A 62,789-nucleotide genomic window follows, 5' to 3' on the forward strand; every position below is an offset into this window, starting at 1 on the left:
GCTAAAATGTGCTCCCCAACCCTTGAAGGCTGATTAGGTAATGAATACCCTCTGCACTTTTTTGCTAAACCCCCATTGTTTTTCTTCTATATTTATGCCCATACCTTTTAGCATATAAATTGGCTTCATGAATTGTATTGGGCTACATTGCACCAACTTCCCAAGAGAGGGTTGACTCTAAACCAAAGATGTATTTGTTTAACTTGGCCAAATCATCAATCCCTTCAATGTACATAGAAAGATTAAGGAACATATTAGAGTAATCATGAACGGACATGCCCCTTTGTTGAAGACCATACCGTCTTCTTTGCAACCTTTCTTTCTCCATTGGAGAGACAAACACTTCCAACATTTCCTTCTTAAAATCCTCCAAAGAAGCAAAATTGTGACCAACTCTTTGCATATATCTCCACCATGTATACATGTAACCTTCAAGATGGAGTATCGTAAAATAGATCTTGGCTTCATCATGGTGAGGAAAAAGTGTGAAGTACATCTCTAATTTGTTTACCCATTCTTCCCACTCCATTGGAGATGTATTATCCCCCTTGAAGCTGGAAATGATAATCTTTTCTTTATACTCCCTTTCATTATAGATTGGCTGTGGAGTGCTGCCCAAGAGACGATTGTCTCCAAGAATCTCTATTCATTGAATCTCTTCCAAAAGAGTTTGGTCTAGAATTATTACCACTATGATTCGGTTGTCCCAATCCAAAAGAATGATGATGCCCATTTGTGGGCTAACCATGAAATGACTTGTCTTTGTTGGTAATATCATGAAATTACCTTCTTTCATAAAATCTTCCACTCTTATCATGAAAATCCAATTCTTTTTGCTTAATGGTTGATTGAGAGGGAAAAGATTTGTAGAAGGGGTCACATCCATGAAACTCCTCATTCTCTTCTTCTCTTAAGTCCTCCTCTTCTTCATAAGCAACATTATGTCTTGAATTCAATTGAGGACAGGTATGATGCTTTGATGACATTGGTGGCTGATAATGAGCACTCTTCAATGTTGATGGCTCTCCGGTTGACATTATAGGCTAATAAATCCCCTTTCCTTTCATATTGGAGGGCTGGACTAAAACATTTTCAATATGTAATGTGGGTAAATTTGGTGGGAAAGATGTGGTTTGAGTCTTCAAATCCTTGATATCTGCTACTACATCTTCAAATCCACTCTTCATAAACTTGACCAGTTGTTGCTGAAGTCCTTCATTCACTCAATTGGATGTGTTCTAAACCTTTTTCAATGATTTGGATAGTTTCTCATAATGATCATGCATCCCAGTGTTCAACATATGCATCTCTCTTGAAAGCATAGAGTCTTCAAAAGGTTCGTGAGACAAGGGATTTCCATCATTATCCACTCGTGCACTATGAGCATTACCAATGCTTACAACATCATCTTGTTGGTCATGATTGAGGGCTTCATTAATGTTGTTTTGACCATTTATATATTCTCTGATGTCTTCTTGAATGGTCTCTATGACTTGATCTTTTCTTTTGTTTTTGGCCATTATGGATAGGTGTTATCAAAATATCTATGGGGAAGAAAACTATCAATAACTTGCTTATTATTGCACCAATGCCAATGGTTTCTTGATCCAAAGGAGACTTATATAGTAGGGATATTCCATATTTATCAAGATCTCAACTTAAAATAGGGTATATGGGTGAAATAAACTCAAACAGTACACCCCTATCAGCATGTCTAGGTGTAGTCCCACTAGGCCCCCTATCAAAAAAATTGCGATAACTTTTGCTCATGTAGTCCTATTACTGAAATTTCTAATTCAAATCGAAGTTTGATATCCTTTCTTTAAATAAAGCTATCAAGCTCCCAAATCAGATCATGACAGAAATTCCTGTAATAGAAATTGTAAACCTATCCTGTGAATTCCTACAACGTGTAAACACAATGTGGAAACATTGTTTCACCCTGAAATGGGTCTTGTAGTACTTGTAGACCCCCAAAACAACTAGTAGATTAGTGATAGACTATAGGGAACCTATAGGTATCCAAGAAACACTTGCAATTGATAGGTACATGCTGGAAAGACCTGTATATATGTTCAAGGATATCACAAACTGCCATGTTTGGTACCATTAGTCTTCAAATATTCATCCACTCTTTCCCAAGTGGTCTTCCGTGGTTCACCACTTGTGGTGAGGGATAAAATAGCAGGAGGGGCACCTAAATGGGCTCTAAAACTCCGGAAGGTGTGCAAAGTTCCTTTCGAGGGTCAGGTTGCACCCCTACGGAGTCTTAAATAGCAAGGGAGGGTCACCTCTCTATTGTTTTGCTATCTCGTCTGGCTTCGACCTTTTTCCTCGGTCGGAATATACATGGCAATGCTAGTTCTCTAACAATCAATGCGTGATATGCATGGCTTAATCAAAATTTTGCCATTTCATGATATGCAAGAACGGAAATGGAATAGGGCTGGAATTGAAATGGGGATAGGTAAGGAATACTTACAACAATGATTCACTACTTTACAATTTTATTCCACTTACCACTTGATTCTATTCTCAACCAAATTGCATTCAATCCATCAAGCAATCAGGGTAAGGATTAGGCATAAAGTTTCCAACAAATGGAGGAGATTATTAACAATTGGCTTTTGATTTTTATTGAGATAGATGAAAGGAATTCAACACAACATCATTCAGCCCTAAGTTGGGTCTAAATGCAATCAAGTAGTAATTCTTAAATGAAACTACTCTTAATTATCCCTTTTCAACAGTTGGATGGCTTAATCAATTGGATATTAAAGGGATTAAGAGTGAAATTTAAAAATACCTCTTTCATTGTTGGAAGATAATTATGCAAACTCCAATTACCATTTGATACTTAAAATTCTTGATCTCTCGCTTGATGTAGCCAAGAATATCCTCAAATTGCAATCCCCATGATGAATATGTCGCTCATAGACTCCAATTTTCCTTCAAGAAAGCTCCCATATCCAAAGCTTTGATAGAATGATCCTTGTAGCCCAAATGTGGCTAGAAATTTGAAAGGGAATCAATGATAAGCATCCAAAAGGGTAGAAGGCTTCAATCCTTGATAGAGAACTCTTCCATTGAAGCACATAAGGTTGCATATGCTACCCATACACTTGCAATGCCAAGAATAAGTCCTATCCTTGCAATATTGAAGCAAGACCATGAATTCTTGATATAATCCCATGCATAGAAGCTTTAGGATGCATCAAGAACCAAAAGCCCCATGTTAACATCCTTCAAAGTTCAAAAATTCCAAAAATTCAAGTGGCTGCCCTGTTTTGATTCATTTCAAGAGTAGAAGTGCTCTAATCTTGCAAGAAATCTTCAATGTCGGTTCAATGAGTGCTGAAGAAGCTCAAGGACGATTGATAGAACAAAAGCCCTCTGATACTTTGAAGAAATTTCAGAAAACACTCACCACTGTCATAAATCTGCCATAGCGAGGGTTTGAAAAGCTCAAGAATAATCAAGAAGGTGAGAGATGTCACTAGTCACTTGTTGAGATTGAGAAATCTTGGTAGAAGCTTGGAGTAATCCATTGCAAGAATCCCTATAGTTGAAATTTTCGTGGAGGAGGAGAGGCTGAAATCAATGCAATTTGTGCAAACTGCTCCTCTTGTCGTGGAGGATGAAACTTACTTAAGCTAAGCAATAGACTACTCTACATGAAGCTTATGGCATAAAGAATCAAGCCCTGGTGTCTCATCAGTGAGTAATGATCATTGGAGAAATATTGAAGTAGTGGAAGCCATGGATTCTTGGAGAAAAGCCTAAGAAGAGAAGAGAGAAAGTCTACTTCTCAAAAGTAACTCTTCTTTTACCTCATTTAGTCATTGTAGGTTATCCTTTTGTCCAAGAAGACTCAAAATGACCTTCAAATAGACCACGACCTGCTAAAATAGCCTTGAACCCGCCATTTTTCCTTCCAGACTCCTTCAAATTCCACCAACTTGGTCCCGACTTGGTGAAGAACACTTCCACTAGTCACAGTTTAAACTGTGTAAGCCCTATGACCAAAGTTTGGCCTCCCGGTTACCTTGAAACCATGCTGTGACTAGATCCACCATGAAAATGACTTGCCACATGGATCAAAATCCATGCTCTGATACCAATGTAATATATTAGTTCTCACAGCAAGTCAAATAACTGGAAATTTATGAATTACACCATACTTTCAAAGAAATACAAGAAATACACCACATTTGCAAGGAAGCCATAGCCAAGGTAGCTAGGTATGAAATAGTATTGCCATGGAAGGCTAAGAATCATAGATGTAAGCTGCAACATGAATACTCACCTCATGTCAGGGTGGGACATGGTATGCACCCCATATCTTGGTGGCTAAGAGCATCCACCCTCTTAATTGGTGGGAGGAAGGAACCTGCTTGAAAATGGCAAAAAGATCCCTCACATGTTACATCCCCACCTTTTATACTTAACCCTAGCCTAGTCTAGACTAAGGTGATTTATGCTTTATTACATCCACAAGACATTTGTAGGCCATATACCAAGTCGTACAGTAGACATAAGCTAACCAAAGTCGTCTAATGTTCCAAGACCATTAAGTGTTTGCTGCCCACAAATTTTGACAATTTTTCAGTCAATAAAAAAACTCTTAGATATGAGTATTTTGACTAAAGATTCCAACTCATAAATATTACAACCAATACGTATGTCTATATGAGCATATTTGTGCTCCAATGAAGCCTTCCAAGCATGTCAAAAGGCTCCGGGTTCTTTCCAATGCCAAGTAAGTGATGTATATTATTTGTGTACAGTAGTTCATGCTGTATTTCAGATCTGTAATTCCTTGTTATAGCTTATGGATGAGCTCCCACAAAGGCAATAGCATCCTACATTCTTCAAGCACCTTCCCAAAGGTATAAGCAAGCATTTAACCACTCAATAGCCACTTTGTATGATGCCTTTGCAATCAATGAAGTCTACCTTGACACACGCGTTGATCACACAGTCTGGACAGAATGGATCTCCAGCAAATCAGCAGCCCATGGCACTCAGTACACTCCCAGAAAAAAGCCACAGAGAATGCTTGAGCAATGGCAAACTCAATGTCTCAATGCATACCTTTCAAGAAACAATGTCAGGCTGCTTCTCTTCTTAAATATCTTGGCCTTCAAGTTCTTTAGGTCTTCTTCACAACCTCCTACTCCAGAGAGCCCACCTAGCATGGCTATGATACCATATTGGAAGAGAGGGAGAGACAGAGAGTGGAGTTGAACCATGAGCCTTTAGCTCATCTTCATTATCTTCTCATTATTCATTCATCTAGTCACACATTGAAAGAGAGAGTTACACTAGGTTTGACTAACCATCATCTAACTATGGTTAGGTCAAGTCTACCGACTTATTCAATGACACACGCATGTACAACTGTATCCAGCTAATGTCAGTAAGTCACACAGACATAAAGAGAGATGGGGTGGAGCTTGATTTCTAACTGGATTTCCAACAATCCCCACCGCCCTTAGAGTGCACCATCCACTAAGCACTACCTTGAGGCAATGATAACAACTATAACCTTATTAGTTGATCATCTAAAATATATTAAACTCTAATGTAAACACCAACAATAACCATATTTCTTGATCAATTATAACTAAGAATTAAATGCCTAGGTTGGTGCTTTGCATCTACATTATGAATAACCCTAAGCCTACTTCGTGTAGTAAGAGTTGGTAAAAGCATTATTAGATAAATGTGTTTCACACATAAGCTTCTTATTCTATTTTTTATGGTGCATGCATGACATTGTGCTTCACATGCCTTGTCTCCCATCCTAGTACATATTAAGCATGAGAACAATTTCTTTCAGCCTATAAAATAGACTAACTATATGGGCATAGACTTTTCTTAATAATTTCTATCCATCTCTCTTAAGTAGTAATGTAAGCATGGAAAAGAAACAACCAATGTGTAAGAATCCCATGCATATTTGGGCATTGCTTTTTCATGGTGCTATGTAAACAATGTGCACTTTGTGTCCTAAGGTGTACTCCTTAAATGAATTGGACTTGCTAACCTAATATGCATAGGGACTTTATTGTCCAACCCTAATCTACATGCTATGTTACTAATAGTAGATTTGAGAAAATTCACCTTCAAAACACACACACACACACATTTGCACCCACCCATCCATGTGTGCTCTCTATGTGCCTATCATAAACTCCCTCCTTCTTTGCCCATGGAGAATTCTCCCAACTCCAACTCAAATTTGCTCCCTAAATCCTTCATTCACTAAATATGGCTCATTTGTATCTTGCTATAGTCCTCAATCAATGCATCCACAAGATATTCATTCATCACTTGGGGATTTAGCAACATTGCCTTGTGTATCTTAATAAATCTACAAAGAACCAATAATTATTTTGCGTCTACCCAAAAGATGATTAAAGAGCTAATTGGATGCTTTACAACACTTGACCATACATGGATGCTCAATTACAATGCTTGCATAAATGGTTTCGAGGAAAGTTGATACTACTAACACCTTTCAAAGACCAAGCAAAGATTCTCAAGGTGCTCCTCCCAACTAGAAAAGATGTAAAGGTCATCAACAAACACCTCAATCCATCATCTCAATATATCCTTAAAGATGGTGCACATATGATATTGGAAAGTGGCCGGTGCATTGGTCAAACCAAATGGTAGGACAATATAGGTGAACACTCTCCACTCAGTAGAGAAGATGGTTTTTGGCCTATTATCCAAATGTGCTTGCACCTCAATACCCACAGAGAAATCTATAAGCTTCTTTTCCTAACACTTGTTTGAACATGTGATCAATGTATAGTAGCAGATAATGGTCTCACTTAGTTGCAATGTTGAGCTTTTGGTGGTTTGTATATACTTGTATTTCTCCATTTTTCTCGAGTACCACACTAATATGTGATACACGCTTGTATGCTTGACCTCATAAATGAATCTTGCTTTTTGTAACTTTTCTAGCTCCTCTCCAATGTGATGCATATATTGAGGATACACATAATCTACACTTAAGTAGCCATGTCACATATTACTCACAAATGGGTACCTCTTTTATGGTTTAGGTGCTTTTAGAGAAATCCCCTTATCCTAATAATAGCCATATGCTTGCCTTCTAATCCTCTTGAGCTCATCATCCGACCATCCATATTTTCTTGTAGAGGTACTTAAATATTGCCCAATCTATAGCCATTCTCCTTCATAGAACTTCTTTGAAAAAGTTTCTACCGAAGAGACCAAAAACTCACATCAAGTGCAACTCCTACAATTTTGGTCTCTTCATCATCAAACATCATATCCTCTTCATCTTCATACTTTACTCTAGACAACATATTAGCCATTGGGTTATCCTTTCTTGTTATATGTTATGGAATTATATTTATCATGGTATTTTATCAAAATTAATTATAAAACTTAGATTATATATATTATTATGGATTTTATTTATTTATTATATGATTTGAGACTTAATGCAAGAATGCATGCATGTGATACTAGTTGCATTATGATTGGTAGATAGATGGAAGGATACTAATGTGTTTTGTGTTATGGTGAGTAGATTATTAGGAGTTATGCGAAATTATTATTTTGGAGTACACATTTAAATAAGTGGTTATATGCTTTATAATGTAGAAAAATATTATTAAAAATAGTATATTTTGTATGCATCTATAAGTACAAGAACTTTGCATGTGCATATATGCAATATATTTATTTTGGATATATTTATTAAAAGATGTAAAATCTTATTTTTGCTTGTAAAGATATTTAGAATAGGGTGTGTTTGATTTATTTGCACAAAATCAAGTCTTTTCAAGAAAATAAAGAGCAAGGACTCAAAAAGGATTCTTTCAATGTATTTTGGGCATAAAAGCTTAATTCAATATTATAAATACATGCATGGGGGAGGTATTTACCCATGCATAGAGGAAGATTGTACCCAATCTTGTATAGTGTATGCTTTCTCAATTTCTCCTCTATTGTCTCTAATTTCTTTCTTATTCAATTTGTGTTTCTATCAATTTCAAGTCAATAATTTGTTGTTGTATTTTGAAGGTATTCAACATTATATGTCAAAATTCATGATTCGTGGATTTAATGTAGGCAATCCATCATTGTAACACAGCAATATTAGGAGTGAAACAACTTGTAACCATCCCAAGAGAAGAGGTAAACAATTTATATCCACAACAATTAGTATTCCAATAAAATACTCATTTTTGCATTTCAAAGTTGTAACCACTCTACAAAATTCTCTTTTAATTTGTGGATACCTTCTTTATGTATTATTTATTACTTTAGCCCCAAATCTAATTGCACACTTATTTCCCTCATTGTCCTCATGCCCAATAGCCCACAACTAATGCCTACATGACTCATATCAATGGCGATAATAATAGACCTTTGCTTGTATAGTTAGCTTTCCCCAAGGTAGGTGTATAATCTCTTTAGCTTCTTCATAGTCTTTATGTGTATTATATCCCATTGAATTTCTATCATTTTCTCAATTAATTAATAAAGAGCATCTGCAATATGCATAAAATGAGGAATCCAAATAAGATAAAGTATATAAACTCCCAAACATCTCCTCACCTCTAAAATTGATGAATGTCTCTTCCATCCTATCAATAGCATCCACTTTTGTTGGAGAGATGGCCTTCTGCCATATGGACCATACACATGTCCCACAATGAAAACATCATTCACCCTAAAGATTGGCTTTGGCCTTGAAAGAGTAAGGTTTACCTCTTCTAGTCTAGTCAATATCTTTTCATAGTCAGAGTAATGTGTTCTACAACAAACCTCATGTATCCATGATCATCCAATTCTTCATCTTTATCCTCTTTTATACACCCTTTTATTGACATGTTGGTGTATGAACATGCTTAACATTGGGCATGTCACGCAAATGGATAAATTGGACAAGTAGTGAAAATGTTGCTCATTTGACTTTTCAAAGCTTTTCCAAAGTAGGAGTCGTGTGAATAAAGGAGAGTCTCAGGTGGCAACTCGCATGTTTGCCACATGCTTTTGTTACTTAGTTTTGAGATGCATTCTTGTTACAACAAGTGCGGTCTTGTTGTTGATATGATTTGCAATCCGATGTAGTAATTGGAGGCCTAGGTGAAATTTTTAAGTGTTTAATGGCATGTTTGCTACTTAACATGGGAAACAAACCTTAATAAAAGAGAAAAACTGTGGGATATGAAAAAGAAGCGAAAAAACATAGCATGAGAAGAAGAGATTTGCAACAGGTATAGAAGAGGGTATGGTTTTCAAAATTGATGGTGAGAGTTGAAGAATGGAATCACGGGATGAAATATGCTACTGTAATTCCCTTGTTCTCTAATTACAATAGTAAGGTTTTGATTTCAGCCTTTCTTTCCCTTCCTCCTATTGAAGGAAGCTTGGTGGGTGCAATCCTTTATTGGAGGTATTGTTGGTGGTAAGAGAAATAACAAGAGGGTTATTTTGCTTTGTGTTGTTGATAGTATATGCAATGCATCAAATGTTTTTCATTAGCAGTTAGAGAAGGAAAATGGGAGTTTTGGCAATCAAAGGATTGGTATGTTGTAAAAATCATGTAATGCTGTTGAAGGTTGAATATACAACTTGAAACAATGGAAACTTCAAAGGATTTACAATAGCAAAAGAAATGAAATTGCAAGTTTCTTTGGGAATGAAAAGACTTTTCATGTGGCTATGTTTCATGCTCACATAATGCAAGTTTTCTACATCTCTTAAGGTTATCTGGGTGGGTCTTAAGAGCTTTATGGTGTCTTATCAAAGAAGAATATACTGAAATACGTGATTGTCCATGTTGGTATATAGATTTGAAATAAAAACAAGGTGTTATGTATATACGTATCTTGGAAGACTATGTTAAAATATATGTATTTTCATGTTGAATACATGTCTAAAATGAAAAGAAATAGTTTGTTGCCTGCAATCATGTGTTCTTTGTAGTCCCATAGTACCTACAATGATAGCACTAGTAGTGGATCTTGAAGCTTTGTAGTTTTTATTGGGGAAAATGTGCTAAAACATATGTTCTAGTGTTCGAATACATATACAAGATTAAATATGGCAATTTACTACATGCAACTCTGTAAACTCTGCAGCACTCCATGTTACTTGCAACGATGTAGTCACCTGCTCAGTAGTAGTTACCTGTAGTAGGTCCACTCTTACAAATGAGGAGACCAGCAAATCTAAATATTTGGGATGTTACAAGGTTGGATTGATCTCTCAGCTAAAAGATTTTGGTCTAGGAACCTTCTTTAACCTTATGTGGTGTCAATTTGAGATGCACGATTTCTTCTAGTTTGCACCTTAGAGCTTTTGTTATCAAAATTTGTGGTGAAATTGGTAAATAGAAAATAAAATTTCTTATTGATTTTGGAAGCACGCATTACTTTGTGTCCCTCAAACTTCTTAAAGATCAGAATCTAAAAATTCATAAAACAATAAAGCGACCATAAACACAACCAATGGTAAATATTGCTCCCACTATGTCTTGTGGTCTAAAACATAGCACCTCAAAAGATCTAACATTGTAAAATTTTCTTTCCCAGACTAACCATCTGTCTACGAATGGACAAATGATGAGAATTTCAGTGTGGTATCGATATTCACAAACAACCCCTTCCAAAATAAATTGGTCATTTTGTTAAGATAGATTTTTGGCTTTTGTCATGTGGTGTTGTATTGGGAGCTGATAGAGGCTGACCACCCAATTCATCTACCAATGTCATCCAAAAATGGTATAGTAAGATGTGATATGTGATCCCACAATACTTTATTCATTGTAGTCATCATGAGAAAATAATAGAATTTTGTTGGTCCCTATGTTAAAGTGCCCATCCACACTAATCCCAATGGTGTCTTCATAGTAGTGAGATCTCTACTATCTATTCCTAATTGAAATTGAACATAACCAAAATATAAGTCACCCAAAGAATACATGTAGCTCTCCTAGTAAAAGACTATGTAAACTCATCCACAACATGACGTACTCCTATATTCTAGATGGTTATTTTATTAATTGGATGCATATCCTAAATGACTCTTAATGTCGTGTTATTCTTGGGTACTATAATTAGCTTGTTTGAATAAGGAGTTGAAGAAGGCTCCGAAATTCCCATCTTTATATTTTCATTCAATAGATCAATTAGCTTAGGTAGATGAGCCTTTATCATAGGAATTGGTTGCAAGTTTCATGATACATGTGGAAAAGTGAAAATACCTAGATCCATGCATTGAATCTCATGTGTTTGAATTGCAAAAACTTTATCGTGCCTAGATAGCATATCCACAAAACATCTCTTCTCTATAGATGAAATAAAGTGATCGCATCTAATCTTTAGCTCCTTGAGAGATTTTACAATAAATCAATATCCAATCCCTTTCAAATCCCTCAAATTTGGTTGATGAGAAGCCAATCCAATTATCCTCATTGTTTGGAGGCAATAGTAGTGCAATTGGTTTAACCTTTTTATCCATAGTTTTATACTTCGTATCAACCTTAACTTTAGCTTGTCATCTTGGCATATGCATCCCTATTTCACAAACTTTGCTATCACTTGCTACATAAGGAACATACATATACCATATTATTTTCAAATTTCAACCCAAATTTTAGGATAGTTGAAAGTTTAGGCATTGTATGAGCATAAGACAATCCATCATACATTCCAGGTATGCATTCTTCAGTTTTCTTCCTACTAAAAATCCAATAAAATCTATAGAAAAAGCACATGTGCATACTATATGAGATGAGAGCTTTTTCCATTGTACACCATCATAGTCTCGCTTTACAATGGTACCATTGTTTTGCAAGAATTTTTGAACTCTTTCATGTTAGGTGGGAAAGGAGAATCCCTCAATGTATCATGATTCCCTCAATCTTTAAACTCATTCATGTTAGGTGGGAAAGGAGAATCCCTCAATGTATCATGATTCCTTGCATGATTCACATGGACAATAAGACACTATATAGCCAATTTGCCATCATGGCTTCTAATCATTGCATATCTATTGCACCATCTAACACTTTTGTATCTATGCATATACTTGTGATATATGGTTGTCCAAGAATGATAGAATAAGAAGAGGAATCATGTACAAAGATGTCGATCCACCGTCCGACAAGGGCAGGCTGCAGCTCCTGCCGAACAATCAACTTCCTAGAACCACGTGCTCCATTGTAGTGGAGACTATTCACATTCCAGGATGCAAGGTGCAGGCTCATGGGGAAACCTGTGACTGACCAAACATGCATCTATTCAGTGTGGAGGTTGTTGATGAGGAGAAGCTATGAGGCATGCAAGTACGCTTTGCCGCTGGTTTGGACGGCGAGCTCTAGTCCCCCATAGTGGACCTCGGCTGGACCATAGGGGTAATAGATGCTCCAGGTGGTGCTATCAATGCATCTATCATTCATACGAAGAGCCTTGACTCTGTACATTGGTAGAAATGGGCAGCCTGTGCCAGAGGCCACTTGATCACATCCCTCGAAGCTCTCCACTGTGGAGGAGCTCGAAAGATAATGCTCAAGTGTGGGACCTCAACAACATCCCTTCAGTTAATGTCCATCATGCAACCAGGCCATTGTTGTGCAAACAATGCTAGTACTTCTTCTCCCTTCCACTGGGAGATGTGTGGTCCGCTACCTGAATCTTCAACTCTTCCTCTACCTGTGTAGCCATCCACTCCCCTGAGTGAGAGGACTAAAGAAAAAAGGCGTAGTTTGGTCCATCCGATGGTGCTAGTAGATGGACCTTGCCCCTCCTTGACTTACAGACCATGAAGATCCCCACCTCTAGAGGTAGTGGGAACTCTCCACGCTCTGCAACTCTCAAGTAGGACCATGGGCCACTGCGGAAGAAATCCCGTGGCAACATCTGTGCCTGTCTTGGGAAAGTGTGACGAGCGATAGGGGCGGATGAGCTGGTGGCTACGTGCTGGTTATCCTGGACATTCCCAATAATCACCTTTACATTGAGACAACCTACACACAAATCTTGAGGAGCATTGTTAGTAGTAAGCATCCTCCATGTATGCTCTACATCCACTGGCTATCCATCGTTCTCATATAAACTCCTAACCATAACATTAGTTTTAGATCCATGATCAATAAGAGCAATGCAATGTATGCTCTACATCCATTGGCTATTTGTCATTCTCATACAAACTCCTAACCATAACATTGATTTTAGATCCATGATCAATACGAGCAAATGGTGTCTCAAAAATCCCCAACTCTCAGTATGGTCTCAATAGTAGTTCTAGTCTAATGATTTCGTGTATAATGGCTTCTAGGTATAACACATGTAGCCTCTTCATCATTGTATTGCATTTGATGTATGGCTTCAAACCACTATATTTTTAGCCTTAATTACTTTTTTACCATAGTAATTTTATTTTTTGCATCAACAAATATAATTTCAACACCACCACCATCAAGCACTACTTGAATTTCTTTCAATCCTAGCTCTTCTTCTCCCTAGACCATAGCATGTGTTGAATCCCTAACAAACTACTATTTTCTCTTAATGATATTGATGATCTCTTCAAGAAATTCTCTAGTGGTGATGCCAATAATCTCTTTTAGGATAAATTCCACTTGAGTTTTTCAAAGTGGGTGCCTTTTGTCCCCTCATGTAACCATGAACTATTCTAGCCTTGAGGGTGCCTAATGCATGGTTTAAAAAATGCGTGGAATTCATAGAGCTATCCTTGCTGCCCATTCACACTTCAAATCCCTCATAGACTCATTCAAGGTCCATTAAATGTCCACTTTGCTACCCATTGAAGGTTCTTGACACTTTGCATACAAATAGAGGTGTAAAATCAACTTATTTCGCACGACAGATGATCATAGATAATGTAAATTCAACATGAACATGAGTAGTTCAGTCCCATAGGCACACAATTCAGATATTGTCACTACCAAAATTCTTTAGAGTTTTCAACTATTGGACATAGAACCACATGATACTAGACTGTCTTGATCATGCTTGCCTTTGTTATTGTAGCTCTATGTTTCTTTGTGGCCTTTTGGCTCCATGTGTTATTTTCTGTGTCTTTTAGTCCACTTCATTGTCAAGAATACTCTTTGTAAGTATTTCAATTCATTCATTCAAACTTCTTCATATATATGAGAGAGAGAGAGAGAGAGAGAGAGAGAGAGAGAGAGAGAGAGAGAGAGAGAGAGAGAGAGAGAGAGAGAGAGAGAGAGAGAGAGAGAGAGAGAGAGAGAGAGAGAGAGAGAGAGAGAGAGAGAGAGAGAGAGAGAGAGAGTGTGTGTGTGTGTGTGATCGATCAACAAGTACGAATGATACTTTTTTGAATGGCGAGATGACCAAAGATTCAATCTTTAAAAACAATGTGATACATGGTTGGTGCCATGTTACAAATCCTAGTGTATTTCAGGTAAGTTTTCATTCTTTGGAATTCAATAAAAGTCAAGCTTCTTTTGAAGTAAATAAAATAAGACTCCTAATGAAACCAATCTAGCCAAGTATTTCCTAGCAAGTGTAAACCATAGCTCAACACCTTTTGTATGCTTCTTTCTTATATTGCCAATCAATTGATCCTTTGTGTGAGTTGAATCAACAAGATTGAGGAATACGTCAATGCTCGGGCTTGAAATGTCTTAATAGTAGAAGTAGACACTAGATGGAGAATGCCTCAATCAATGGATAGAGGAATATGTTCTCATGTGAAACATTGGTTACCGATGGTAACCTTACTACCTGAACTCGATCAGTTCAGTTGGCCGCTGGTGGGCTATGGCTTGTGCATGTGCTTCCAGACATGTGTGGCTCGTACAATCTCCGTGGGTGCAGGGTTCGCATCTTCGATTCTCACGCAGCATCTCAATACATCCGCACAGAGTACCCGTTCTAAGCATTGCGCGTGTGAGGCGGGCAGGTACCCGATAATAACAATAATAACGGAACCCCTATTGGGCGGATGATTTTTGCAAACCCCCTATTTCTTTCCAAGGCGGGTTTGCCTGAGATAAGGGGATTGGGTTCGTGTTCCCAGGGCTGTGCTTGGCGGCTACTGTGCAGAAGGATCTTCTCGCCAGGGTGGACCAAGCCCACGTGGAAGCAGTAGCTCGAGTTCTTGAACAGGTCTCACAGCTCTTTGCCAATCATTCCAGACGTAGGCCCTTGACTGCATTTTCTTGGATTACGCCTTGAGTTTTCCTGTATTGTACTAACTTATCATAGACGATCCACGAATGAAATCTGACTACATTCAGAAGAGCTAGTTTTTTTTTTTTTTGTTTGGGGGTCCTGTCATTTGTTTCCGTGCTTCACCTTCCCAAAAGAATCGTGCCCAGACAGTAGCCTTTGTCAGTGTTCTATAGGTTGTCATTGTTGATATGAACCTCAGGACCATCTTCTTGCAGGAACCAGTAACTTCCATCTCCTTTCAGAGGAGGATGGAGAGAACAGTTCCATCAGTGTTGGCTGCTTATAGACGAGAGCTATTCGTAATACGATCAATGATGTGCAAACATGAGGGATCTGATTTGAAATGACATGTAATTGGATTGTTTGTGAGGTGGAAATTGGATATTTGAGAGCAAACATGTTTGTACAGTATTCAAATGCTACATTTACCTGCATGTTTTACAGGATTATGCTTTCCGAAATATGAAGGGGAGCCATGACCATCTTTGAAGTGCTTGGATAGGTGATCTTAGGAACCAAGTAACTTGTAGATCAAACTATGGAGACTAGGAAGAATAGCAAAAACATGGCATCTATCGATGAAAGATATGCCACAACCAATTGGCTTGCTTCTCTTTTGTAGAAGAGACATTCTACTTAGTGTGATTGTGACTACACACACACACACACACACACACACACACAAATTGAATGGGTATAGCTCAGTTGGTTAAGTTGAATGAGGTGGTGACAAGAAGGTCTTAAGTTCAACTCCTATATCCTGCATAGTCATTCACTATAGCTGTAACAGAAGGGAGCATTGAACCTAGGTCAGTGGGTTGGTAAAACAAGTGGCTTACCACTAGGGTAGCCACACGAGAGAGAGAGAGAGAGAGAGAGAGAGAGAGAGAGAGAGAGAGAGAGGTTTTACGAAAAAAAAAGAGAGAGAGAGAGAGGCTTTTCGTGGGTAATATGTGGAAGAGATTGGATGATAGCTTTAGATCTGGGAAGATTTTGTTTTTTTAATACGAGTTTGACAGTTGGTACATTGCTCGGCTATGGTAGGTATCTTATAGCTTGTGTAAGATGTGAAGAGCCAAAGGAGATTGAAAGCTCAGTTGTTGGTTGTGGTCACATCATTGTTGTACAATTTTCTCTCCCCTTCAACTTGCATTTTTTGCTATCTCTCTCCTCTCTCTCTCCTTCAACATCCTCATTTAGCATTTGATTAAAAGTTAACCAAACGTGCTAATATGGCTTGCACATGTGAGGGGTGCAAGTTAATTATTTCATAGTGTGGGATCTAGGACTTTGAGATACCAATTGGTGCCAATGGCAAAAGTTATAATAAGTTATGCTTGACTGGTACTAGGTGGTACCTAGTATCAGATTTTGGCCTAGACCAATTTATTGGCCACTAGTGTTGGTGGTGATATCAGAGACTCATCATTAATTAATTAATTAATACAAGTCTAAGGGCTAATAACTGCTCAAGGATACTTGGAAGAGAAATTGACTTGACCAATTTAATTATTGGTTGGTGAAATTAATTAAGCCAACCAAATATTAGATTTGGGACTGAATTTGTCTTTCAAGGAGCAAAGTAAAGGCCAATCTCCAAGCAAATCAAGGGGCAAATTTGTTTGGAGGCTTGTTGGTCAGTTTTAATAGCAAGAGGCAGTTGGATTAGCGGAGGATAACCTCAGTTGTACTCCATCCATTTGTAATATAAGTTAAAAAAATGCCACATGAGGTGCTAGTTTTAGGGCCAATAGGTTGTTCAATGTCCAAGATTGTATAGTAAACTGTGCATTTTAGTTTTGTAAATTTGTTATTTGATGTAATTAAGTGCTTAATCAAGTTATTTAGCAACCTATCTAAGAAGGAAGGTTGGTTTCATGGTTCCATCGTTGGGATACTATCAATTCCCTTGAATTGGTGGGCTTGAGGTACCTGATTGGGAGGTTAGAAGCTTTGCTCTAGTATTGAATTTGTATTCAACTAAGTATTATGGCAAGAATGTCTTCAAATAGTGAGGTGGAATCAAGCAACGATGACGCCTCTCAATTTGAAAATTCACAGAGTATTGGGAAAAATGCAATGCGTGATCTTGGATAAGGCACATAGCATGGGCAACAAGCTAATAATGTTGGTTTAGACCAAAATGTGGGTCCTTCTAGGACTTTAGAAGCTGATCATTTGCAAGAGAAAGAGGAATTTGAAGACTAGTTTAAATTTAGTTGAGGAGAGTGGCTGAAATGTTTATGCTATTAGCAAAGGATTCTCAATTCACTTGATTTTTAAATACTCCGAAGGACAGCAAGGGCAAGAAGAAGAAGAAGTCATCTTCTACACCTTCGGGACGGCAAGGTATACCAAAGGTAATGCCAAAGCCTTCACTTAAAGCACCCAAAGAGGCCAATGAAGCAAAAAAGTTGGTACCTATGGGGCAAGGAATGCAAATGCAAGGCCATCATGGAAGTGCCAATTCAATGGATTTAGGACAACCGAGCATGCATGCTATGATGGGGCAGCCATGATACTTTGGTGCTAGCACAAATTTTCATGCTACGGTTGGACAGGGATTGCATACGGGAATGTATGGCACAAATTCCTATGGTATGCAGCAGTCGATGTGCGATGTGCAAGGCCCAATGCATCTGAGTATGGCTAGTAATATGCATAATCCTATGTATAACAATGTTGGCATGATGCTGGGCATAAAGTGGCAAGTTTGGCATGCATATATACAACCCACTGTGTTTGGGACTCATGGTATTAATGTTGGTCCTGCAGATATCTATGTAGTGTTGGTCATGGAGAAGAATACAACTAGTAATGTATGCAATGTATGGAAAAATGTATCTTGGTATTGCTGGTAGTATAAAAATTCCATGCACAGTCACATTGCAATGGCCCAAAATATGCAAACAAGAATGTTTCCTTATGCATATGGTGCTCCTACCATGTCAGGTACACAAGGGGCTAGTCAATTGGATGCAATTTTGCATATTAGTTAAGTTGAAATTACAACAATGTGAAAGTATAAAGCATCATAATGCTTAAGCGGAACAAAGGCCTACAATCTTGGGGAGGTTTCAAGGCAAGTAAAGTTAAGAGGTAAAATTTCCTTATGCTTCTTAGTGAAGCTTTAGAATTGTTTCACCAGTAGATTCAAAGTGGATGGAAGATGATGACTTGGTAGACCATCCTCAGTTGTTGCAACGTTACCTAGATGCCTTTCAGTTACAATGGACTTTAGTTTGGGCTCAATTAGGTTCAGTAGAGTAGGGGTTCGGAGCATTGTTTGATATTCAAGGGGGAGGTAGCACTTTCATTGCACGAGTTTTGGATAGCTCTCATATAAAGTGGATATCGGATGTATTCAATATGTATCCAAGGTACTATGCTGATAGTATGTCTGCCATGAGGTCACTACCTAGTGTAGTAGTCATTGTAAGATGTATGCAGATGAGTATGAGTTTCACCCGAGCACTGAAACTATACTTTTGCATCAGTTTACGATTAGTTTGGCAAGAGTTTTTGACTTAGTTTTGACACAAAAGTTCTAATCAATTTCATCTAAGTTTTTGATTAGTTTGAGGATTGTTATGGTCACTTTTGGGATCAATTTTGCATCCATTTTTGCATTAGTTATTGATCAGTTTTTGCAATTAGTTTGGGATCACATTTGCAGCAATTTATGACTAGTTCTCAAATCAACAAGTGATCAGTTTATGCCCAGTTTTCAATGATTTACAGCTGGTTCCATGATTAGCAGCATGTTAGTAAATGCCATTGATAGTTTTAGCCATGGTTTATGTTGAGAATATACTTTACTGTGGTTCTGAGGTCAGAATAGTTGAGAAACACGAGTTATGGATGTATCCAATGGGTTTCTAGCAATAGTTTTGGATTGATTTTTAGTTTTATGTCATGTATATGCTGGCTGGAAATTTTCAGCAGGTTTGGGATATGTGGCATTGTTGGACAACAATGGCCAATGTAGTGATTGTGATGCCTTATGGAAATTTTAGTGCAGTATGCTTTTCCTATGGCACAATGCAATGCAATCGAGGACGGTTGTAGAGATTTCAAGGGGGTGGTCTATCACGAGAACGTGAAATTTTATTGCTTTCCTTAGCATCTGATTAAAAGTTAATCAAATGTGCTAATACTTGCACATGTGAGGTGCAAGTCAATTATTTCATAGTGTGGGATCTAGGACCTCGAGATATTAGTTAGTGCCAAAGACAAAAGTTGTAATTAGTTATACTTGACAGATACTAAGTGATACGCGGTGTTAGATTTTGGTTTAGACCAATTTTTTGGCCACTAATGTTGGTGGTGACACTGGACATTAATTAATTAATTAATGTTGATCTAAGGGCTAATAACTGCTCAGGGATACTCGGAAGACAAATTGGCCTAGCCAATTTGATTATTAACTGGTAAATTAAAATTTTTGAGCACTAGAATAAATTTTAAATTAAATTTCAGAAGTAACATTCTAAAAATTAATTTAATAAGCTGGATAATGTTAGAAAATGGGATTAGAAGGCTGCCACTTAGTAAAACTTGCCCATGCAAGTGGAAAAAACGTTTTTATGGGCCGGTAGAGTCTATTTCAACCATTGTGAGAGGGAAAGAGGCTATTAGAGAGTAAAGAGAGGCTACTAATGTGATTTGTAGCCACTAGGGATTGGTCCTACAGCATGTGAGAATAGTTTAGAGCCCTCCAAAAGTAGGTGACAATAGCGAAAGGTCCTTCTGGTGCAGATGACAATATATAGAAGGGGGTAGCCACTTAGTAAAACTTGCCCATGTAAGTGGGAAAAACGTTTTTAGGGGTTGGCGAAGTCTATTTCAGCCATTGTGAGAGAGAAAGAGGCTATTAGAGAGCAAAGAGAGGCTACTGATGTGATTTGCAGCCACTAGGGATTGGTCCTACAGCATGTGAGAGTAGTTTAGAGCCCTTCAAAAGTAGATGACAACAGTCCAAGGTCCTTTTGGTGTAGATAACAATATATAGGAGGGGGTAGCAGTTTTTTTGGTGGTCCTAAGCTATAGCCGATAGCTTCCATGGCAATTTGAGTAGGGCAGCAGTAGTTTTTCAGCATTTCTTGTGATGAAACTTTGAAATTTCTCTCTACAACATTCTCTCTCATCCACCAGCCATCTCTCAAGTTATCTTAGCATTTTTCACAATTTGAGCCATCAAAGGAAGAGATTTTAACCAATCTTTGCTATAAACCCTAATTTACAGTAGAAATTAGGGTTTTGATAATAGGAGCTAAGAAACACGTTTCTTTGAATTTGAAACTTGCGAAACGTTTCTTAAAGTACGAAACATTTCCAAGAGTAAAAAATGTGGGTTTTCTTTTCTTTGTTTTTTGGGTGAGTTGGAAACCAAAACATGGTTTTTTTTACAAAAACTATTAAACAATGTTAAGCACGATGATGATGATGACGATGTGTGATGACTTATGAGGGCTCTAGATTTTGGACAAGAGATTGATTTTTTTGTGATTTTGTTTAGTTATTGGACTTTGCCAATCTAGTATCTATTCTTGTCTTGAGAGTTGAATATTATACAACTTTAGTCTCATTTATGAGTTATTTATGATATATTATGATTCATTCTCGATTTTAACATTCTGTCAGTTTATTTTGAAATGAGAATCATGATGTTGCAACTTGACTCAGTCCATATTGTACATAGGCTATTTACATGTTAATTTCAATTTTCTTTGTATGATATGTATGAATCATAATGTTTGAGTTCTAAACCATAGTATAGCTTGTCCAAAGACTATCTTTGACATAAGTGACAAGTTAATAATGGATCATGGATATACAACGTATTATTCTCAATTGACTCTATTATCACTCAAGCTCAATTGGCCATTCTTTGTTTAAGAGAGTTCCATAGAGGTTTAGAACCTCTTTTCCTAGTCAAAACTATTAAAAATCCCTATATAAAAAGGCCCGCGTTTCTTATTTTACCCCCTCTTGAAAGAAACTTACGAAACACGTTTTTGACGTTTCGTTTCTAAACGTTTCTAACGTTTCTGGTTGCTATGGTTTTGATAGCCGCCTCGGGATGCGTGCTCAGAACTGAGGGTCTAGGACTTGCATTCCAGCAGTTGAAATTGAGGAATTTTAGGGAGATTCAAGAGTCCAGCTAGCCAATATCTGATTTGGGGCTAAATTTGTCTTTCAAGGAGCAAGGTAAATGCCAATCCCCAAGCTAACCAAGGGGCAAATTGGTTTGGAGGCTTGCTGTTTAGTTTTGTCAGCAAGAGGTGGTTGGATTACCGGAGGAGGTTCGAGGATCTTGTTAGAAAGTCATTCCCTGGCCACATCAACAGTACAGACAATGCAAAGGAGCCACGTTAGCACAATCGGATAGTTGCCACGTGGCACAACAGCAGTCGGACAGTTTTTTGGGCAGTCGGCTGCATTAATTGCAGCCGACCTATTTTCTGCCTATTTTTGTGATATTTTCTGTTATTTATAGCAGACTGGTACAACACTTGGATACATTCTGATCTGACATTTGACAGAGACGGCCTGCTGTGAGTGACATCATGCAGGCTGACAGAGATCAAGGTTCTTAAGCAGAGATACACGCAGATATTTTCTCTGCACCCGTGTATATTTCTGCACTCCTATACAACATACTACACTACAGATTTTCTGTGTTTCATTGTCTCCTCTCTCTCTCTCTTCCCCCTCTCAGTGTTCACTCTCAATCTTTGTCCTACGCTTGTGCATCGGACTGATTGATTGAAGAATCTACCTGAAGAGGAGATTTCAACGTGACACAAGGTTGCGTTTTCAGCATTTGAGGGCGAGTGGGAGGGCTGCATATCGGAACAAGGCTGAAGTGAGTGTGGGCATGTGGGAAAGGAGTCCAACTGGTGAATTTGCTGCAGGATATTGCTGTTCGAAGGGGAGAAAGGCTGTGTTTTAGGCCTTCCACTGCAGATTTTACCTTTTCATCGCCTTCGGCGGTTGAAGAAGGTTCGGGAAGCGGAGGAAACAGCCCTCAGAGGGGATTGATTTTGCATTTGTGCAGGTATTGCAGGTGAACATGTCTACAGAGACTGATTTGGAGTTTCACGTGATCATGGACAGGAAGGTGCCTGTCCTTCCGACTCTTCCATCGGATCAAAAGCTTGATGGTGACAATTACCGCATTTGGCGGGTGATGATGTTGGCCATTCTGGAGTCTTATGATTTGGTGGAGCTTGTGATGGAGGAGATTAACAGGCCCTCAATAAGAGATGAGTCCAAACTCTCTTCCATTGCTTGTACGGAGGTGACGAAGGCCCAGTCTCATTGGTACAAACTGAATGCGAGGATTCGTTCTTTTCTTTTTCTGTCTTATATTACAGCCGTTATAGCTCATATCGAGCACTTGATGGTGGCTCGAGAGATATGGCTGGAGCTCGACCAGATATATAACCGGATGACCTTGATGAAGAGGGTTTCTTTGGAGGTGCAGATGCGGACCTTGTCCGTGAATAAGTCTTCTTCACTTCGGGAACACATCAACCAACAAGCTTCGACAGCTTCAAATGCAGATTCAAAATGCAGGGAAGCCTATTTCCTTCGAAGACATGGTGATCACTTTGTTGTCCTAGTTACCGCCAGGATTCAATACCTTTTATTTCACTCTTATTGCATCAGGGCGGGAGTCGACTCTTCGGTGGGAAGAGTTGGTTCCTATGGTCTTGGACCAAGAGGAATAGTTGAAGGGATATAATGCTTCTAAATCGGAGGCTTTGGTTGGTCAAGTCTTTCCGAAGGAGGGGAAGGATCAAAAGAAGAAGAAGAAGGAGAACAAATCCAAGAAGGACAAGGAGAAGGAATCAACTTGCCATATTTGTGGTAAGACCGGTCATTGGAAGAAGGATTGCCCCGACAATTACAAGAAGGACATCAAGAAGGACATGAAGGATCCTGGAGCGGTGGTTGCACCCTCATCAACTGCTTTTCTACACTTAGCAGTCATTGAGGACTCTTCATCGAAGACTTCTAATGCTGGGATGACAGCTCCCCAGGCTCGAGAGTGGATCGTGGACAGTGGTGCATCACAGCACACGACTCCTTCTCCCGTTGGTATTGCCCATTCGCGACCTTCGCGTGGGTAGATTCTCATTGGAGACAGCTCTTCTGTGTCTGTTGCTGTGCGGGGTGAGATGCAGCTGATTCCAGATGGACATGGTGGTATCCACACTTTCGAAGTGTTCCATGTGCCAGGCTTAGGGTATCATTTGCTTTTGGTCCTTAAGATTTGTTCTCTTAGTCTCTTGGTGGAGTTTGACAGTGATGCTATTCGAGTCCTTGATTGTGGATCGAGGAAGGTTCTCTCTGTAGGTTATGAGGAGAATGGCATCTACAAATTGAAGTCTTCTACAGCTCTTACCTCTCTTCTTCTTACTTCTCACACACAATCCGATCTAGTTTGGAACAACAAATGCTTGCTCATCAACTTTAGGTTACCTATATGGGAATCACCTTTAGGTTCTTTCAAGGCAACTATCTAGCTGCTTTGGAAAACAAATACTTGATAGTCAAATATCTAGTTTACACATATGATTGCAAGGCAAACCCTTGTGTAAGCACCTCCAAACTTTTAGTGCTAGTTGCCAATGCTCATGCTTGGACCCCAAGGTGCTTGGTTTGGCCACCTGAACTATAAGTACCTAGGCGTTACGAGGATCATTTGTTCGAGGTTTGCCGGACATAGTGGTGACCCATCAGCTATGTGTCTCCTGGATTTGTGGGAAACTACATCAGGATGCGATTCCCAACAAAGCTTTGTGGCGGTCTATATTCCCTATGGAGCTTGTATCTACAGATCTTTGTGGCCCGATGAGGACCGAGTCCTTGAAGGGGAGCTTGTACTTCATGTTGATCGTAGATAACTATAGCAGGATGACATGGGCCTATTTCTTGACATTGAAGTCGGAGGCTTTCTCTCACTTCAAGGATTGGCTTCTCTTTGAGGAGAACTGTTTTGGCCGGCGACCAAAGATCTCATGTTCAGACAAGGGCGGTGAATTTATATCTAATTGCTCGTTTTTGTGCAGATAGGAGCATTCACCAGTAGTTTGCTAACACCAACACTCCTCAAGAGAATTGAATTTTGGAGCAGAAGAACAGAAGTGTGATCGAGATGGCGGGCACCATGATGGAGCACCGACAGATACCTTAGTTTCTGTGGGCCGAGGCCGTGGCCACTGTAGTTCACATCCTTAATCGATCTCCCACTTCGGCTGTTGACAGGATGATACCTTTTGAGGCTTACTTTGGGACTAAGCTAGATGTCTCTTATTTCCGGATCTTTGGGTGTGATGCTTATGTGCACATCCCGAAGATGTAGTGTGACAAGTTTAAGGCGGCTTCCCGACGATAGGTTTTTGATGGCTATAGCTCCCATTTCCAAGGTTATCGTCTGTTTGATCTAGTCAAGTGGGATGTCTATACGGGCCAAGATATAGGGTTCGCCGACCACAGAGGGGGGTGAGGAGCACCCCGTCCTTGGAGATCCCGGGGAGAGTTGGGCTCCCGAGACAGTTCCTTTGGAGCCAGAGCCTCTTGATGGAGATTCTTCTTTTGATTCAGAGTCTTCTCTTCCATCGGCCACCCCAGTGGAGCTTCCGCCGGTGGATGTTCTCAAGTCTTTAACAGATGAGAGCGCCGAGATCTGGCCTCCTTCTCGTTGGGCCCGTGACACACTCCGAGATTCAGGGATCGAGGGGGTCTCTGAGGAGTGGGAACTGCAGGATGGACCGCATGGAGGAACCGGGCACATTCTACGGAGCTTGTTTGCTCTAACTATTGTCTGATGACCCGTGTTATGCAAGATCGAGAGCCCACTTCAGTGAAGGAAGCTTTACAGTCTGACCATTGGCATACGGCTATGGAAGCCAAGCTGGAGGTTGTTGAGAGGAATGGCACTTGGTCTCTTGTGCCTCGTCCCTCTCACAAGAAGGTGATTGGCGTCAAGTGGGTTTTCAAGACCAATATCTCAGCGATGGTTCTTTGGTCAAGCACAAGGCTCGGCGTGTTGCTAAAGGTTTTGCTCAGCGCCCAGGCATTGACTTCCATGATACTTTTGCCCCCACTGCTCGTATGGCAACTATTGGAGCTGTTCTTGCCTTGGTTGGCCATAGGAAACGGCCTATCTATTAGTTGGATGTGAAATCGGTTTTTCTCAATGGTGATTTGTAAGAGGAGATCTATGTTAAACCTCCTGGCTTTGGATCCTCGGATGGGCAAGCTTACAGGTTGAAGAAGGCCTTGTATGGCCTCAAGCAAGCCTCGCGTGCATTGAACGAGAATATTAACTCGTTTCTTTAGTAAAAGTTGGGATATTGGCGCTCCAAGGCCGGTCCGCAACTTTATGTGCACACTTTTGCGGCTGGTCGTGTGTTGTTTGCGTTGTATACTGATGATTTGATTCTGATAGGGGATCATGCACAGAAGGTCCAAGTGACTAAGACAGCTTTACATTAGACGTTCGAGATGACGGATTTGGGGCTTCTTCATTTCTTCTTGGGTCACGAGATTTATCAGTCTCAGAGGGGGATTTCTATCTCTCAGTAGAGATACATTCAGGAGCTCTTGGTGACTTTTGAGATGGAGACTTGTTGGACCATTTCTACTCCTATGGATCCAAACTGGAAGGCCACTTCACACTCAGATTCTCCCTTGATGGATGCTTTCCGCTACTGTTAGTTGATTGGATCCTTGATTTGGCCACTCAACACTCGTGTTGATCTTTGTTTTGCTGTGGGTCTTTTGGCGGGGTTCATGAGTGAACCCAAATAGGTGCATTGGCAGGCTGCCCTGTGGATTCTTTGGTATTTGAAGGGAACCTCAGACTTAGGGATTTCGTATTCCGTAGGTTCCGTTGCTTCCGATCTTGTTCTCGCAGGTTGAGCGACTCGGATTGGGTTGGTGATGTGGACCAACGGCGGTCTACTATAGGCTACTGTTTTACCTTTGGTACAGGTGTTATCTCATGAGTAGCAAGAAGTAGCCCACGGTAGCCTTTTCTTCTATTGAGATAGAGTATCGGGCCGCGTCTTTCACCACCTGTGAAGTTGTGTGGCTTTAGAGATTGTTGGAGGAGCTTGGCTGCCCCCAAACTCGTCCTACTCTTTTGCGGTGCGACAATGAGAGTTGCATTGCCTTGGTTCGGAATCCTGTATTCCATTCCCAGGCAAAGCACATTGAGATCCAATATCACTTCATTCGGGAGAAGCTTCTGGATGGGACCATTGATGTGGAGTACTATAAGACGGAGGATAATCTTGCAGATTTGTTCACAAAGGCCCTTTCCCTCGGTCTTCTGCCCTGTCTAGGATCTGAGAGGTGGTGTTAGAAGAGTCATTCCCTGGCCACATCAGCAGTACTGAGCGCAGAGGAGCCACATCAGTAGGCTCAGGTGCCGCATCAGCACAGTCGGACAGTTGCCATGTGGCACAGCAGCAGTTGGACAGTCGGCTGCATTAATTGCAGCTGATCTATTTTCTGCCTATTTTTTGTGATATTTTTTGTTATTTATAGCAGACTGGTCCAGCACTTGGATACATTCTGATCTGAAATCTGACAGAGACGGCCTGCTGAGACTGACAGCGCGCGGGCTGACGGAGATCGAGGTTCTCAAGGTGGAGACACATGCAGATATTTTCTCTGCACCCGTGTATATTTCTGCACTCCTATACAACATACTACACTGCAGATTTTCTGCATTTTATTCTCCTCTGTGTGTGTGTGTGTGTGTGTGTGTGTTCACTCTCTCTCAGTCTTTGTCCTGTGCTTCCGCATTGCTGCACTTTGACAGATTTTTAGTTGTACTCTATCCATTTGTAATAAAAGTTAAAGAAATACCTTGAGGGGCGCTAGTTTTGGGGCCAATAGGATGTCCAATGTCCAAGATTGTATGGTAAAGTATGCAATTCAGTTTTGTGAATTTGTTAATTGCTGTAATTAAGTGCTTAATTAGGTTATTTACCACCCTATCCAAGAAGGAAGGCTCGTCATGAGACGAGATGTCCGCTTGTGAAATGCGAAGGCAAAGGCAAGTTGTCGGCATCAAGAATGAGTTGATCAATGTTTTGTGCAGGTTGTGGGTAGCACGATTGCATGGTTGATGTTTTGTGTGAAGGTGTCAAATTGTTGGCAACATGGCACATTAATTAAGCCTTTTAAAATAGAAAATGATGAGAAACTTTTTAAGGTCGGCTGAAATGAATGGGAAAAAAGCTATGAACAACAGTTGGGCTGGTTGGTGTTGGCTGCACAAACTTCCATACAATATAAAATGGGCTGATGGTAAGTTTGTTATGCACTGTCATCTCCCACATGTGAACATCAGTTTGAGTCAGGTTGTCAGGTATGAAAGGTACGATTCGATAAAATACGGTAGTAAATGGTACCTTATGATTTTATAAGATACAGTACGATATTAGTATGAAAAAAAATTAAGATGATTTTTAAAATAACAAAAATCATAAATCATTAAATGATAGATCGTAGAATACATGTTGAAAGTGGAAATAGCCATTTCATTACAGAATAAGATAAATACATGAGGGTGACCATCGCGGTCGCATGGGCTACGCAAAACATGCTAGATAACTACAGTTTAGTATATCTGATACAAAAAAGAGAGAGACATATGAATCTATGATGAGGCATCACTATCATCATCATCATCATCATCATCATTAGAATCATCTAAGTGCTCATCAAGAGAGTCTGAAGATGACTCATTGGCATCGGATGATGAGACACATTATACTCATCCTCACTAATGAGGTTACCATCATTATTAAATGATGTCTCCCTAGGTGGCGGTTCTGTAGGGAAGGGGGGATGTCATTATGAAGCACATGATGTGAGCTACTAGAGCCCAATCTTACATATGTCTGCAAGCCACTCGAACCACCCCTCCTCGATGATGGAGGGCGTCGAATGATCATGCCCCTGCTACCACCTACTCGAACTCCTTGCCCACAAGTACGTTGACTGCGAGTGTCACGAGTATCTGCTGCTATAAGCTCTCTATAGAGCTCTGCAAAAATCATCTCCTCCTTATCCACCTCCTGATGTATACTCGAAAGAGTGTTGCCTGTCAACTTGAATGTATCAACATTCACCTACAGAATGCAGTGATGTACGTAAGATTGTAAATGCTAAAGTCTAAATTGTAAAGTATAAACTTTAAAGTTCAAAGTTTAAAACAACAAAATTTAAATGTTATGGTTAAGTGTTTAAACTTTGCTTGCTTTGAACTACCCATGCTCATCATAGCCCTCATCATGTATAAGTTAGTGTGGCAATAGACTAGTTGCTCTAACTGTTATGTGCTAAGTTGATTGCGAATCTTTGTGTGAATGAGAGAATAGACACTCCAGTTTCTCTCACATACACCTGAAGAGCAATCCTGGGCAAGGACCCTCATGGCTAAGGGCTGAAGGGTCTCCAATGAGTATCCAAAGTTTTGCCACCAAAATAAAGGCTTCACAAGTGACACTCTCCTCCAAAATAAAGGCTTCACAAGTGACTCTCTCCTCCAACAAGTGGGAGAAGCAAATGCCACATACCCTCTTTAGTGCATAGCATCTTAGCTCCTCCAACATTGCATTGTGGTCATCCATAGGGACCATACGAGTCAAATAAGCAAGTTGGTTTGAACGGAACTCTTTATCATCCATGACCGCCGGCGACTTGTAGATCGGATGTACCAATGCGGCAAAACCATGAATGGGCTTATGTATCCATGCCCATCTCCTCTCTGCTATCTCTAAAACATGTGTATGCTGTGTCTTTGTGATCACTGTACAAGTACGTGCCTCCACCAATGCCGCTCTAAAGAAGTGAACGAGAAGACCCATGGTAGACCCCTTGCAATTACTCATACGTAACACCCTATAAAAGGGAGTCACGACAATGACAATGGTTTGCCAAAACTGCTCATTAAAGCACAAGCACTGCATGGCTTTGGTTTCCTTTGTCTCATGCTCATCCTACTCATTCTATAGAGTGGACACCACTGTCTTGGCGCAAGGCGGCGGACTGCACCTCTCATATAGGCGCTCTAGCAATAACCACATGTAGGCAAAGGGAGTTGAAGAAGGCTTCTTCAACTCCAATGTGCTATGCTCATGATACATCGCAAGCACCTTTATCTTTATCGTGAAGAAGGTGACAATTGATGTAGCTTTGCGGACCACCCTCTTTACCCACTTGAGCTTCCTAATGTCCTCCATGAGCAACTTCAAACAATGACTTGCATATGGAGTCCACACAATTGTGGGAAACTCGGCCTCAAGCAAACGGCCCATGCACCGACAATTCGATGCATTGTTGGTAATAACTTGCACCGTATTTAAGGGGCCCACCTACAACCACAATTTACAAATTACAACTAAGTATACTAACAACACTTGGAGGTTAGAGAGAGAAAGAGAGAGTTGAGCCTTTCAAGTTTCAACTTTCAAGATTCAAGAATAAAAAGAGATGGGGGTTGGGGGCCATGGGACTTGGAGGGAAAGAGAGAATCGAGATAGATATTAGAGAGAAATCAGAATAGGGAGATAGATAGTTATGCGTAAAAAATCAATTATCATAATGAAAGAAAGTGAATAAATTTAAAAGGCAATGTATACCTCAATGATAGCTTGTCGAATGTGGCTGTAGATAAATGTGCCCGTTGTTTTCCTCCCCCTCTTGCCGGTATCTACGGCCCACAAAAAGTAAGTGGCGAGTGGACATGAGATGAGTATGTTGATGATGCCCCGTTTCTGACGATCACTCCATCCGTCGGTGAGAATGGAGCAACCATATTTTATCCATGCAACCCAAATAGGATCAAGGGCTCTATCAATCCTCTCCTTCTCTTCATCAATCTTTTTCGACCTCATGTTGTTGTATGTGACACCGGTCCATCCTTCACATGGACCCACATTGGCAATGGCTTTTACCATCTTCTTCCATTGCTCTTGCATTAGGACATTGAATGCAAGATTGCACTCAATCATCGTGCGTGCAATTTCAATGTCCGCAAGTTGTTGCCTTTCTCTAAGAAAGGCAACCTATCCACGCACATGACCAGGAGCTTAAGAGAGAGAAGATTGTCTCTTTGGCACCGCATGAGCCTCCACTGTTTGTCTTTTACTAGAGCCGGATGCGGATGGGGAGCCCCCACCACCAATGGTAGAGGCCTCTCTCGATCAGTTGAAGATACGTCCACATTCGATGCTTCCTCGTTAGTAGGCATAGAAGTTGGTGCCGATAAGCCACTTCCTCGTCCTCTTGTGGATCCCCCTCTCATCTTGGCGAGAATCTCCTCCGCGATGTTTCTTGGGATCTCCTTGCATAGAGCAACTTGCCCCCCCCGTCTTGGAAAGATGTTGGAGAAGCTGAGTTGCACCACTTGTATAGCGCTTTTTGCAATACTTTCATGTCCAATGGTGGGAGTTGGACTTCTTTGTGTCCCTCTCTATATGGATCGCGTGCAAATTGAAGGCCTCGTGCTTCTCACGAGTCATGGTGCCGATGATGGATAAAGAGGCTTGAGAGAGAGAGAGAGAGAGAGAGAGAGAGAGAGAGGGAGGGAGGGAGAGTGAGATGCTTGAGTCTCGACTCTTGAAACTTGAGTCTTGAAAGTTGAAAGGGAGGGAGACTCCAGAGGCTTGAGGGTTGGGGTAAAGTTGAAAGAGCAAGAGTGAGAGAGGGGATGGAAGATGAGAATGGCAAATGCTTTGATAGGGTGCGGGATAGAGGGGATGGGAGATGAGATTTGAGAATGGCAAATGCTTTGATAGGGTGCGGGAAAGAGGGGATGGGAGATGAGAATGGCAAATCACAAGTCCATTCAAGATCCAAGAGAGGAAGATGAGAATGGTAAATGCTTGTTGAATTGGTGTGGAAGCATGGAGGAGAGGAGCATCTTTTATAGATGAGAGAAGGGTCAAAGTTCAAACAGTCAAAGAGGGGTCAACGGTCAAAGAAAGGGTTGCCAGCTGGATGGAATCCAAAGAGGGTTTTTGGGGGGAGGGGGTGCATGGCTGGAAAAGGGGGTGGGATGAGGTATCCAAGGCTTCCCACCCCCCAAAAAGTGCCACGCAGGCAGGCGGAACGCGCGGGAGTAAAGGTGGGGCTGTAGGGAATGTGGGACGCGTAGGCGAGGTGGCAAAAAAGGGCCAGTTTAACATACGGTACCATACAGATCGTACGGTACAAACAATACCGTACGTCGTGCAGAAACAACTATGGGGACATTAGGAACTTTGACATGTCTATCATATGCTTTGACGGAGGAGGCAGTTCATTCTAGAGTATACATTTTCCCTTGGAGTCAAGTTTTGTGTGCATTTCTTGCATTTCTAGTCAATTTTCAGCCCGTGCCTGTCTCCGACTACCCAAGATGCCGCATCATCACTTTCTTGCTTTGTCATTGATACCTCGGACCGGTTGTTGAGATAGTCTACTATTTTGTGATGTTGGATATGATCAACCCTTTATTTCGTTCCATGGCCACAATTACTCCATTAAGAAAAAAAACTTCAAAGTGATTTAACATTGTCTTTGTAGGTCTTGGTAGATCATTGGAGAGCTGACAAGCACCCTTTGTCCAATGCCTTGGCCTCTATGGGGTGACCCTTTGGGCTCTTCAGATAAGATAACTATCGCCTCCGTAGTCTTGGTAGGTCCTTGGGTAGTTGACGTATACCCATGGCCCAATACCCTAGCTGCTTTGGGGTGGGACTGTTAGCGGTCATTTTTGTCATCCATTGTCATCTCTTCCCTATGAACCTCAATCTGAGTCAGACGGGGACATTAGGAGCTCTGACATGCCTGCCATGTGCTTTTACGGAGGAGGCAGTTCATTCTAGAGCATGAATTTCTTCTTTTAGTCAAGTTTTGTGTGCATTTCTTGCTTTCCAGTTAGTTTCCAGCCCTCGCCAGTGCTTGCCTGCCTCCAATTGCCGAGGATGCCACACCATAATTTTCGGGAATATACTGTGCAATCAGACTGCATTTATTGCATTTCCTTGCTATTTTCAGCAAGTCAACTAGATTTAGATGCCATTTTGATAGGTCGTCGAGATTTGGAGACATTCAACCATTTATAGCTGACCCTCCTCACTTGGCACCCTCATCTTCATTCACTCTTCTGCTTCACAGGTGCTTCGTTAGGTGGCTGCAGTCTTATCCCTCTCCAATATGGACAGCAGATTTCATATTCTCCATCACCATCATTACCACCGTCGGTATTGTTGTCATCATTTCAGCCTAATCTGGTGCCCCCATTGACGCCTCCGGGTACGTGTAGGAACTGATCACTCCACTCCTTTGTATTCAGCTCTTGTTCTCTCTCTCTCTCTCTCTCTCTCTCCCCGTGTTCTTGGTTCTCTTTCATTGCGCACTCTCACATGGTATCATTGCCAAAGTGAGTGCATAGAGTTACCCCTTTGAGAGGAGACCCTCTGGGCTGAAAACTGATTTTCAGCCATCTACCCTTGCTGGAAACACAGATTTTCTATGTTCTACTGATCCATACGACTTAAGTGGGCCGTCTATAGTCTTCCTTCGTGGAGGTGAAGCTGATTTCTACTATTCGAGACTATCTACAGCAACATGCAGATTTTTGTGGGTGTTTGTAGGTGTTGAAGATGTCTTATCATTGGTTCAATGGCTTTGATAACTTTGATGAGGAGATCTCTCATCACTCCTTTAAAAGGTGGCGTGATCATAGTGAAGATTGGAGGCCCTAGCCCCAATCAAAAACATGCAGATTTTTGTGGGTGTTTGTAGGTGTTGAAGATATCTTATCATTGGTTCAATGTCTTTGATGACTCTGACGAGATCTCTCATCACTTCTTTGAAAGGTGCCATGATCATCGTGAAGATTGGAGGTCTCATCCCCATTTTGAATGGGATCCCTTTCCTGATAAGTCACACAGATTGGAGCAGCCCTCTACACCCACCTCTCCATCTCTCCCACAGGACCCATTGTTCTGGCCCTAAGATGCCTATGATGGCACTGTCAGTGCAAGTGCATATTCTTTATTCTCTTTTGAATGAAGACCATTTGGATGGATCCAATTATCCGCTTTGCTCTTGTAAGGTGGAATGTATTTTTGACACCTTTGATCTTTGGGAGTTTGTTATCCACCCTATTCTCCATCCTGTGGAGAATCCCAAAGTTGGATCAACGATGGATTGCGTGGCCCTAGGGGATCGGCTCATTCTAGAGCTTGATCTTTCCTTTTTATGAGCTTATAAGATTTTGCCCTATTGCACGTGTGCAGGTTGCACAAGCAGTGGAAGTGTGGCCCTAGGGGATTGACTCATTCTAGAGCTTGATCTTTCCTTTTTATGAGCTTATAAGATCTCATCCTATTGCGTGTGCGCAGGTTGCGGCAGGCAGTGGAAGTGTGGACAAAGCTTACTTCTTTGACAAATTAGAAGACATTTGCCTACTGGATTACTCTTGAAAAGAAATTACAGATGTTCGCTATTGATGACTCTCCTTCCACAAAGGATCGCATCAACAAGGGGGGATCTTAAAGCAGAATAGGACAATTTGACTCAGAAATTGCAAAGTCGGTGCACATTTGCCCGGGAATTTTGGGACTTTCCACATTTTAGTGAAATTCTTTCAATTTCATTGAAATTAGTGCACGCAAGACTTGGAAAATTTGGGGATTTGTCCAGTTTTGGTGCGAGCAAGATGCAACAGTGATATCTGTCTCAGAAATTGCAGGAATTTGTGACATTTTGTCCGTGACATTTGGGGCTTTTAATGTACATGCACAAATTGGGCTGAAATTTACCCAATTTCTCGACATTGATGCACATTGGACCTTGTGCAATTTGGGGTTTTTGCAGTTTGGGCAAAATCTGTGCAGCATTTGGTCATTTTATGTACATGCAGGTTGAATTCCACGCAATTTGGATATCAACACTTGGTGAAATTTGGGGGTTTTGCTGAAATTGCTCTATTTTGGCAAAATTGACTTGTTTTATGCATGACAGAGAAAATGCAGATGTGTGGTTGATGCTTTGAGCACAAAAATTTTGGGGCTTTTGACTGTTTGTGTCAAAATTTTTTTGCCTGTGGGTACATGTACAACAGAAATTGCAGCTAAAATTTGGGATTTCTCATGTAATGTGATGCATATACCCTTGGAACAGCTGTAATCAGTTGTGGAATGCTATAGCACATGGTTTGGTGCTTCTGAAAATTTAATTACAGATCTGAAATTTGTGCTTCTAAGTGGTCATTTATTGCTGGTTAGTACTTGTTTGTACCTTGGTCACTAGGGTGACAGTTTGGGCCTAAATTTGCTGATTTTTTTGTCACATTTGGGCTGAAAATCATGGCTGGCAGCAGTGATAACAATAATCTGATGCACATAAAGAAGCTTGAAGGAGCACATAACTTTGCAGTTTGGCAAAAGTAGTGCTACAATATCCTGTTGCAAAAGAAGCAGGCAAAGCTGATCAAAACACAAGGGGCAAAGCCTGCAGATATGGGACAGGATGATTGGGATGAGTTAAATGAGCTTATACGCTCAACCATTAAGCTATCGATTTCTGATGCCTTGCTATTTAACATTGAAGGTTTGGATTCTGCATATGCTATATGGACTCGACTGGAAGAACTGTATGCACAGAAGAGTGTTGCAAGCAAAGTGTACTCACTTGAGTGAGTTTAACTCCATTTTCAGCCAGCTGGTTGCCTTGAAGTTCATGATTGATGAGGAATTTAAGGCTACTTTCTTGCTTTGCACTCTACCAGAGAGTTGGGATACATTCAGAACTGCTATGAGCAATTCTAATGTGATCTTTTTGTATGCTGATGTAGAGAGTGCTCTACTCATGGAAGAAATGAATCTGCAGAACAATGCATCTAGCAAGTCTTCCAGTGCTTTGCATACTAGGGGCAGATCACAGCAGAAAGGCAAATATGATAGCAAGGGAGATAGTAAATCACATGGCAAAGATGTTGAATGCCATCATTGTGGCAAGAAGGGTCACTTTAAATGTGACTGCCACAATGGAAGAAAGAGAAAGGACAGGGCAAAAAGATAAATGATAGCAAGGAAGAGAAGAAGGACAGTCAGCCTAAGAAGAGTATCGTAAAAATTGAAGAGGTAAATGTAGTCACTCATGACAGTGATAGTGGGAGTGATGTACTCTGTCTCTTCACACTTTGGTGCACATGCTTTACTTGCAGATACAAATGATGACATGTATACGTGGATTCTCGATTCAGGTGCTTCCTTTCATGTCACCCCTCATCGAGAGTGGTTCTTTGCCTATACAAGGGGTTGGCATGGTGTTGTCAATCTTGGGGACAACTATACATGTGACATTGCAGGTATTGACAGTGTGTAGTTGCAGTTTCAGCATGGCTCTGTCTTTACACTTCAGCATGTACAGCACGTATCTCAGCTCAAGAAGAGCTTGATTAGCACAGGGCAGCTAGATGATGATGGTTTTCATACCACCTTTGGTGATGGAAAATGGAAGATCTGTAAGGGATCTAGGGTTATTGCCAAAGGTTGCAAGAGTGATACTTTGTATCCACTTCATGTATCTAGTGTGCGTAACCATATTGTTGCCGTGATCGAGCTCAAGTGTTTCTTTTTGGCATGGCCGGTTGGGACACATGAGTCAAACATAAATAAAAGTGCTTTCTCGTTTGGGTTACTTGACTTGTCTTCGTTATGCTGATTTTGAGCATTGTGATCATTGTATTTATGGTAAACATGCACAGACGTCTCACAAAAAGTCTATTTCTTTGAAATCTTCTCCTCTAGAGTTAATACATTCGGATGTATGTCATATGCCAGGATTATCTTTAGGGGGAAAGAAATATTTTGTCACCTTTGTCGATGATGCTACACGAAAGGTATGGGTTTATCCTATTCGTAGCAAGGATGAAGTGCTTGATAAGTTTAGAAAATTCTTAGCATTGGTTGAAAATTAGATTGATAAGACATTTAAGTGTCTTCGCTCTAACAATGGTGGAAAATATGTGTCCAAGGCCTTTCAGGCATTTTGTGACAGCAAAGGGATAAAGAGGGAGCTCACTGCCTCTCATAGTCCACCCCAAAATGGAGTTGCAGAGCTTATGAATTGGACCATATAGGATAAGGTGCGTACGATGTTGTCTCATACTGCATTACCCCATGGTTTTTGGGCAGATGCTGTTATGACAGCCGTTCACTTAATTAATCAGTCACCAAACAGGTCTTTGGGAGGGGGAGGGGGGGGGGGGGGGGGAGAGTTCCCCAAGAAGTGTGGTCGGGCAAGCCACCTTCATATGCTCACCTGAAAGTGTTTGGCTGCGAGGCTTTTGTGCACATTTGTAAAGAAAAACACAACAAACTTGAGCCAAAGTCCTGTAAATGCATTTTCCTAGGATATGGTGATGAGGGTGAAGCGGGGTATAGATTATGGGATCTCGAGAAAAGGAAAGTAGTATGCAGCAATGATGTTATCTTTCGGGAAGATCGCATGCATAAATAGCCCAAAAAGACTGAGGAGGTCCATAGGGTTGTATTCTGGGAAGAAATACCTTTTGGACAACGAAATGTGCCTGTTGTACAGCAGCAAATACCTGCTGTAAATGAACTTGTAAATATAGAAAATGATGCTGGAAATGATCAGCCAGCTATTGCCCATGATAATGAGCCACTACATGTGCAGAAACAGCCAGGACAACAAGGTGTTAATGCTGATTTGCAGGCTGAAATGCCAGGACAACATGCTGAAAATGGAAATTTGTAGGAACAGCCAGCAAATAATGATCATTGGGTTAGGAGATCGTCTAGGGCTACTAGACAACGTGATAGATTTGTTCCTGGTGCAAAAACAATGTGGGTGATTATGTCATGTTGACAGACTGTGGTGAACCGTCTTGTTTCAAGGAAGCAATGGACAGACAGGACAACAAGAAATTGTATAAAGCCATGTTGTCAGAGATGGAATCTCTTGAGAAAAATGGCACTTGGGACTTGGTGCAGTTGCCTAAAGGGCAAAAAACACTTTCATGCCCTAAAGGGCAAAAAACACTTCCATGCCCTAAAGGGCAAAAAACACTTCCATGCAAATGGGTTTACAAGATGAAGGTCACTTCTTGTTCCTCACCAAAGTACAAAGCAAGATTGGTTGCAAAGGGGTACAAGCAGGAGCAAGGAATTGATTTTGATGAGATTTTCTCTCCTGTAGTCAAGATGATTACGTTGAGAACCATTTTGAGCTTGGTTGTAGTTGAAGATATGAAACTATTGCATTTTTACATGGTGATCTGCATGAAGACATATATATATATATATAATAGCCTAAAGGGTTTGTGGAAAAAGGGAAAGAAAAGATGGTATGTAAACTCAAAAGGAGTTTGTATGGGCTGAAACAAGCACCAAGAGAATGGTATCATAAGTTTGATATATTTATGCAGTCTCAAGGTTTCCATAGAAGTCAAGTGGATCACTGCTTATACACCAAGAAGGTAGCAGATGGCAATCTGATTATCTTGGTCTTGTATTTAGATGACATACTGATTGCTGGCATGGATACTCATGCCTTGAACTCATTGAAGCAAAGTCTTCTTGGCAGCTTTGACATGAAGGTTCTTGGTGATGCAAATCACATTCTTAGCATGCGAATACTCAGAGATGGGTCAATAGGCTTACTCTATCTATCTCAGTAGGAGTATATCTCCAAGGTTTTGTGACATTTCAATATGGAGGGGGGAAAAAAAATTGGGGTTCCATTGCCTCCATATGTGAAACTCAGTGTAGAGGACAACCCTACATCTGTTGATGAGAAAACTAAAATGGCTAAGATACCGTATGCTTTAGTTGTTGGCAGTTTGATGCATGCTATGGTTGCTACATGTCCTGACATTGCCTTTGCAGTGGGAGTGGTTAGCAGATACATGGCAACCCCTGGCAAGAAGCATTGGGATGCAGTGAAAGGTATTATGAGATACCTCAAAGGCACAAAGGAGTTGTGCATCTGCTTTGGGAAGCAGAAGCCATCTGTTGTTGGCTTTACGGATGTAGACTATGCTGGTCATGCAGATCGCAGGAAGTCTACATCTAGGTATGTGTTTAATTTCACAGGAGGAGCAATCTCTTGGATCTCTAGGCTACAAAAGTGTGTTGCATTGTCTACTACAGAGGTAGAGTATGTGGCTGCCATTGAGGCAGGCAAGGAAGCTTTATGGCTTTCACATCTGGTGGAAGAGCTTGGCATTGTAGAGTTACCTGTTCTCCATTGTGATAGTCAGAGTGCTATCATGCTAGCACAGAATCCTGTCTTTCATGCAAAGACAAAGCACATACAAGTGAAGTACCACTTCATTAGAGATGTACTTGACAGCAAGAGCATTGAGCTTGTCAAAGTGCATACAAATGATAACCCTGCCCATTGATTGCAAATATTTGCTGTTGCAATCTCTATGGCTGCTTTCTCCTTCTGAAGCAATGTAGTCCTGATAGTTTCTGATGAAGGGGGCTTATATGTGGGTCCATACTTTGTAATCTTTGTCACCATATTTAAAAAATAAGTTGACTTGGCTGATTTGAATGCAATATGGTCATGGTAAAAAAATCGTGCCACTGTTGCATTTGTTTCCTCTTTTTTCTTTGGTTCCCATGAAGTGTGCAATGAACTTTGTCTAACGCCATGACATGTTGCCATTGATGGCCCACGAGAAGGTTGCGTAGCCACTAATCCTGGTGGTCTTCTACATGAAGTACCATGCCCCATTGGCCTTGGAGTCCATGTTGTTTGATCCACTGCTATATTTGGAGTCCTCCTGGCATGTGAATTCCCCATAGAAGTGGCCATGCGGTCAAGTAACTCCTGCCTTTTCTCAATTGATATATTGGTGCAAAAACGCACCTCTTTCCCCTCCTCGTGTAGAAGATGGGCTCTCACTTTATCAACCCACTAGTGCGAGCATAAGAGCAAAGTTTGCATTTCCAAGGGCGAGCCCCTCCACCTCTCAATGGCACCCAGGCATCTACCTCATCCCACCATGACCAAGTAGTGCTTCGACTTTGTCCAGTTGTTGACGAGGTACTTGTTGAGGATGATGAAGATCCCATAGATGTCAATGCTGCCATCTATATAAAAGTGACAAATAATCAATTAAGTTCAATAAAATTGCAGAAATTTGCAGCCAAAATTTCAACATGCGTGTGTCAAATGTTTGCTAAAAATGTGAGAACTTTGGTGCTACTTCAGCCTACATTCCTTTTATTGAAAATGCCACAAATTTGGGGCATTCTAGCTTGCATTCCCTTGCTGAAAATGCCCCAAAATTTGTCGTATTTTCAGCTCCCAAATTTGGGGCAATGACCGACTCAAAATGCCCCAAATTTGGGGCATTCCAGCTTGCATTCCCTTGCTGAAAATGCCCCAAAATTTGGCGCATTTTCAGCTTCCAAATTTGGGGCAATGACTGATTTAAAATGCCCCAAATTTGGAGGCTCTTTTAGATCCCGGGATGATGGATCCCAATGCCCCAAATTTGGGGACATTTCAGCCAAATTTAGGTCCCAAATTCCAATCCTTGAGAAAGGCCCAAATTTTGGGGCAACTACCAACAATTGAAGTCTGATCCAAAATGCTCCAAATTTGGGGGAGAATCGAGATAATGATCCTTGAGACCTCACCTGATCGCGGGTATTGGGAATAAAGGGCCATCGTGCCTTTTATATGTGCACGGGTGTGAACACACCCTTAGCACATTGTACTTGCATATATATATCTATCTAAAAATCTAAAGGTACACTCGTCATTGTACCAAAAACGTGCTCACACTCTACACAGCTTGCTTTCGCTCTCTCTCTCTCTCTCTCTCTCTCTCTCTCTCTCTGTGTCTCTCATTGTGCATATGACAGTCTGTCTCGATCTTCGAGCCTAATCGATTCCTACAAATTGGTACCAGAGCGTAAGGTGCTGCAGGTGTTGCAGACGATCATCAGGCTGAGGTAGAAGACCAGAGCTGACAAGAGACAGCTCAAAGGTGAGCAGGAGAATGGCATCGGTGTTGGCTTTACAGATGCAGACTATGCTGGTCATGCGGACTGTAGGAAGTCCACTTCTGGGTGTGTGTTTACTTTCACAGGAGGAGCAGTCTCTTAGATCTCCAGGCTACAAAAGTATGTTGCATTGTGTACTACAGAGGCAGAGTATGTGGTTGCCATTGAGGCATGCAAGGAGGCCTTATGGCTTTCACGTATTGGTAATCCAAGGCAGAGAACCATAAGGCGACAACAAGAGAGGTGTGTGCTGGTGTAGGCGACCTGTTGGATAGCAAAAACACAGGTATTGGAGCAATTGCGTGGTGGGAGAGATGGCAACAACCTGTTGCTTGGCACCATATGCTGAAAACGTAGGTTAATTAGGTGCTATGATGATGCAATAGATGGGGTTCTCCAAATAGTAGGGTGATGGTTGAAAACAAGCTGCTTAGGGTTGTATAGTGATGGGCTACAGTCGGTGATGGCTGGATAGTAGACGGTAGGTGGCTGATGATTGAAATGTGCGTGGTGGAGTGAAACCTGTACAAAAGAATGAGGCTGAATGGTGGGTAGCCCAGCTCATCTATTTACAGATGTTGAAGGGTGCCCCAAATTTTGGGGTTTTGGGGAACCATTGAGACTCTCTCGAATTGCACATTAAATTTTCGTTTTTACTCTAATGACGTAGCAGACGGAGACCTCCAAATAATAGGGGGATGGCTGAAAACAGGCCGCCTAGGGTTGGATAGTGATGGCTGTAGTCGGTGATGGCTGGATAGCAAGTGGTAGGTGGTTGATGGCTGAAATTTACACAATGGAGCGAGAAACCTGTACAAAAGAATGCGGTAGAATGGTGGGTAGCCTAGCGCATCTATTTATAGATGTTGAAGGGTGCCCCAAAAGTTGGGGTTTTGGGGGACCATTGAGACACTCTCAAACTGCACATCAAATTTGTGTTTTAATTTATTAAGCTGTTTTGGGATTGTTTAGAAATGCCAATTAGCTGTAAAGCGTGTTTTAGCTCAACACCCCCTTTCGTGCCCAAACTTGAGCCTAAAAGGAAAGGCTTGCAATGTTTACCCCAAGGCATCCCACCCCAAAGCACCCTGGGCTTCAAACAAAGGCTACACGTCGGCCGCCCAGTGGCCTACCAAGGCCACACATGTGACAATTATCTTACCGAGGGAGTCCGAGTAGTCATCCCAGAGAGGACTGGGCATCGAACAAAGGGTGCTCGTTAGCTGCCCAGTGAAGATGGATGGAACCACATTGAACTTTTTTTTTTTTTGATGGAAAGTTAATTTTAGGGGTAGTGGTTGATTAAGTAACAATGACCTAGAAGATGGGAACAAGGATGGTACACCCAACGTATCACAAAACAATATAAGCTGATCCAACCACTTGAGGATGTCGATGATGAGGGAAAGTTGATAAAGTATCATGGGAAGAAGGATGGTAGTGTAATCCGTTGATGGAGAACAACTTAGGATATGTCTAGTGGTGCTCTACACAATGGGATGTAGAGTATGCTAGGTGTTGAAGAATGCCCATGCAACGGGTGCCACTTGGACAGTGTCCCTTGTGGGAAAATTATTCACTTGCCCAAGTGCCCTAGTACAAAGATAATGAAATTATGCAATGCATAGGGAAAGGCACAACAGGGGGGAAAGCCGATGTCAAAGACAAGTGATGAAACTTGTAGAATACCAAGAAGGATAGAAAACTCCTGTCAACCTGGATAAGAAGGACAAGGAGCTTGAAGATGTCGGTCTTCGTGTGGTGTCAAGAAACATGCGCATGAAAATGATGAAGCATCCCTATTGAAAGAGGAAAGATAGAAGACACTGCCATGATAGTATCAACAGAGATGCTACTTGATCTGCCGTGGGAGGGGAAGCCTCCACGTTGGTAGAAGAGCAAAACTCCAAGTAGATGGAACCATGAAAGGAACAACATGCATCTCTTGTCTCTAGCTTAGGAAGGACTGGTGCAAGCCTGTATGTTAGCCCTAAAGAGATCAAAATTTGTAAGAACATAGGTGAGTAGTGAGATGCTTAAAAAAGAAAAACCTGAAAATAAAAGAAAGCAAAGCTAAGTGCAATGCAATGAGTATATAAGTATGCAACGAAAGTCTGATAACAGAAAGGCTAAGTGTGTGGCCACCATCTCATTCGATGATGTGGGGAAGTGGTCCTAGGAGGTGCAGTGGATGCCATAGGAATGGATGCGTAAAGTGCAATAGGTGAGCCACTAGCAAACCAATCAGGCAATCCTTCAAGAGCAATGAAGGAGATAGGCTACTGAGATTGTCCGTGTGCCGCATATCTTGTAGCTGCTTGGCATAGAAACAAAGAACGGCCATTCCGGCTTGAAGGAATGGCCCAATGAGCTCCAAATCCTCTAAGAAGATGAATCGGCCAGGGAATGTTTCTTGTTGTTACACGGTTCATTTTTTGCCATTCCCTACTGTGCCCCTTGTGTTTAGAACGGCCGTTCCATGCTTGCTGACAAAAAATTGTTGTTTTTTCTATTTTCTCTTCTTACTTGTGTTACACTTCTGCCACTTGTTCATCCATCTCCATTGCCTAATGTGCACTTGCTAATCTCTCTCTCTCTCTCTCTTTATGGCTGAAGATTCAAAGTGTCAAGACAAGCCACAAGCCAATTATGAGTCCATGTAGAGTTCACATTTAATGCATTATCAACTCTTGCAAATCACAATTAAATTTCAGCCCTATTCTCAATTCCTTTATCACATATTTGGGGCATTTGTGGCAATTTAGAGCAATTTGGAGTTATGGGAGTAATTGAGTCAATTTTGGGGCATTTGGGTCAATTTGGAACATGTAGGGGTATTGGAGCAATTAGAAGGACATTTGGGGCATTTGGGAATTTGTGACATTTTTTAGGCATTGAGAGCAATTGGAGCAATTTTGGGAGACTTAAGGCAATTTGGGCAATTTGTAGCATTGGGGGAATATTGGGTAGTTTGTGGCAATTTGGAGTAATTTGGGGCAATTTGGGTCATGTAGGGCTTATTTGGGGCACTTAAGTTGTGTGCCGTTACCCTTGTTCCCATTCATGTTCCCCTTGTTCTAGGGGTCCCGCCGTTCCCATTCATGTTTCTTGTTTCAAGTAACTATGCCGTTGGGGTAGATGGGGCAGATGATGCAGCAGCGAGAGGTGTAGCCCCACTGGACTAGCCAGCTGGAGTGGAGGCAGTTGCAACAGTTTGCAACAATTTTCTATTAGGAAGACCTTGGGCCTTGATACGACACTTCTCGTCCACATGGCTCGTCTTTAATAGTATGCGCAAAACCTAATTTTCTTAGGAATTTGGTGTCAAAGGGTTCATGTTTCTTTTGTTCAGTTGGAGGAAGTGGTGTCATCGTTGTTTTAGCTTGCCTTCGCATCTTGTGAGTTCTTGCCACTGGCGGTTTTCCCTCTCGAAGAAGAGGCAACCCACCTTTGCCCATCTGAATGGATAGTGTGGAGGGCTTCTTGTGGACTTGATCATGTAGCATTGCATATTATAAGAATTGGCACTTAAAACTCGTAGAAGGTCGGCAATCGAAGTAGTGAGATAATGTGCTAGATAAAATGGAAGTATTTGTTGGGCAACTTGTTCAAGAAGAATATAACTTGATCATCATTTGACTTTGGGGAGCTAATAGTAGCAAATTCGACGAGTAACCATTGATACTCAGCCAACTTGACTTTCAGATCATCCCTTTTCTTAATGGAAAACTCTTAAAGCTCAAAATTGAGATTGATACGTAGAGTATGATCTTATGCTGCATAGTGGTCAATGAGATGACTTCAATGCTCAGGTGCGAGGGAAAAATGCTGTAATTCAAAGTGAAACTCAGGAAACAACCCTTGCATTAACTCAACATTGCCTGTGGTATTGCAAGCTCTCCATTGAGAAATGCGATTAGGGTGAGCTAATCGAGGGTTAGGGCTTGGTACCAACGATGAGGTCTCAAAGTTCCCAAGATACAAATACTTCTTGCATGAAGTTCGACCAAGTGGTGAAATTCGACCCATTAAAACGTGTCTTGTCTATTAAGGCATTCTTAGCCATTGCAACAAGAGTGGTAGTGCTAGGAGATGGAGAAAGTGTGTAATGGGGTCATAGGGTGGGGGAGCGGAGTACACTTGGAAAGCAATCCTAGAGTGCCCACCACACATATGAGGAGTGTGCACAATGGTTTCGAATGTGGATATGGGCACGGAAACCGCATAAGGAACCCAAGGTAGAGGGATACAGATACGTGGAGTAGAGGATGGAAATCCTTGTGTAGGAGTGACCCAAGAAGTGTGTGACGGTAGTAATTAAGCAGAGGATGGATATCCTTGTATTTGAAAGGTTGTGTGGGGGAATTGTAAGTGTTTGGGGATAGTGAGAGGATTGCCCATCACAGCCTTCCAAGAGTGAATGGATTTGGTAAATTGGGGGTAGGTGAAAGGCACAATGTTTAAGAGTGGTATTCCCCCTAACGATGCATGAAGAGGTGGGTGAATGGAGAGTAGATAGATGGTGGAATGGAGAAAGAGAAAGTGCTAGGAGCGGAGATGGAAGATCCAACCCCTAGTGTGCTTTGAGCTTAAGTGAAATGTAATCCCAGGTTTTGGAATGAAGATGTGAGTAGATGAGAATGTGGAGAAGATGGTGGTGGAATGGGAGGGAGTTGAGAAGTGCGGTTTACTTGCTCAAATGAAATAAATGGTAAAGATATACTCGAATAAAAATATCTAATTTGAGAGTCTCTTCCATTAAAGTTAACATACCAAAAATCATCAGGATCATGCATAATAAAAGAAGAAATAGGAGAGGGTTTTGGCTCATACGACTCAAAAGGGTTATATAAACTTATCACAAGGCTTGGCTGTGATGAAGGAGATGGATTGCCAAATGTGTAGAATGTCGTGGTCCCTCCAAGATCAGGGAGGTAGCTAGTCTCACCAATCGGTCCAGACGGAGTAGTAGCACTCGTTGGAGGAGTGCAAAGGGAGTTGTACGTGATGCGCAAGTACTCCTCAAACTCTTCATCTATAAGATGACCAAAACAAGAAGAAGATGACGGTAAAGGTGAAGGTGTGTCTACCTCCTCAAGACCATAATGCCTTCTTAGAGCCTCCAATGATGGAGAACCTTGATAGGGCATCATAGGATCCCTAGAAGAAGGTGCCTAAGACATTATGAGGCAAAATTGAGTCTCGTGTTGAGTCTCGCACGAAGACTAGCCTCTACAATCATTGCAAGATACTCTTTAGAAGAGTATCGGCTTTGATACTATGTGAAGATATGCTAGGGTTTGCATTGAGGAAACACAATATGCACGACCAAGATTGAAACACAAAGACTCAGATAATGACAAGTAAAAATCAAACCCTAAACGCAAAACACAAAACGCAAAAACTCAAAACTCAAACACAGAGACAAACATAGAGAGAATAAACTTTCAAGTGAATGAATGTAAGAGCGTATAGAATGTCGAAGGGTAGAGCAATGAAGTGTCGGAGAGTGACGTACACTGGAGACCAATCTCGAGTGCTATAACCACTAGTTGGAGATGAGAGAGTGCTGAATAATGAAGGGCAGCAGGCTGGTCACCAAAAAAATTTGCAGTTAGAGGTTGTGGTCACCAAAAACATAACGGTCAGAGGTTGAAATCTGGTAAATACAGGAATATACCACTAGAGAAGGCTGAAAACTAGTCACCCGAGGCAGAGAACTGTTAGTGACAAGAAGAGAGGGGTATGCTGATGTAGGCGGCCTGCTAGACAGCAAAAACATGGGTACTGCAGCAGTCACCTGGTGGGAGAGATGGTAGTAGCCTGTCACTTGGCACTAGATGTTGGAGACGCAAGCAAATCAAGTGCCATGATGACGCAGTAGCAAATGGAGACCTCCAAATAGCAAGGCAATGGCTGAAAACAAGCCGCCTAGGGTTGGCCGCCTAGGGTTGGATAGTGATGCACTGTAGTTGGCGATGGCTGGATAGTACATGATAGGTGGGTGATGGCTGAAATCTACACGGTAGAGTAAGAAACCTGCACAAAAGGACAAGGCTGAATGGTGGGTGGCCCGTCTATTTATAGATGTTGAAGGGTGCCCCAAAAATTAGGGTTTTGGGGGACCATTGAAACTCTCTGAAATCGCATACCAAATTTATGTTTTTCATTAATTGAGTGTGTTTTGGGGTGGTTTAAAAATGCTAATCAGCTGTAAAGCGTGTTTAAGCTCAACACCAAGTGCCCATAAAACATGCGCCTAAAATTTGGTGACCACACCACATCATTGGAAAAGAAATGTTCCCAGCCCATTGTGACATGCACAAACTCACATATGAACTGACAATATCCAGTAACACCCTCTCTTAGATCATGGGTGGTTTGGCACAATACAATATACAACAATGACACTCATCATAGTACATATAACAATGACACTCGGATAGGACCATGGATACCTAGGTAGTGGGTGTACTGGCCACCACCAAGGTGCCTTGGAAAGAACTTGATGTTGATGTCGACTTGGATGTCAATCCCAGATCTAGGATTTTAAACTACCAAACTTTGGTGGATGTGCCAGGGAAACACCCCTCTTTGGATCTTGTGCAGCTATATAAACATATAGATGAGCCATATTTGCCCCACCTCAGCTTTAGAGACATTAAATGCAGAAAATGCAGGTATAGATCATGAAAACGCAGACTGTTTAGGCAATAAATGCAGCTGTACTGTAGAAAACAGGTTGTTATCTGCCCTGCAAAGATTAGACAATCAAAACGCAGGAGCTGTCTACAAATGCAGGATTCTGGGGTTGGAAACAAGCCAAAATTCTTCAGCAGATTGTCCCTTAGGCAGTAGAACAATTGCACCAGTTCAAAACAGGTCCAATCAGCAGCTAAAGAGGTAAAACGCAGACCTGCAACAGAAGAAATCAGCACCATAGCACATAACACAGATGTCTGATTACATGTCAGATGTGGGTGCAAGATGGAAGTGTGTAAATCTGCTGTAATGGATTCCACAACACAAGAGAGATGAGGAAAGAGATCCACTGCAAAGAAAAGAAGAACATTGCAAAGAGAACTCAGAAGAATGCTTAGGAAATGGAATCCATATACCAGGACAAGAGTCAATACAAAAACAACAGTGAGTCACTGGCTGTGTGGGCACTAGCACCGGCTCCATTCTCCAACAGAAGCTGCTGTAGAAGTATGTAGAGTGATACAAACTGTAGGAGGGAGTGCCAGCTTATACTATAAATGGGCTACAAACATGAACAGGTTGGCAATAATTCTTAGGGCAATAAAGTACAAGTTGGCCAACAATAATGTGTCAGGCAGCCGTAAAATGGGCACTAAAATCTGGCAACCTCATCATTGGAAAAGAAATGTGCCCAGCCCACTATGACATGCATAGACTCACACGTGAACTGAGAATATCCACACATACAGTGGCATCTATTTCCCAAATTACAAAACACATTCTTGCTATGTGCCAATTATAGCAATGGGGACAAATCAGCTGGAGAAATTGGTTAATCAGTTGTTGGTCAAGAGTTGCATGTATTTGTTCCCTATTTCGTGATTTTCTTACAGACTTACTCAAACCTATGTGGTCTTTGATAGGCGCTTAGGAATTGAATGAGTATTGGAACCTTGATAAGATTTCACAAACACAATTGAGGGTGCTGAAGTGCAATAGTCCATTTGCAGTAACTTGGTAGACACCCACATACTACTTTAACCTTGATTTTCCTTGTCCTTGTTAAATGTACGACTTCACAAGACAATTTGTTAGAAGGCTCTGATCTGTGCATGTTAGCAGTCATTACTTCTGTATTTTAAGTTTAACACCTTTGTGTTTGATAAAGAGAACAAGAGAACATGGCACATGCATTTTGTCAATGTGTTTTCAGGCAAAGTCTGCAGCTGAAAGATGGGAGGTGATCCATTCTGACTTTCTTACACCACCAACCATAGGAGATGCACTCAAAGTGTTGAAACGGCTTGCTGATGTGGGTGTGGTTGTGTCAGGTGGCTATCCTCAGGTACTATCATCTGTACTTGCTAACTTTATTTGCTTTGAGAGGAAGGGTTGATTCAGGGTTGTCAAGTCCAGCGTGTTTTTTTTTTTTTTTGTTTACATTGTCTGCATCTGCTGTTAGGATAGGCAGAACGTTGCCGACTTTCTTTGGGGAACAAGGAGATAATTACTTCCAACATTGAGAATGATGGCTCTGGATACCCTGGTGCAGTTGCTGCACTTAGGTGCGAAGTCATTTATGTTGTTATAGTGAGATCTCTCTCTTTACTTGGATTGTTTGTTGCTAAAACTTCTCATTGACAGCATAGTAGGAGATTTTATGTTTGATCAAGCTGCACATAGCGATTTTCTTGGTGCTATTCTAAATACTGGAATCTCTCGAGAAAAAACTGGTGACATTCTTGTCCAGGTACTATTTCATTTTCTTGAACACAGTTCTTTAATATTTACTAGTTTTCTTAAAAGAAGAGATGCTGGCTCAGGGATTTAAAATCTCTTGTTAAATACGGGAAAATGTTTGGCATAAAAGGCTCTAAACTTCCAGGGTAAAGAGTGAGACAGTGCTCATTGCCATACTCGGTGCCTGAGCTTTGTAAAATTCTTGTGCCTTGGTATATGGATTTCATTTCCTAAGCATATTCTTCTTGAGCTCATGTTCTTTACAATGTTCTTCTTTGTGATTGTGTTAGAGCAAATTATTATAGCAGTTCCTCTCGCTTGTATTGCAGCCCCTTATTCTGATAGTAATCAGCCAACTCTGTGTGTGCGTGTGTGGTTAGCAGCAAGTACACAGGGCTACAGACAGCAAACACTTGTATACTCCTCCAAGGCCACCACAACAAATAAAGGCATCATTACCTACTCCATTCAGTAGAAGACCACCTAGGGTGACCATTAATAGAGCCACAAAGCTATGAAGAGCTAGGATACCCCAACACCCTAGTGTTAGGCATTGCCTAGGAGATGATCTAATGGCACAGGACATCATCTCTCATCACCAATGGCCATTCTCAAAGAGCCTCACCTCAAGAGATGCCATAACAGCTCAATTGAGATCCCTTCATCATAGCCCACTGCCATATGCTAGAAATTTGTTAAGGGTAACATCTTTATGAGAAAAGCCTTACAAGTTCCTCATGCCCAATGAATATGTGGATTTTTGGCAATAAGAAACTTTCCATGAACTCTTGTTTCATCAATTTGAGCTTATATGATTGTCATCTTTGCAGCAACTAGTTTTCTCCCGATGTTTCTGAATGTGAAATATGACATGATAAAAATGGCTGTCAGGTAAAAGTAGTCATTTGCAGAGTGTTGGTGGGTGGTCTCCCACTTGTAGCTACCCTCTCCTGTTGCAACATTTCCAATTCTCTTGCTTGTTTTGCACTACAATTGAAGTGACCTCTTGTCATATGTTTTTGGCTTGCCCAATCTCATGGTGCATATGGTCTCTTTTGTCTTGAGTTTGGCCTTTGGTCATCCAAGGCTCCATGCATGAGAGGGATTGGGTTTTTGAAACCCCAAGTTTGCAAGATTGGCATAGCCACATGTCCTAGTGGTCTTCCACTTTCTCCATTTTTGGGGCCATTGGTAGAATTGGACTATTCGAAATGCTTTCATTTTTTCTTTCCATTTTAGAGTGCACAATCGCATTGGCCATTTGAAAGGTTTTCTTTTGTGGCAATTAATGTTCGCAGTCTAGAGAGCTCATGTGTGAGTTTGAGTTATCCTAGGCATGACTAGCATTTTAGGGATTTTAGTGTGGCATTTATGATGCTTATTTGGGGCATTTTATGCTGGCTGCCCAGCATTAAATGCTGGCCGACCTGTTCCTATTTTGACATTGTTTTCTCCTATTCATACCGTGCTCCCTCATTCAGTCATATTATCACCTACAAGTTCTGTGGAGACAGGGAGCTGGTGCTAGTGCCTATGAGCCAGTCATTGTTGTACGCGTCATTCTCATGTTTGGTATATGGATTATATTTCCCAAGCATCCTTGTGAGTTCTCTTCTTTGCAGTGTTCTTCTGTGTTTTTCTCTTTTGTCCTTGTGTTCAAGAGCTTATTACAGCATCTGTTTATGCTTCTGTTGTTGCATCCACTTCTGACATGGTATTAGATTTCAGGATCATGTTTCCTTTTGCTGTTTTCTACTGTTTTAGATTTGTATTTTGGCCTTTTTGCTGTGATTGGACCTGTTCTCAACTATTGTGACTGATTTCTAGCATGGGCAACCATCTTCTGCTCATTTTTGGTCTAATTTCTGCTCTTTTTCTCAATGTTTTGCAGTTTGCCATCTGCGTTTTGGGGATAACAAGCTGAGGCAACCTGCTTTTATGCAGATCGATTGCATTTACCATAGTTACTACCGGCCTTTTGACTTCAGCCTCTGTGTTTTCACTGCTTATGCTTGTGTAGGGTTGAGCGACAATGTTTCAGGCTGATTTTTGTGTATTGGGTCCATATTTTCACTTTATCCAGTGCGTGCACACTCTGTTGTATAGTCTGTGCTCTTGGTTTGGCTGTACTCTCTCTCCTCCTCTCTTTTCGTTTTTTCTATTGTTATCCTCTCCAGATGGCTCCCCCTTATTGTTTGACTAATGACAAATTACATGACCTTGATTATCTCACATGAAGTGCTCTTATGAAAGCTTGGTTTGTGCAGAAGTGGTTATGGTACGTTGTATCTAGAGCTCGTGAGCATCCTACTTCTCTTTTGGTGGATTTTGAGGAGGACAATTATAAAGAAGCTGTGCTCATATGGGATACTGATGATACCTGCGCATGTTTTGCCCTTCTTCTTTGCATTTTCAAAGAAGTTCTTTTAACCGTCACCTCTTGCAGGACTTCTATTGGGATTTGGGTGAAGCCTTAGACGTTGTATGAGGTTCCTTTGCCTACGTGTGCCCTCACTCTTTATGGATAGCTCCAACAAATGAAGTTTGAGCCTAAGGACACTATTCAAAATTTCTGACTTTGTGTCATGCAGGTACAAGACCAGCTTCGACACATGTAGTTTGCCCTTTGTGGGGCTTATCTTGTGGGAATTGTGCTCTACAAGTTCCCTCCAACGTTTGATGGAGTGGCCAATTCTTTGCGAGCTAAGACCTCATGGACACCCATAAGTTTTCTATAGATATCCTTGATGCTACTGTAGTATGAGATGCCTTTGCGTTTATAGGGGAGGCTTCCATCGTAGTTTGGTGGTTCCAGTGAGGCCTTTATAGCTTGGTCAAAGGAAGGCCCAATGTTGTCACTGTGGTAAAAAGGGACATTTCCGTAGGGATTGCAAAGAGCTAGCGGCTTCAAGGAATAAGGAGAAGAAGAAAAAGGAGGATATGGACTCCTTTGCTGAGTCATCCTCTTCCTCTGACTTTGACTCAGATCCTTCGGCCAAGGCCTAGGCTAGGGTGCACACAGGATCATCTTCTTAACATTGTGGGAAGGTCTTGGCAATGCTTCCTTCGTCTGCTTTCTAAACACGTGATACGGTCATCCCTTATGACTCTCCAATGCTAGAGAGGGAGTGTGAGAGGGTGGTGAGGTGGGGCAGGTTAGCCTCATCTATATAGGTATACAAGTGCATAGGTTCTAGAGAGGGACATCCTTGATGTATCTATTGAAGCTTGGTAGATTCAAATTTTGAAGTTTGGATTGACTTCTAGGTTTATGATGGGTTGTTACTCGACAGAGAGTGGGATTCGATCCTAGTCCGAGCTCACATGAGAAAACACTTTGGTAGTTTACTGGCCAAAGGCGGGGAATCCATGGTCACATATACTCAAAGGCATTTTTTGAGAGGATGGTCTTGTATGCTACTGCGAGACATTGTTGACAGACACAAGGGTTTGATGTGATTTTTCTCTATTTTTCAAGGATCGATACAATTGACATTAACATTAGGTTCTCTCCAAGGCTCTGTGGTGGTTGCTTGATTACCCACTACTTGGGTATCCGTGGTTCTAGTTTGGTGGTTCTTTGTTGTATGGACTAGGATAGACTTTATCATTGTATCATTGTATTGTATGAGATTAGCCATTATCTGAGAGAGGGTGTTTGTAGTCTAGATAGCTCACGTGTGAGTCTAAGTTATGCTGTCAATAGCTTGGCATTTTAGGGATTTTTTTGTGGCATTTATGATGCTTATTTGAGGCATTTTATGCTAGCCGACCTGCACCTATTTTGGCATTGTTTTCTCCTATTTATACTATGCTCCCTTCTCATTCATTCATATCATCATCTATTGGTTCTGTGAAGAGAGGGAGCTAGTGCTAGCACCTACGAGCTAGTGATTAATTGTTGTACGTATCATTCTCGTGTTTGATATATGGTTTCCATTTCTCGAGCATCCTTTTAAGTTCTCTTCTTTGTAGTGTTCTTTTGTGTTTTTCTCTTTTATCCTTGTGTTTAGCAGTTTATTACAACATCTATTTATGCTTCTGTTGCTGCATCCACTTCTGATAAGCAAGCATTAATCGAGTATATAAGTCTTGTTACTAGGGATGATTTTGGTTCCTTGGTGAAGGTGCCATCTGTTCACTCATTCTATCTAATACTTGATCATTGTGTGCCTCTTATACATTCTATACTTCATAGTCAAGACAATTGGCCATTGAGAGAGAGAGAGAGAGAGAGAGAGAGAGAGAGAGAGAGAGAGAGAGAGAGAGAGAGAGAGAGAGAGAGAGAGAGAGAGAGAGAATGTATAACGTTCCCGTAAGATCCAACCTGCACACAAGACATGATGCAAGCCAAGCTCACCATAAAAGGGATTGGACATTAGAGTCGCCTTCCAGTCGTAAAGTCAATTGGGCTCACCCTCGAGCCTAGGAGCTAGCAGCACTCTGGGTCACCACATCTCAAGGGCTAGCATCCCATGCCACCAATCCACACCATTCCGGTGTACGGATGTGTTAGCCAATGGGCGAAGAGTCCAAGAGTGGTGATCACACGATGATTGTGCACAATAGGGCCTTGAATCCAATTTATAGGACTTGGCTGCCCTAACCCCGAAGGGTCCTTAGTGCATTCGCACTAAGTCACTTTGTAACCACCGTGACCAATCACCATTTGGGTTTCTTTCCTTGAATATTGAAAGCAATAGATTGATGGTATTTGAAGAAAAGTGTTTTGATGATTCTTAAATTGGGAACTTGTAGATAAAAGGGGAATGCTTGACAAATATGAACTTTTAATCCGTTCTTAGGCATCAAACTCATCAATTTTTCTCCATAGATGATGCACATAATAATGGAATGTTTGATTCTTAATGTGATGCAGGGTGACATTGGTGCACAAGTGATTATTGTTCCTGATCTAGCCAATTACCTTGTTTCTTCTATTACTCAGGCAAGGTCACTTTAGATTTGTCTTGCAGCCTTTCATTTGAGTTTTGGAAAAGAAAATATTGCTGTTGTGAGATTTTATTAATTCCTTTGTGATTCTATATATGTATACTTTGTACTCTTGTTCTAAAAATTAAGTAAAGTATCTACTATATTCTAAGGTCCAAGTGTAGACTTCCCTTCAATGAACTTGGCGTACTTCAATTCAGCCATTGTTGATATTAGGAATCCATATTTGATGAAGATTTGTAAAATTGTCCAAAAATATCAAATGAGCATAGGGAAAATACTTTTCTTAGGCTTGGCCACTCTTGAGGGAGAATGTTCAAGGGCTATCAAAACAACCAGTGGTGTTTTGTAATGGCAACTATAATTGAACCCCTAGATAGGGGAAGGTGCCTGATTCCCAAGTGGCTAGAAGGATCTTGTACCTCTTCCTAATATGTAGCTCTTCCTGTAATTTCTCTCATCTGCTCTGAAGTGTATGGATGAGCACTATCCACTGATCCAGAGACAAGAGTCTTTGAGTTGAAGTATGTTGCTGCCTTAAAGCCTGACGGCATCTCGCTGTTCAGGTGTATGAGGTTACAATTCTGGAAATGAGCATTATCCAGTACTCCACTCTGTCTGAGTGAAGTCCTGGAGTGTGTATGACTCTTGTCGATTAGCCATGAAATATGAAAGGGTGTGGTCCTAGATTTACTTGAACTTCCATTGTGTGAACATCTCTCTAATTGGAGGCCTAATCACTCATGCCAGTCATGTACAACTTTGGTCTCAGTGAAAGAATCTAGAGTGTGATGTACGAGTTATACACAGACAATTTAGTGAGATTGCAACAATCTTTGTATGATTGCTTCAGACTACAACAAATAGATTACTCCACTAATTTGTTCTATTACTAATGATGATTTTCATCTCTCGCATGAAGAGATTATGCTTTGTACATTGCAATAAAGAGTGTGGATTGTCCTCTTTTTGAAATTTCCCACTCAATGTGCAATTTCACTTTAAAAGACAGTGAGAATTTTTGAGAGAGCAGAAGTGCATGAGATAGACCTATCCTAACCTTGATATGCGGAATGTGATTGCCTTACCAGTGAAGCTGATAAATATTTTTTTCACAAATGGTAGTGCCTATTTTTTCTCTTGGAAAACTTACATCTACATGCAGCAAGCATTGTTGGGTGGATGCTTGTGTTGAGCTACCTACAATTGCCATTTACATTGTCATTTTCCCGGCTCTTAAATCAGTCCCAAAAGGTATTCAATCAAAATGAGACGGGGGACATTACAGGAGGACAACTAATGTTCTATAAAAGGGGAACTCAGTTCCACTGCCTCTGTTATCCTGTATCTTTCAGCCCACATCTTCCTCCATTAGTGCTAGCTCTCCTGCATCTTCATCGTCTCTTCTTCATCCAAGGTGCTGCCCACCTACTGGAAGCTGCAGCCCAACTGCTGGTTGCTACCACCCATCTGCTGGTGGTTCTGTCCTGCCTGTGGTTGTGGGCTTTCATCTCCAGGAGGTACTGCCCTGGCTGCTGGCTTGTGCCCAGAATTCAGATCTTCTTTTGCTGCCCATCAGTCTCCCCTACCTGTGTTTTCATTGTCAGCTGCTGTATAGACTGTTCCAGCATGTCGGTCATCCTCATAGCTGTTGCATTTTGCAGTACATGCTGCCCCTGTGCTGGTTTGGAGAGCTCTTGCTGCTGTTAGGATCACTTGGACAACCTTTGCCATCAATGGACTTTAGTGTCCTGTCATGAGGACATGTATTTTTGAAACCTCACTTAACATGTGGATTAATTTTTAATCACATGGTTAAGTAAATGTTGCTCATGTGAGGTGTAACTGGGGTTAGAATAAATTTACGAGCCCGGGACCCGAGGAAATCACGGGATGTCAAAGGCAAAAGTTGCTATAAGTTATGCCGCACTGATACTTGGTGGTATTTAGTGCCAGTTGTTAGCCTAGGTCATTCATTTGACCATAAGTGTCAATTGGCGACATTAGAGAAGTGGCGTTTAATGGTACCTAACGCCAATTTGATGGTCAAAGATGGTGCAGAGACACTCGGGAATAGAAGTTGCATAGCCAATTTAATTATTGGCCAATTAGATTATTTTTCAGGGCACCGAAATAATGATTAGATTAATTTTCAGTATTTAAAGATAAAAAGTTAATATTTAATTATAGATAATGTTGGAAAAACCATTTGGGAAGGCTGCCACTTGTCAAAAATGCCCATGCAAGATTGAAAAACCTATTTAGAGGCCGAAAAGAGGCATTTTTAGTGTGTTCAGCCTGCAAGAGAGAGGGAGGAGATGCTGCTGGTTTGATTTGCAGCCATTGAAGGACCTTTTGAGGCAACCAAGGGCAAGAGAATACCAATCAACAGCAGGTGACAGCATCTATAGGCTGTTGAGACAGGGCAGTAGTAGTAAATGACTGATTTTCTTCAATTTTTCGTGAAGAAAGTCTGAATTTTCTCTCTCCTCAGCATTTTCTCTCATCTCCTAGCCTTTCTACAGCCTTGCTCCAAAGATTGCAGCATTGAGATCACCAGAGGTTGAGAAATTTCAGATTTCTCTGTTGTAAACTCTAATCTGCAGTAGAAATTACGCTTTTAGCAACAGCCTCGAGAAGCGTGCCAGAAATTGGAAGCTCCAAGACTTGGATTCAAGAGGGCTGAAGCTGTTTTTAGCCTATTCAAGTGGAGAGACCAGCAAATCATTGAATTTGGGGCATTTTTCCATCTCCATCAAAGCGGGTGAAGGCCAATTGATTGCCCAAATCAAGGGGCAAATTAGATTGAAGACTTGTTGGTCATTTTGGACAGCAAGGGGAGTTGGAATACTGAAAGGGATTGGGATAATCCCATTGTACATTAACTTTTTCTTCAATTAAGTTAAATAAATACCGAAAGGGGCATCAGTTTTGGGGCCAACAGGGTATCCAATGTCCAAGATCATTGGTAAAGTGTACTTTTCTGTTTTGTGAATTTGTTAATTGCTATAAATAGTGCTTAATCAGGTTATTTACCACCCTATCTGAGGAGGAAGGTTGGCTACAATGTCCACTGTCTATAGCTCTCCCTTAGCCCCATGACTTACTCCACCTAGGATCTGTTCTCAGATCACAATACTCTTTGATACTCCTGTAGCTTGCTCCTACAAGTGTGTGGCTCTTGGAACAACATTTGCTCCTTTAGCGCACAGTTGTATCTCTCATTCATTTCAGCATTCCGCCTTCCTACATTCATTCATTTGTTCGTTCATTCGTTCGTTCCTTCGTTCTTCTTCATTTGCATTCTTGTTTGAGTTTAGTGCGTGTTGTTAGTCATGCTCATATACTCTTTGCGTTTTCTTTGCAAACTTTAGTGTCTCCTCATATAGTAGTAGAGCTAGTGCTCTTCTAAAGAGTTAATGACAAGCTAGGTTTGCATAAGTGACACATATCTAACTCAAGATGTCTTGAACACCTTCATCTTGAGGGTCTAGAGTGTTAAATCAGGCTTCTCATACTGAGTTGCTATTGAGCCAGCCCATTCAAAACAATACTTTTGTCTTGCAGAAATGATCAGCTGCATCCCGGCAAGGAGGCTTCGGGATGTCATTAATCTCTTGATGTGGTGAACAATACATCATCATACTCTTCTTCACCAAGTAGACCAGATTTTGGGCAATGACAGATTTTGAGTGCATACAATCAAAGAAAGTGGCCCAATTACTATCCTTTAGACTTTCCTCCATCTTCCCTCTACTTTCTTGAAGACAAATTGAAAGGTTGTGTGTGAATTGAGGCATTTAACTTGTGAGGTTGGCTACGTGTTAGAGGAGGATAAACCACTTTCAGTATGATTGACATGTTAGTGTTATACACATTCTGTGTGTGAACACACCTTAGAGTGTAATTGTGTGTCATAGGTGTGAACACCTTTTACACTTCCTAGCATTTAATAAGGGTAAAAGGTCTACGCCTACATAATGAGGCCCTAACTATTGGACTTCCATGAACAACTATCACATCAATCTTTTCAGCTTGTTGTGTATCTGCAAGAGTTCTCTCTCTCTCGCTCCCCCGCCCCCCCCCAATGGAGCTTCACCCTCCATAGCCTAGTGGTCACATGTGAGCTCCATACCCAATAGAGCAGGATCACCATTTTAGCCCGTCACATCTCTAGCACTGCCACTCCGTCAGTTAGTCTGCTACTGGGAGCTGCCTATCCTTTTGGTTGCCTATGCAAGAAGAAGAATAAGAAGAAGATCCTTGACCTGTTCTTGTCACCCAGTCCTGTCAACAGCCGATGCCTCAAGTTTGCCACCTTTTCACGCTTATGACAGATTTGCAGCTAACCATCAGTCTTCAATCCATTGTCCCTACCCGTCGACACTTTCTTGATGGCATGCCATCTTTCAGCTGTGTTGTGTGCCGTATTGCTTGTTAACCTGCCGACACATATTTGACACCTGCGATAGTCTACCACGTAAGTCTTCGTCTTTGACATCCGGTCAGCCCATCTCAGCCACATTGTTCAATGCCATGCCTACTAAGATAATATTTTATTATCTAGTAAGGTTTTAAGCCTTAGTTAAGGCCCAAGGGGCTATTCACATGGAATTGGGGATTTCAAAAGATTTGTCAAAATTTCACAAATTTTGTTAATAAAATTTTGGGCCTTTTTCACCAGCCATTAAATCTCATTCAAATTACTTGAAATTTCCCAAATCTTATCCCCATTTTCTTTTCCCCTTAAAATTTATCACAAAATTTGAGACTTTTTAAATCTGAGCCTTCTCCACGGCATCTACCATCATGATGTCAAGACATGGTATCACAATCGAAAAACTCTCGGGTGTTGGGTTCGCCATTTGGAAGACAAAGATTCAACTTATACTTATGCGCGAAGGCGCATGGAGGGTTGTATCCTCGAACGAGCGGGAGCACATTCGAGACAACCCACAACTTCATTAGGAATGGCTTGAGAAGAATGAGAGTGTGCTCTCCATCATTGGGCTTGGCCACTCTAACAACCTCGGTGGGAGAGGCTTGATAATTGATGCTTGAAGAGGGGGAGGGGCTGGGGGGAGAAGGAGAGAGTGAGAGCTTGACTGCAAAGACTCAAGTGATGCTTAGGAAAGGAAGATGAGAATGCTTGCTGATTTGGTGTGGAAGGACAGAGGGGAGAAACACATTTTATGGACTAGAGAAGGAGCATCTTTTATAGACCAGAGAGGATTGTGGGAGAGGAGAGGGATCCAAGACTTAAGATACCTGTATCATGGCTGGAATCCAAGGTTTGTAGATTTTGTGTTTTCTCAGTGCAAACCTTAGCATATCTTCACACACCTTGCTGTTTCTAGAAAATTTTATGTAAGCTGTTATTGAAATTTCCATGAGCATTAACAACACTATCAATCAGAGAGTCTCATGCTACCTGAAGTATGTAATCATGATTGACTTTGTGACTGGGCATGGTGTGTACTGGCAGGTTCGTAGAACTCCAGTTATTTGTAAAGTGGTTCCATTGGCAGATCTCCAAATTCAACCTCCCAGGTGAGAGGCAGCAAAATGTCAGTGAGAGAAGTCTCACATACAGCTACAACCTCTCCAAGCAAGCCAGAGAGAAGAATTCTACTTTGATTGTGTTTGAAACCAGAGATTTAAGATAATGCTAAACGCTCTGTGCAAGTTTTGATATGCGTGCATTATTATACCGGCACTAGTTTGAGACTTGTAAACCAGCCAATTTTTTTAAAACAGGGTTCAGATCATAAAATCTGTTGAAGCGTCTCTTAGAGTGGATGCACTAGCAAGTGCTGGTTTCAAGATATCCCGGTCTAAGCTGGTTGACCTGATCAGGTTATATTTGTTGTGTTGCTGTTCTTTGATCTTTGTGATGCCACTATTAACTCAAGCATACTTAAATTCTTGGAAATGCAGTGCTGGGGATGTCCGTGTAAATTGGAAGGAAGTCACCAAAAGTGGCCATATGGTCAAAACAGGAGATATTATTTCACTCAACCAAAAAGGCAGGTTACAGGTGGGTCTTCACACTTTGTTTTTCTGAAAGTCAGAATTTTTTTGAACAGAACGTTGCATGTCTTTTTTTGGAGGGGACAGCGCTTGAATGCTTGTGTACAACTTGGGCATTTGGGAGACATTCTCCAATGGGGTGCTAGTTTTTGCTGATGCTTCTCCTCCCCTCTTTTAGCAAATTGCCAAAATGTTGTATTGAGAAGCAATTTTGAATTTTCAGCTGGCAGGGGGACTCTGCACTTTTAATGCTTCTTGTTAGCAAATCATAAGAGCTCTCCCTCATAAGAAGGAAGACAGCAAGCAAGAAAACTTTGAGATACTCACCTGCCAGTTGTTCAACTTTGTTTTGCTGTATCACCCTTTAAACTGTTAACAGATTCAAGCATGTTTAGAAACTCTGCTTGTGGTGGCTTTGCAATTTATTTGTGCCTTTGCTTTGCATGTTCATGCAGATTGGACAGATCACGACGACTCGGAAGGGAAAATATGCCGTGGAGCTTGTCCGCTATCTGTAATCATAAACAAGTACACCCGTTGTGGTTATAGAAACAACCTAATCGTCGCTTATCTCAAAGAAGACCAGCTTCTTGGGATTCTGCTAATGTAAATATCCCTATAAGAAGTTTTAGTGCCTGGAAATATTGTCATCTTATTGTGTGTTCTCTGCTTCAGTTTTGGTGCCTCAGAACTGCATTTGAAATACATGTAAAGCTTCTTTAAACGTTTGCTGCTCCAGTCCTTTTTAATATTCTTTATTGCACTTTATGACACAGATCATGAGGAATCAGAGTGAGCCTCAGAATTTAGAAAACCGATATATATTAGAATATTGTGGATATATTAGAATATCGTGGATTTGTATGTAAATTGAGCTGCTTGGACGAGTAATGTTCCTGCTTCCTACTTCCTCTTCTATGTGGGCTCTAACCACCTCCCTCCTTAATGGCCACCTGTGCATTCATCTCCACAGAGTCTTCCTATCCCAGACCCAGACCCAGCCCCACCATCCATCTCGTCTCCTCCATCAGAGGTGCAAATGGCAGATATGCCAGGGTGAGACGGGGCTAATATGAATTAGGCAATTGAATCTGAGTTTCATAGTACAAGTGACTAAGAGGAAGGGAGAGCCACCTCAGAGGATTTATTTCCATTGCCACCATGCTTCAAGACATTTATACAAGAGTCTGGTGCAGGATCCTGTCCAAGTACAAGGGTTTAGAGGGCACAACATCATGATCAGGGACATCAGCATGTTGGTTCACTTAGTGCAAACTATGCCCTTATGCACAAGATAGAGAGCCTACTCCCTTAGAGGAGGCTTTGACATAGGAAAGGAGAGGAGAAGTTAGACCTAATTATTTAAGAGTAAACAGAAACCCACACTGTTGGCATCTACCATGTCACAAGATTGTGACAACTATTATCTTTTTGTTGATTTCTTTATTACATACTTTATTTGGTTTATTTTTGGAAGGATCCCTCTTGAAATCTATAAGAGGAAGTTGCATGGCCAGTATGTGATACGGACAGGAATGTCTAGTGAGTCAAGACTGGACAGTTAAGGTCCAGTATAAGTCTGGAAGAGATTGATGGCACTGTAGATTGACAAGCCTGGAAGAGACTTGTGAAAGTGTATATGGACAAGTATGTTGAAGAACTAGCCTGGAAGAGACTAGTTCAAAGTGAAGATGGACAAATCTTCAAGAGATTAGTCCATGTGGGGTCATCAGTGGAAATTCTCTTTCAGTTGAGGTACATTACAAATTTGGATGTAGCCATAGTCTGCAAAGATGGTCAGATGACCAGTGGGAATGTAATGGAAGCAACTCCTAAATTTTAGGGATTTACTATTTTTGGACCCCAGAATCTGTTCGCGTCATTATCTTCGTTTTTGCACGAGAATTAATCCTCTGGTCTGTGCCGAGTCAAATTTCGCACCGACGATGGAGAATTTTAGACCGGAAGGTTAGAACGGGAAATATCTTCCAGTGCTGCCATTTGGCACAAATTGGTGCACTTACCTCTTTAAAGAGGGCTGGCGTGCAGTTTTTTGGGTTTTTTGGGGGCTCATTTGAAGAGGATGGAGGAAAAGTTGCTGATGGAGAAGATTGGAGAGCTTGCCTACCTTGTTTATGATGCTTAGAGGGTTGAGCTTGCTTCCTACACACACACACACACTCTCTCTCTCTCTCTGACAGTATGGTTATGCTTCAAAATCAAGGGCCTTTCTTCTTATTTAGGTACAGCTGTGTGGGAATATGCTGTTTTTGCATGAGGCAAGAGCCTCCTTTTTCCAGGAACAGGAGTAGTTGTTTGCTGCCCCAGCAGGGACAGGCGAGGGTGGTAACCTCACCAAGCAAGTGTCCGAAAGAGCACTAAATCAGTACTGATTCTGGATTGTTCAGAGGTTATTTCAGAGCCCAACTGATGTCAGAATCAAGGGGCACTTGGCACAGATGTTGGAGAACAGTACAACGAATAGTATGAGCTGAAAACAGGTTTCAGAACAGGTCTGAATCAGTAATTACAGTGGGCTGAACAGTACAGGGAACAGTATGAGTTGAAAATAGGTTTCAGAACAGGTCTGAACCAGTAATTACAGCAGACTGAAATGGTCAATTCTGCACTCCAACCAGAAGTTTCAGACTTGGGCAGAGTTTCCTCTCCTGGTCAACTTGTTTTGGGTCAGTAATTGTACTGTTATGCTACCAAATTTCACCCAGAATAGGTGAAAGACAGCCCATTGTACTTTCTCTTTTTTTTAAAATAAAGAAATACCACAAGGGGCGCTTGACTTAGGGGCCAATAGGGTGTCTATGTCACAATAGGAGCATTCTAGCTCCCTGTATGTCTTCTTGATTCTGTGTCTTTAAGTTCAGGTAAAGTGGGCGATTGTGAATTGGGTGAAAGCATTTATATATTTTGGTTGTATACTACCGCCCTTCCCAGTGAACAGGCCGATTACATACCATGCTTGTCAATCTGTTTTCCCATCATAATATCTATTTCTCTATGTCAAAACTCAGTTGGAAAATTGACTATGAAAAAAATAATGGTATTAAGT

At 41.2% G+C, this 62,789-nt stretch overlaps 1 protein-coding gene across 2 annotated transcripts; it reads left to right on the forward strand.

The window, feature by feature from the left end:
• Positions 1-14,722: 14,722 nt before the first annotated feature.
• On the forward strand, positions 14,723-60,481 carry LOC148018420 (uncharacterized). Of its 2 annotated transcripts, XM_087661885.1 has the most exons (10): positions 14,726-14,949; positions 15,067-15,155; positions 48,213-48,344; positions 48,467-48,564; positions 48,644-48,749; positions 53,619-53,687; positions 59,178-59,242; positions 59,450-59,548; positions 59,630-59,729; positions 60,178-60,478. In XM_087661885.1, exons 1-10 carry the CDS (start codon positions 14,808-14,810, stop codon positions 60,238-60,240), a joined length of 963 nt encoding a protein of 320 aa, XP_087518011.1. In that variant the 5' UTR covers positions 14,726-14,807; the 3' UTR covers positions 60,241-60,478. The 2 variants fall into 2 exon arrangements, with proteins under 2 accessions (XP_087518012.1, XP_087518011.1); XM_087661886.1 differs by lacking the exon at positions 53,619-53,687 and having other exon boundaries at positions 14,723-14,949; positions 60,178-60,481.
• The last annotated feature ends 2,308 nt before the right edge of the window (positions 60,482-62,789 follow it).

The sequence above is a fragment of the Lygodium microphyllum genome, chromosome 21 (assembly GCF_053477565.2).
Source record: "Lygodium microphyllum isolate KBCC chromosome 21, Lygodium_microphyllum_v1.1.10, whole genome shotgun sequence".
Lineage (NCBI taxonomy): Eukaryota > Viridiplantae > Streptophyta > Polypodiopsida > Schizaeales > Lygodiaceae > Lygodium > Lygodium microphyllum.

Excerpts from the sequence above, each read along its gene's own strand:
- LOC148018420 (XM_087661885.1), top strand. The coding sequence starts at position 14,808 with ATGGCTTGTGCATGTGCTTCCAGACATGTGTGGCTCGTACAATCTCCG. Across the intron at positions 48,565-48,643 it reads GGTGCAGTTGCTGCACTTAG|CATAGTAGGAGATTTTATGT; the intron begins GTGCGAAGTCAT and ends TCTCATTGACAG. Across the intron at positions 53,688-59,177 it reads TTGTTTCTTCTATTACTCAG|GTTCGTAGAACTCCAGTTAT; the intron begins GCAAGGTCACTT and ends GTGTACTGGCAG.